Source organism: Scyliorhinus torazame, chromosome 1 (assembly GCF_047496885.1).
Source record: "Scyliorhinus torazame isolate Kashiwa2021f chromosome 1, sScyTor2.1, whole genome shotgun sequence".
In the NCBI taxonomy this organism is placed as follows: Eukaryota; Metazoa; Chordata; class Chondrichthyes; order Carcharhiniformes; family Scyliorhinidae; genus Scyliorhinus; species Scyliorhinus torazame.
The window spans coordinates 126,997,667-127,069,755 of NC_092707.1; the positions used below are offsets into that span (position 1 = coordinate 126,997,667).

General features: G+C 48.6%; 1 protein-coding gene across 2 annotated transcripts; it reads left to right on the top strand.

Annotated features, from left to right (window-relative positions):
• The first annotated feature begins 1,842 nt into the window (after window positions 1-1,842).
• Window positions 1,843-46,220, top strand: ctsl.1 (cathepsin L.1). 2 transcript variants are annotated; one of them, XM_072500799.1, is made up of 8 exons: window positions 1,843-2,043; window positions 17,315-17,457; window positions 19,153-19,344; window positions 29,685-29,876; window positions 33,187-33,352; window positions 36,758-36,863; window positions 38,931-39,026; window positions 45,775-46,220. In XM_072500799.1, exons 1-8 carry the CDS (start codon window positions 1,947-1,949, stop codon window positions 45,779-45,781), a joined length of 999 nt encoding a protein of 332 aa, XP_072356900.1. In that variant the 5' UTR covers window positions 1,843-1,946; the 3' UTR covers window positions 45,782-46,220. The 2 variants fall into 2 exon arrangements, with proteins under 2 accessions (XP_072356900.1, XP_072356901.1); XM_072500800.1 differs by lacking the exon at window positions 45,775-46,220 and having other exon boundaries at window positions 38,931-39,030.
• Window positions 46,221-72,089: the final 25,869 nt, after the last annotated feature.

Consider the following 72,089-nt stretch of genomic DNA (forward strand, 5'->3'; position numbering starts at 1 on the left):
CAGGTGGCAGCCGGAGTGACAGGATACCATTCTGTCCAGAGCCCAACCACCCACGGGCCTCCGATGGCCTGGTAGACCACCCAGGTGCCATTACACCTGGTCCAGGTTTGTGTGGACCAATGCGTGGGCAATAGGTTTCGGGCCTAGAGAGAATCTGGCACCGACATATTTAATTGAGGGCGACATCCAGATCTGGACGTCTTACGAGACCTCGTGAGATCTCCCGAGGCATTCTAGATTCGCAAATCTGGTGAGTGATTTAGCAATCTCATCGCGTCACTGAGTCTAGTATGACGAGGGCGTTCATTTGCAACCTAAGTGTTGATGCTGGGATGGAAATGCATGTGGTTCATGTTCCTGTTGGGGGCGCTTTTCGGGTACTAATTCAGGACATGCGAATGGGCCAGCGCTCTGCTGACGCAAATTCTGAGCAATTCTCAGCCCAGCGGGCGTTCTAACTGCTGGGGCCAGAGTTAGCCCCGAAGAGTCCGACAGCTGGAGCTGTTTTTAAGCACTCCACTTACTACACACTCACTGCAGCCACCAAGATGGCTCAGAGAAGACCTGCACTCCTCCTGAGGTCGGGGGTCTGAGCTGGACCACAGCTCCATGCCAGTGAGGAGCGGAGGGACGCCCTCGCCACCAGCGTGGGCCGCAGAATTAAACCGTCCCTCCTGAACAGTGCCTGCGATGTGGTGGCAGAGCCAGTTAGCACTGTCAGTCTCAATAGGAGGAGACAGCTGGTGATCCGGAGCGGTGGGGGTCACAAGTGAGGCCTCTGCCCTAAGGGGAGCAGAGAACCAGGAAGGGTTCCAAAGACTGCGGTGCAGAATTCCTCTGGTTGGAGTGAGCAATGCTGATACCTTGCTTCTTCTGCAATGGGGCAGCGCATCTGAGGAGGGCCAGCACTTGATGGACTCCTGATTGAGCTTGGACCTGACACAGCTGGGGTATGAGGGTGTCCAGAGGGTGGCCGGGTGGGCTCCCAGATGACCAGAGCTCTTCTGAGCATTCAAAGGACAGAGGCAGCACTCAATACTGTGAGCAGCCAGGAGCCTGTAGGTAGCACCAAAGGGATGTATTTAAAATACAGATTGCAGCAATGGCGCTCTGAGCCAAGTCACCACGATCCCGAGGGGGACACCCAAAGTCGACTGACTTGACACCAGTTTTCAATAGTTTTTCAGTGTTTTATTAGTCTCCCATTCCCCACCTCTGCAGCCATGGCCCCAGTCCATGTTCGTCAATACTTGTCGTAATTCACATATGCAGGGCTTCCGCCTGAGAAGAGCAGAGCATCGCAGAAGGGTGGAGCAAACTGTGCCCAACCTGGTAATCACATTTAAATGCATGCCAATGTCGGTTTGGCATGCTGCCGCCGTCGCGGGGCGCAAACCTTGTTATCGCCACCAGTGAGGGACCGGAGCATGGCATCCAAATCGGCGCTGGGCACGTGCCTCAATTTTGGCTGGTGCCTGATTCTCTGCCTGATTGTGGTGTGCATTTGCCATGCCGCCAGGCGGAGAATTTCACCCATTAATTTTTTTGTGTGTACGGTTTCATGGAAGAATTGACGTGTGATTTTTCTTCAACAAAATAATTGGCTATTAAATGTTGCAAATAATGAAAAGTATCAATTCTTGGAACCTTTTGTTGGTTCATAAGTAAACACAACATCACATCATAGTCTGAACTCGAGAGGAAGAAACCGTTTCCTCCTTTTTTGGCCACTAAGCACAAACGTCATGATGAGCAAGTGACAAGGAAATGTGTATAAATTCTCTGCATTTTCTCCATGCTGTCAGTTGAGATTTTATTTCACTGGGGTCTAGCCTTGATAGATCTTTGATGAAAAGGAAATGATTCAGCACAAACACCCGAATTTCAATGTTTATGGCTTCTAAACTTTTGAGTTCAATAACTGGCTATTGGTCCATCAATTTAAGATGAAGTTTGTGATATTAGCTGTTACTGTGGCATTGGCGAGTGCTGCCAGCTTCTCTGCTGAAAATTTTGAATGGCTTGCCTGGAAGAAGAAGTTTGGTAAGTTATTTTGCTTACGTTGCTTAGCTGGTATAGTAAGTGCTGTGAAAAATGTGCGAAGCCTGCTGCATTGCTACACATGCGTAGCGGCGGGCAGGTGGGAACGAACAATTCCGCCCAGGATGTAAGTTGGGTTGCTTATTTGTGGTTCACACAGGGGCTGGTTTAGCACAGTGGGCTAAACAGCTGGCTTGTAATGCAGAACAAGGCCAGCAGCGCGGGTTCAATTCCTGTACCTGCCTCCCCGAACAGGTGCCGGAATGTGGCGACTTGGGGCCTTTCACAGTAACTTCATTGAAGCCTACTTGTGACAATAAGCAATTATTATTATTAAGTGTCTAGTGAGCGGGAGCGTCACTGCCGTCGGGAATACTGGCTGGGATTCTCCCCTACTCGGCGGGGCGGGGGAATCCGGCGTAATGGAGTGGCATGAACCACGCTGGCGTCGGGCCGCCCCAAAGGTGTGGAATTCTCTGCACATTTAGGGGCCAAGCCCTCACCTTGAGCGGCTAGGCCCGCGCCGGAGTGATTTCCGCCCTGCCGGCTGGTGGGAAAGGCCTTTGGCGCCACGCCAGCTGGTGCTGAAAGGACTTCGCCAGGCGACGTATGCGCTGGAGCGTCAGCGGCCGCTCACGGCATCCCCACGCATGTGCAGTGGAGGGGGTCTCTTCCGCCTCTGCCATAGTGAAGGCCATGGCAAAGGCAGAAGAAAAAGAGTGCACACACGGCACAGGCCCGCCCGCCAATCGTTGGGCCCCGATCGCGGGCCAGGCCACCGTGGGGGCACCCCCCGGGGCCAGATCACCCCGCGCCCCAGGACCCCGGAGCCCGCCCGTGCCGTCTGCTCCCGCCTGTAAGGTAGGTGGTTCAATCCACGCCGGCTGGCGAGGGTTGACAGCGGCGGGACTTCGGCCCATCGCGGGCCGGAGAATCGCCGGGGGAGCCCGCCAACCGGCGCAGCGCGATTCCCGCCCCCGCCGAATCTCTGGTAGCGGAGAATTCGGGACACGGCGGGGGCGAGATTCACGCCAGCCCCCGGCGATTCTCCGACCCGGCGGGGGGTGGGAGAATCGCGCCCACTGTGTCAGACAATGGGTGAAATTCTCCTACCCGCCCCGCCACATTTCTGCCCCGACCGGCCGGGGGGAGTCTCCGTAACACCGGTCGTTCAATGGGGTTTCCCATTGTGGAGGGGCCCCACGCCGTCGGGAAACCCCCCGGCGCCGGCGGAAAATGATGCCCAGTCTATCTGCATACGGGAATACTGGGTGGGATTCTCCGATATCGGCGCGATGTCCGCCGACTGGCGCCAAAAACGGCGCGAATCAGTCCGGCATCGCGCCGCCCCAAAGGTGCAGAAGTCTCCGCATCTTGAGGGGCCGAGCCCCCACCTTGAGGGGCTAGGCCCGTGCCGGACTGATTTCCGCCCCACCAGCTGGCGGGAAAGGCCTTTGGTGCCCCGCCAGCTGGCGCGAAACTGACTTTGCCGGGCGGCGCATTCTAGGGAGCGTCAGCGGCTGCTCATGGCATCCCCGCGCATGCGCAGTGGAGGCGGAAGGAAAAAAGTGCCCCCACGGCACAGGCCTGCCACAGATCAGTGGGACCCGAACGCGGGCCTGGCCACCGTGGGGGCACCCCCCGGGGCCAGATCGCCCCGTGGCCCCCCCAGGACCCCGGTGCCTGCCTGCCCCGCCTTGTCCCGCCATCCCAAAGGTGGTTCAATCCACGCCGGCTGGCGTGGGTTGACAGCGGCGGGACTTTGGCCCATTGCGGGCCGGAGAATTGTCGGGGGGGGGGGCCTGCCAACCGGCGCGGCGCGATTCCCACCCCCGCCGAATATCCGGTGCCGGGGAATTCGGCAACCGGCATCACGCCAGCCCCCGCCGATTCTCCGACCCGGCGGGGGGTCGGAGGATCACGCCCACTGTGTCAGACAATCTATTTTTTTTAAAAAGTTGAACAGTTTGTATGTATGTAATTGCAAAATAATTTAGAGATTAAATTATAGGGCAGATTGGTGACAGAGGAAGTTTAATCAACCTGTCACGATATTTAAAAAGGCAGAATTGTGTTTGGAAAGCAGGCAGTCATCAGGAGGAAATTTGCACAAGTAACATTCCTGTCAGGCAATGACTACTTTCAACAAGAGAGAGTCTAACCACCTAGCCCTGATATTCAGTGGCATTACCATCATCGAATGCCCCATCGTCAACATCGTGAGAGTCACATTGACCAGAAACTTAAATAGACCAACCACATAAATACTAAAGCTCCAACTGGAGCAGGTTTCTTGGATTTCAACACCCAATTTGACCCAAAGCTTCCTATTTATTTAAGTTTAAATGTGGTTCAGTGTGGGTTACAAATATCATGGTTTTATTCTGATGCCAAATAGTTCTCAGTGAGCATTGATAGGATATTTACTGCATAATCCTGGAGTTAGGGCCCAGCCTGATGCTGGAATGCTGTAATATCAAGTACAGTGAGATTCCCCCAACATGCTGCATCATATAATTTGGGCTTGACGCTGTGAAGACCTCCAACGCACTGTGTATCAAGATCTGTTGGATCAAGGATTGCAGTTTTGTACCAAACATCGACATCCCACTTGCCATGGGAATCACCGCGGACGGAACGGACAATTTGATGGGCCTCTGAAAGGTCCGTTTACCTCGGGCGCGAATTTCCAAACTCGCGGCGGGCGGGTGGGAGCGGACAATCCTGCCCAGTATGTAAGTAGGGTTGCTTATTTGTGGTTCACACTTGACAACAACTTGTCTCAGAATGGTTCTGCGGAATAACGGTGGCCCAATTTATGCTGTTTATTTTCCTTATGAATTTCTCTTATGAATCAGCACACTGGAATAGATCTTGGTTTTAAAATGGATAAGAGTGAGTTGGCAGCCTGAGCAGGTGAGGTGTAAAAGGGCTGCCATCTAGTGTACAAAGTTGAAACCTACTTCAGTGAAATTCAACTGAAGAAAAAGTCCAAAGATGTGCAGATTAGGCAGATTGGCCGTGCTAAATTGCCCCTTAGTGTCGAAAAGGTGAGGTGGAGCGACACGGTTACAGAGATTGGGTGAGGGATTGGGCCTGGGAAGGGGTGCTCTTTCAGAGGGTTGCTGCACACTTGATGGGGTGAATAGCCACCTTTTGCGCTGTAGTGATTCTATGATTCTATGGATACTATGAAAACATCTTGATTATCAGGATCAAAAGAAAAAAGTTGCATCTGTTGAAAAAGACTGTCGGCAGGATTCTCCGTTCCTGAGGCTAAGGGCGGGATTCTCCAGTCGCCAACACCGAAATCGCGTTCGGCGATCACCTGGAGAGCTTCGGTCGCACCAAAATTGGGGCGCCGCCAATTTCACGATGCTCCGCCCCCTCCATAGCAGCATGCTCTAGGAGTACGCCGTATCGACGCTCTCAGTACGTTGCCTGAGGCCCTCCTCCTGATGCTCTGCCCCCGACCGGCCGAGTTCCTGACGGCGTGGGTCTCATGCTATTATCTGTCTGGAACTCGGCGTGGCAGCTGCGGACTCAGTCCAGGACCGCCATAGTTGGGGGAAGGCCGATTCGTGGGCAAGGGGGGACTTTGGCAGGGGCTGGGGGCACTGTTGGAGGGTTATCCAGAGGTTGCGAGCCAGCCAAAGGGGAATCACTATTTGGCAGCAGGGGTCCGCGCGGCCGGCTCCATGTTGCACGGCGCGGCCGCTGCAGGCCGCCGCCGTGTGCATGCGTGGCCACGGACCCGGCAATTCTCCGGGCCATAACGGCAATTCGAGCCGGGTGCTCTACGCTGCCTGCCTGCTAGCCCCCCACCAAACGGAGGATCGGTGACCGTTTGCGCCAAATCTTCAGTCGTAAAATGCCACCGTTGCAACGCTGACGTCAGGACCGAGCCTGAAAATTGGAGAATCCAGCCCCAAGTGTTGATGCCGGTGCGGGATTCATGGAGTTCCACGCCAGAAAAAGCTGACGCCCCCATCTGGACCAATTCAGCTACTGTTGAGGGGCTAGCACTGGCGCCACGTGGAACACAATCGATTCCAGTGAGAAATGGTGCTGGATTCGCTGATCTGAGATTGACACTCAAGAGGCTGACAAAGCTGCAGCTGCATATACACACTGCACTCCCCACACACACCACCCAGCCAACAAGATGGCAGCAAGGAGAGTGGCATCCCGTTTACAGACGCCGAACTGGAGACCCTCCTGGACGTGGTGGAGGAGAGGCGGTTAATCCTGTACCCCAGCCATGGGAGGAGGCTGCCAGCCGCCCGTCCGCTTCGCCTGGGCGCAAGTGGAAGATGTGGTCTGCGCCGTGAGCAACACAGACCGGACCGGCCTGTGGTGCTGCAAAAAACTTCAGTCTCCTCAGAGTGGCCAGGAGTTTTGGCAACACTGTGCCCCTGGCAGTAGCCAGTGTCCCACACACCCGTGGACCCCTCCGTCCCCCTCCCTCCAGGTGAAGGCCGCTCTTAACCACCAGGAGCCAGAGAAAACTAGAGGGGGACCACCGATCCTGCGTCCCCTCACCGTGACAGAGCAGAGGGCCCTGGAGATGGTCAGCAGCCCAGAGGAAAGGGAGGTGGCTGGGGTGGAGTGTGGTCGTGAGCGAGGAAGTGAGACCTTGCTGAGTTGCGGTTCCCCATGACACGTGTGTCAGCCCCCATCCCAATATGACCCAGACCCTCACCCCACATCACCCTCACCCCCTAACACCCTTAACCCCATCACCGCCCAGCCCGCGGTCTAATCATGAGTCCTGTCTTGTGTCTTACAGGACCTGCTGGTGATGGAGTGGGCCCATCCGGTGTCCCCCGCCCCCAGCCCGTGCCACAGCCGGAGCACTGCCCCCGTGACCCGAGCAGTGGCGATGAGAGCAGCTCTGATGGCAGCCCTCGACCCAAGATGCAGAACACCCCAGAGCTCGAGAACGATGTCGACACAGATTTCCTGTCACAGCTGTCTCCAATAACCTCCACCATCCCAGAGACACTCACCTCGGTTGGGAACTTTAGTGAGGAGGCTCCTGGAACACTATCTGGTGCCCACCACACAGTTGATCCAGTGCAGCAGGTGGAGGCAGGAACACCTGAGGGGGTGGACGGTCGGAGGGCGGGCCGAACCCAGGGACTGGCTGCCGTCCAGACGTGTTTTAGGCTTCTGGAGTGGACAGGCCCATCGAATGTGGAGATGCAGTCGCAGAGCCAGGGACTACATAAGGATTGGTGGTGAGCATCCAGTACCTGCAGGTGCAGTTGGAGGTGTGTAACCACGTGCGGCAGAAGGAGGTGGTGCCAACCATGCGTGCCACCCTGGCCAACTCTGCATGGGTGACGTCCACGGTGGAGACATTGGGGCGACAAGTTTGGCTATGGATCAGCATATCCAAGGCCTGGGGAATTCTGTGCAGGCGGTGGCCGAGGCCCAGGGCAGGATTGCCACCTCACAGGCAGCCATGTGCCAGAGCCGCCTGGAAATTATAGCAGCGCTCATCAGTATGGCCCAGTCACAGCAAGCCATGATTGGGAACATTGTCGGCATTGCCCAGGCGCTGTCCAACATGGTGCAGACACAGAGGGAGATGGTGCAGTCATTGGCTGATATGACACAGACCCAGAAGGTGGTGGCACAGTCACTGGGTGATGTGGTGCAGTTCCAGACGGCGATGGTCCACTCCCTGTGCTCCATGGCCGCGAGCATGCAGACCCTGGTCGAGACCAGATGGGGCCTCCAGGACAGGCAGCGCCAGGTGGCAGGGGAGCCTTAGGGGATAGCTCCGCCCGCACCTCCATCCCATGGAGTAGCCCATGAGCCATCGGGCACCCCAAGGTAGGAGGAAGTGATGGAGGCCACGCTGATGACTCCCGAGGGGAGGTTCTGGAACACACCGGAGGACCTCGGACTACCTCCCTCCTGTCCCTGGCCCATCTGGTGGGAAGCGGGCAGAACAGGATAGCACCACACCACCTGGGACACCCAAGCAGCAGCCGGGCCCATCCAGGACCAATCGCCCCCCCAGGTAGCAGGGCAGGAATCACAGCAGGCTGCCTCCACCCCTGATGTACTGTCTGGGGAACCACCTAGGTGTAGTATTAGCGCTCGTTAGGCTAGAAGGTTAGACACCCAATGAGTTGGCACAGGGGCAGGGCACAGTTTAGTGATAGGACTAGGGCACAAATCTGTATATACATTGTCACATTGTGGTAGTCACCACTATTGTATTGTATATACCGCACACGAGGCATATTACGGTAAGGCCCCTGTACTACAGGTACGGGGGTAGATCACTGCCTGCTGGCTCCGCCCAGTAGGCGGAGTATAAATGTGTGTGCTCTCCAAACTGCAGCCATTTCGGCAGCAGCTGCGGGAGGCCATACATCTCTGCGTCATAAAGCCTCGATTACTCTCTACTCTCGTCTCGTCGTAATTGATAGTGCATCAATTTATTAAGCAGAGATTTTACAACGATGTATCTGCGCATCAACCCTGATCGCCTGCAGCTGCACCCTCAAGCAGACTACACCAAGTCGGCCTTCGCACATTGGCTACCTTGCTTTGAAGCCTACATCGGATCTGCGACAGAACCACCCTCAGAGGCACAGAAGCTCCAGATCCTTTACACGCGGCTGAGCTCCGATATCTTTCCTCTCATCCGGGACGCGCCAACCTACGCTGAGACCATGGCGCTACTGAAGGAGAACTGCACTCAACAGCCCAACAAAACCTACACCAGGCACCTCTTGTCCACGCGGCATCAACTCCCCGGTGAGTCTGTGGAAGATTTCAGGCGGTCCCTGCACGCCCTGGTGGGAGCCTGCATTTGCCAGGCCGTTTCGGCCGTTGAACATTCTGACCTGCCAATTAGAGATGCGTCCGTTACGGGCATAGGGTTGGCCTACATCCTCTTAGAAGGGGCGACCCTCGACCTCGTGGCGACCAAGAAACTAGCGATCTCTCTCACAGTCGCCTCACGCAATGTACAGACGTATGCCCCCCACCGCAAGGCCCACCCCTCCTGGGCATCGTGGACCCTGTCAGCGATCACCCCATCGTGGACCCCATCAGCGACCGCCCCCAGCCAACCCCAGGCCTGCGCCGCACGGCAGCCAACCAACCTCGGGGGACCCAAGTGCTACTTCTGGGGACAGACAAAACATCCCCGGCAGCGCTGCCCGGCACGGAGCACGCTCTGCAAGGCCTGCGGGAAGAAAGGACATGCCAGACCCGCTCGATCACCGCTATTGTCCCTGCAACCCCCACATGCGAATCGTTGGTGCCGCCACCTTCCTCGCCACAGACCACATGCGGCCCATGGGCGCCGCCATCTTGCTCGACTCACAACACGTGCGGCCCGTGGGCGCCGCCATCTTGTCGACTCACAACACGTGCGGCCCATGGGCGCCGCCACCTTGCTCGCCTCACAACACGTGCGGCCCGTGGGTGCCGCCATCTTCCCTGCCTCAGGACCCCTGCTCGTCAGCCACCTCATCGGGCTGCTCATCGCCTGCAACCGCCGCCGACCAGCCACGTCTCGCCTCCATCCCGATCGACCAGTACCGACCGCACAACCTTGCGACCGCGTCGTCGACAGTGAAGGTTGAAGGGCACGAGATATCCTGCACTCTGGACTCCGGGAGCACTGAGAGCTTCATCCACCCCGATACGGTAAGGCGCTGCTCCCTCACGGTACATCCCATTAACCAGAAAATCTCCCTGGCCTCCGGATCCCACTCTGTGGCGATCCAGGGGTACGGCACCGCCGCCCTCACCATCCAGGGCGTAGAGTTCAGCGGCTTCCGGCTCTACGTCCTCCCTGACCTCTGCACTGCCTTGCTACTCGGCCTGGACTTCCGGTGCAATCTCCAAAGCCTAACCCTGAAATTTGGCGGGCCCCTACCACCACTTACTGTCTGCGGTCTCACGACCCTTAAGGTCGACCCGCCTTCTCTGTTTGCAAACCTCACCCCGGATTGCAAACCCGTCGCCACCAGGAGCAGACGGTACAGCACCCAGGACAGGACCTTCATCAGGTTTGAGGTCCAGCGGCTGCTACGGGAAGGTATTATCGAGGCCAGCAACAGCCACTGGAGAGCCTAAGTGGTAGTTGTGAAAACTGGGGAGAAAAACAGGATGGTCGTTGACTACAGTCAGACAGTCAATCGGTCCACGCAGCTCGACGCGTACCCCCTCCCACGCATATCTGATATGGTCAATCAGATGACACAGAACCGGGTCTTCTCGACAGTGCACCTGAAATCTGCCTACCACCAGCTCCCGATTCGTAAGGCGGACCGCCCGTACACCGTGTTTGAAGCGGACGGCTGCCTTTACCACTTCCTTAGGATTCCCTTCGGCGTCACTAACGGGGTCTCGGTCTTCCAACGGGAGATAGACCGAATGGTTGACTGCCATGGACTGCGGGCCACCTTCCCGTACCTGGATAATGTCACCATCTGCGGCCACGACCAGCAGGACCATGACGCTAACCTTTCCAAATTCCTCCACAGCGCTAAACTCCTCAACCTAACCTACAACAAGGAGAAGTGCGTGTTCAGCACAAACCAATTAGCCATCCTCGGCTATGTGGTCCAGATCGGATGCTAGGGCCCGAGCCCGATCGCATGCGCCCCCTCATGGAACTCCCCCTTCCCCACTGCCCCAAGGCCTTCAAACGATGCCTGGCGTTCTCCTCGTACTGCGCCCAGTGGGTCCCTACCTATGCAGACAAGGCCCGCCCACTCACCCACTCCACCGTTTTCCTCCTGACGGCCGAGGCTCACCAGGCCTTCAACCGTATCAAGGCCGACATCCCCTTCCAAGTCGAGAGCGATGCATCAGACGTCGCTCGGGCCGCCACCCTCAACCAGGCAGGCAGGCCGGGACTTCTTTTCCCGCACCCTCCATGCCTCCAAAATTCGGCACTCCGTCGAAAAGGAGGCCCAAGCCATCGTTGAAGCTGTGCGGCATTGGAGGCATTACCTGGCCGGCAGGAGATTCACTCTCCTCACTGACCAACGGTCGGTTGCCTTCATGTTTAACAACACACAGCGGGGTAAGATCAAAAATGATAAAATCTTGAGGTGGAGGATCGAGCTTTCCACTACAATTACGAGATTTTGTATCACCCCGGTAAGCTCAACGAGCCCCCCAATGCCCTATCCCGAGGTACTTGTGCCAGTGCACAAGTGGACCGAATCCGGACCCTGCACGACAGGGGTCACCCGCATTTATCATTTCATAAAGGCCCGCAATCTGCCCTACTCCATCGAGGAAGTCAGGGCGATCACCAGAGACTGCCAGGTCTGCGTGGAGTATAAACCGCACTTCTACCGGCCTGACCGAGCGCACCTGGTGAAGGCCTCCCACCCCTTTGAACGCCTCAGCGTGGACTTCAAAAGGCCCCTCCCCACCACCGACCGAAACACGTACTTTCTTAATGTGGTCGACGAATATTCCAGATTCCCTTTCGGCGTCCCATGCCCCGATATGACGTCTGCCACCGTCATCAAAGCCCTCAACACCATCTTCGCTCTGTTCGGTTTCCCCGCCTACGTCCACAGCGACCGGGGATCCTCATTTATGAGCGATAAGCTGCGTCAGTACCTGCTCAACAGGGGCATTGCCTCGAGCAGGATGACCAGCTACAAACGCCAGGGAAACGGGCAGATGGAGTGGGAGAATGGGACGGTCTGGAAGGCCATCCAGCTGGCTCTACGGTCCAGAAATCTCCCGGCCTCCCGCTGGCAGGAGGTCCTCCCCGATGTCCTTCACTCCATTCGGTCGCTCCTTTGCACTGCGACTAACAAAACTCCCCATGAACGTCTCTTTGCCTACCCCAGGAAGTCCACCTCCGGGGTTTCGCTTCCAACGTGGCTGGCAGCTCCAGGACCCGTTCTCCTCCGCAAGCACGTGCGGCTACAAAAGACGGACTCGTTGGTTGAGAGGGTACAGCTACTTCACGCAAACCCGCAGTACGCCTACGTAGCGTACCCTGACGGCCGCCAAGGCACAGTCTCCCTCAGGGACCTGGCACCAGTGAGTCCCCACACCCCCCCCCCTCTCTGCTCCGGTGCCACCCTCCGTCCCCCCAGTGCACCACACCACAGCCTCCCGCTCCAGGACGGTCCTTCCTCCCCTTGGTCCCACCCGGGGATGAAGATGAGGTCGACAAGCTCCCGGAGTCACCGACGACCGAACCAATGCCGAAATCGCCACCAGAACTGTGGCACTCGCAGCGACGGATCAAGGCGCCCGATCGTCTGAATTTGCAAACGTTTCCTTAAAATGTTAAACACCTGAATGTAAATAGTTTTCCACCACCCCCGCTGGACTCTTTTTTAACAGAGGGTGAATGTGGTAGTCACCACTATTGTACTGTATATACCGCATACGAGGGGTATTACGGTAAGGCCCCTGTACTACAGGTATGGGGTAGATCCCTGCTTGCTGGCTCCGCCCAGTAGGCGGAGTATAAATATGTGGACTCTCCGAGTTGCAGCCATTTCGGCAGCAGCTGCAGGAGGCTATACATCTCTGCGTAATAAAGCCTCGATTACACTCTACCCTCGTCTCGTTGTAATTGATAGTGCATCACACATTAAACACCTGTTCACACTGTTACAACCTGCCTTGGTGCTCTGTCAGATGGGTGTGACGGGTGCGCTGGCCAGAGAGAGGGTGCAGGGGTAGGGGAGGAATGGGCGATGTTGTGGGTGGCCTGGGTTCCCCACCCTCCCGCCCCACCCCACCAGTCCACCCCTCCGGACCGTCCCCAGGGACTCGGTGGCACCGTGTGATGGAATGGCCAGCTCGCATGCAGGAATCACCCAGGTAGATGGTGGAAAGTGCTACCATGGGCAGGAGTCAGAAGTTGTCAAATGATGTGGAGGACCAGAGTTCATCGCAGAGCGGGTCGTCATCATCCTCCATCCCATGGACCACACCAGGTGTTGCTGCCAACCCAGGGCCCACACCCCATAGTGTGGCAGGTATGTATCACGGAGGAGGTTGCAGGGGGGGTTGTCTCGAACATGTCAGAAATCGTTGTGTGTGCCAGGGTGAAGGCACCGTGCACACTGCGCGGATATCTAATGCAGATGTGTATAATGTGTAGCTGATGGTCACATATCAGCTGCACGTTCATCGAGTGGAACCCCTTTTGGTTTGTGTGAGCGGCCGGTCATCTGCATGTGCTTGTAGGGGGACATGCATCCTGTCGATCACCCCCTGGACCCGGGCATATCGGCGGTGGCGGCAAACCCCACTGCCTGGGCAAGCTGGTGGGCTCGGTTTACATTGAAATGGAATTATTGAGCCGACTGGGTATATAGGATCTCCGTGATAGCGCGGGTGTACCTGTGCACCGAGGTGTGTGAGATCTCGGACAGGTCCCCACTCGGCAGCTGGAAAGACTCCGTCGCGTAAAAGTTCAGGGCGCCCGTCACCTTGGCGGCAATCGGACTGGTGTCCTCCCCCATACCCCCGCGGTGCCAGGTGTGCCATGACCTGATGGATATATTGCACTGTGTCCCTGCTGAGTCTTCGACGGCATGCCCGGTCAAGCAGATCCTTGAATGACAAGCGCTGCTGGTACACATGAGGCCTCATGCGGCGTCTCCTTTGCATCTCCTCCTCCTCGGCTTGTTGGGCTCTCTATCCTCAGCGGCTGCCTCCTGTTTCTCTGGGGCAAGCTCCGCTACTGCAGCTTCCTCCTCCTCGAGCAGCTCCAGCTCGTACAGCCGCAGTGCATCCCCAGGGATACGACGACTAGGAGGAAAGCCACCATTGCTGGTTTCATTCCAATATCCATTATCTGCAGGGGGTGAAAGGCCGACATGTTAGCATGGTGCGTACCCCAAGCCCAACCAGGTCCACCGGTTACATGGTGGCCCTGGTTGGCACTGTGGGCTCTGCCCCTGCATGTCCCCCCCCCCCCCATCTCCACATCCCTGGCCCAGGCGTTGCCCGGCACCATGGGAGTCTCTGGCCCTGGCGCCTGTCCTGCTGTCAGGGGTACCATCGGTTGGCGCTGCCCTTGCCAGTGGTACACTCCGCAGCTCCTGCCTGGTGCCTCCGTAGAAGCTAAAGTGGGCATTGCCCTTGAGTGGGATGCGAGATGCCCTGCTGGCGGGTGGCAGCTGGGTGGGGGAGCGGTATAGCCGATGGTGGGGTGTGGGGGTGTGGGGCTGGAGGCACCCATACGGCTGGTGTCATTCTGCAGAACGAGGTGCCAAGATGGGTGGTCAGTGGGTGCACAGCAACATGGCTGCCTTGCTGGCGGCGGCAATGGAGGTCCGTGACTGGACATTGCCCCAGTCCTGTAGGGGATCACCCTGGCCACACAGCCTGTTCTCTGGTCATCCTCCCCAACCCGTCAACCTGACCAGTTTCTGGCCCAGCAGCTTGCATTCGCTCCTCTCTGTGTCCTACCTCCTCTCTCTCCTTCATCAGCCACGACACCGGTTTTTTGAAAGCACAAGCGAACCACGCCGTCGGGGACTCGGCCCATCGGAGCCAGAGAACCGCAGAGGCCCCGGAGAATACTGGGTCGGGCCAACTAATGATATGCAAACACTGTTTACTGTACGTGCATTCCGGACTTCATTGATCCCACTGTTGAGGAGACGGAGAATTGTGATTTGGCGTCAAATCGGCGCTGCGATTTCAGCATCGGAACCAATTCTCTCCCCAATCGTATTTCCTGATTTCGGTGTCAGGCAACAGAGAATCTCGGCCTGCGTATTTCCCCTTTCTCTTGAAACACTTAATCACAGAAATCAGTCAAAATGAAAGTGACAAATCCCCTATCTAATTTATCTCTGTGGCAATGGAAATAACTATGACCATTGTGTGAGTCTTATTTCTTTCAGATTTCAATTTTTTTTAGGAATATTTCAGAAATGTCAACTATTACATTTTACTCTTTTTTTCTGACTCTTCTTGTCTGTCTTTTTCCACTCTCTTCATTCCGACCTCAAGTGATTGTCTGTGCGGAGTCTGCATGTTCTCCCCGTGTCTGTGTGGGTTTCCTCCGGGTGCTCCTGTTTTCTCACACAGCCCAAAGATGTGCCGGTTAGGTGGTTGGCCATGCTAAATTGCCACTTAGTGAACAAAACGTGGGGGTTACTGGGTTACAGGGGTAGGTTGGAGGCGTGGGTTTAAGTAGGGTGCCCTTTCCAATGGCCTGTGCAGACTCGATGGGCCAAATGGCCTCCTTCTGCAATGTAAATTCTCTCATGTGGAGATGCCGGCATTGGACTGGGGTGAGCACAGTAAGAAGTCTTACAACACCAGGTTAAAGCCCAACAGGTTTGTTTTGAATCTAGTGATTTGAAACAAACCTGTTGGACTTTAACCTGGTGTTGTAAGACTTCTTACTGCAAATTCTATGATTCTATGATTATTCTCCTCTCTTTATTTCTCATCCTGCACCGTTTGAACTCATCCTCATGCTAAGTCTGGGCAGCATGGTAGCACAAGTGGTAGCACTGTGGCTTCACAGCGCCAGGGTCCCAGGTTCGATTCCCTGCTGGGTCACTGTGTGTGCGGAGTCTGTATGTTCTCCCTGTGTCTGCGTGGGTTTCCTCCGGGTGCTCCGTTTTCCTCCCTCAGTCCAAAGACGTGCAGGTTAGGTGGATTGGCCATGATAAATTGCCTTAGTGACGAAAAAGCTTAGGAGGGGTTATTGGGTTACGGGAATAGGGTGGAAGTGAGGGTTTAAGTGGGTCGGTGCAAACTCGATGGGCCGAATGGCCTCCTTCTGCACTGTATGTTCTATTTCTATTTCAAGTCCTTCTGTTGTATATTTCCCAATTCTTAAATCTCATTGGTGAAAAAGATGCCCTGTTGGTTACCCTGTTCACTCAGGTTTCAGATGTCCTGGTTCCCTCACTACACCAACAGCAGCAACTTTGTAGGCAAGAGTGTACAGTGGTGAAGGGTACAGGGGCAAGTCCTGCAGCAGTTGCGCCACTATGCCAGAACCTGTCACATTAATTTATTTCCTTCATATTTTTCTGTTCATAAATATTTTCAATCAATAAAAAGTAGCCATTTATAAGGGTGGGACAGTGGTTAGCACTGCTGCCTCGCGGCTCCAGGGACCCAGGTTCAATTCCAGCCTTGGGTGACTGTCTGTGTGGAATTTGCACATTCTCTTCCCGTGTGTGCGTGGGTTTCCTCCGGGTGCTCCGGTTTCCTCCCAACGTCCAAAGATGTGCAGGTTAGGTGGATTTGCCATGTTAAACTGTCCCTTCGTGGCCAAAGGTTAGGTAGGATTACTAGGTTATGGGAATAGGGTGCAGACATGGGCTTAAGTAGGGTGCTCTTTCCAAGGGCCAGTGCACACTTGATGGGCTGAAAGGCCTCCTTCTGCACTGTATGAAATGTGTTATTCTGTTCTATTTCAGAGATATCTGGAGCTGGATTCTCCGGTCACCAATGGCAAAATTGCGTTGGGCGATCGGCCAGAGAATCAGAGTTCCAAAGCAAATCGGGGGTGGCGGCGCTTTTGTGATGCTCCGCCCCCTCCAAAGCGGCATATTCGCAGAGTACGCTGCGCCACGTATCGACAGCCTCAGGACATTGCCTGAGGCCCACCCCCGATGCTCCGCCCCCGACCGGCCGAGTTCCCGACGGCATCGGTCGCGTGTGGTCTCATTTGTCGGGAACGCGGCGTGGGGATTGTGGACTCAGTCCAGCATTGCCACAGTCAGGGGAGAGCCGATCTGAGGGCAGGGGAGGACCTTATTAGCGCACTGTGGGGATGGTCCAGGGTGAATGAGCCAGCCAAAGGGGAGGCACTATTTCGCGGGCTGGGTCTGCGAGCGGCCTCTGCCATGGAGCAGGCCGCTGCTGTGCGCATGCGTGGCTATGGACCCGGTAATTCTCCGGGGCATATCGGCAGCTAGAGCAGGGTACTCTACGCTACCGGCATGCTAGCCCCCAGCAAAACAGGGAATCGGTGGCCGTTTTGTGCCATTCTTTCTGGCGTAAAACTCCATCGTTCCCACGCCGGCGTGGGGACATGGCCCCAGAATCGGAGAATCCAGCCCCTGATGTGTGATAAAGTTGATATAGTTACACTGTTAATTTCATGTCATGTCAAAATTTAAATATGTTTGATGCATGAGACAAAGTTGACTATTCATAGATCAGAATGGGATCATTCTTCTGAAACAATTCAAATATCTCATTGAATTAGACTTTACTCAAGAACTAGGAATATGTAGTGATTGTGCGAATGTTGTTCCTTTAATTCAAGGTAAATCATATTTTTCCCCTGAGGAGGCAGCCCACCGTAAGGAGATCTGGCTGGCTAACTGGAAGATGGTTATGAAGCACAATATGCTGGCAGACCAGTGGTTGGCGACCTATAGATTGGGGATGAACATTTTTGCTGACCTGGTATTTCATTGTTTATTAGTTTCTTTAAAGAGGCGTACTAACAATGTGGAATTAATATTGATGAAAAGTGGCTTCTGTTTTAGAAATTACAATCATAATGGCATTGCAAAGTTGGAGCTGTGGCCTGACTTGGCTCCAGAGAAAAGGGTGGGTGATTGTCTCATAGTTTTACACCACATGGAGTGTGATTCCAGTGTACCATCGGCAGGTTTACTGTAGTGGTATTCTCACTGGAATAGTAATCCAGTGACCCATGGTAACGCTCTGGGGACCAAGGTTCAAACCCCAGATGGTCATATTTGAATTCAATAAAACAAAAAAATTTAGAATTAAAAGTCTAATTCTGACCATGAAACCATTGTTGATTGTCATTAAAAAAGAATGCCAGGGCAGCACGGTGGCACAGTATAACCCACTGCGGCCTCACGGCGCTGAGATCCCAGGTTCGATCCCGGCTCTGGGTCACTGTCCGTGTGGAGTTTGCACATTCTCCCCGTGTTTGCGTGGGTTTCGCCCTCACAACCCAAAAATGTGTAGGCCAGGTGGATTGGCCACGCTAAGTTCCCCCTTAATTGGATAAAATGAATTGGGTACTCAAAATTTTTTTTTTTAAAAGAACGCCATCTGCCAGAAAGCAATCTGCCATCCTTACCTCGTCTGACCTCCATGTTGTTGGCTTTTAACTGTCTCTGAAATGGTCCAGCAAGCCATTCAGTTCAAGGGCAACTTGCGATTGTCAATAAATGCTGACGCAGCCAGCGATGCCCACATCACATGTATAGATTTAAAAAATCATGGGATTTTTTTGAATCGCCTTTATGCTTTCAACATATATGCACTGTCCTCTACAAATACTTAAAATCTAATAGGTGGGAGAGGAACTCTGCATGCATGTCAGCTCTCAGCTTGGGATGTTGAATTCAAGTTCTAACCTGGTAATATACAGAAAATCACAGAATCAATAAAATCATAGAATCAGAGAATCCATAGAATCAGAGAAGCCCTACAGTGCAGAAGGAGGCCATTTAACCCATCAAGTCTGCACTGACCCTCCGAAAGGGCACTCTACCCAGGTCCTCTCCCCCACCCTATCTCCGTAACCCTGTAATCTAACCTGCACATCCCTGGACAGGAAGGGCAGTTTATCACTTAACCTGCACATTTTAGGATATTATCAGGCTAGGACAGCTGGTTACAGTGTTACTGCAGCATTGGTGGTGGTGTGTGAAGAGTTCACTCAGGGAGCCCAAGCTGCTGTGGCAACCTATATTTTTACGTGCATGTTACAGTCTGGAGCTATGGACAGTCATGGTAGAGGCACCAATCAATGTTCTTTCCACCACAAGAAGGCACTATTTCAGCTATCAAATCCTGGAGTGCGATTCAAACCCAGAGCTTCCCACTGCGTCACTCAACCTCCAATTCAGCATACAAGATTCTAATCAGTCAGAACAATCAAATGTACGCATAATGAACGTTAAAAACCTCTTTTGAAAGTGAATCGACTGTGGTGTCACTCAATAGGAATAGCATTTCATGTGCCTCTCGTGGGAATGCCCAAGAGCCAATTGTCTTTGCCACTCATTCATGTTAAGTCATTTGACAAGTCTTACTTGTGAAGCTATAACCTCACGCTCTGACCTATAAATATTAAAACAGTTCACAGGTTAATAATTTCAATAACCTTTATTGCAGAAAAATGAAGAATATAAAAAAATGGTACTTGGCAACTGCTTGAGAAACACCACTGCCACAAGGTTTACACCATTCACCTCACTACCCTTCAAGAACACCAGTTTTCCAGATACAGTGGACTGGAGGGATAAAGGCTATGTGACTCCTGTGAAAGACCAACAGGAATGTGGCTCCTGCTGGGCATTCAGTGCAGTAAGTTGTACAGTTTTATATAAAGACAAAAATTGTCTGGTCAAAATAAAGCACTACATTCTGCTACATTGAACCTTACTAAAGTAAATCTTTGGCTAAACTGAAATACTTAATTTTATCATCAAATTCTAACGTTGCTCCCTCAATGTTGAGCCTGGTTATATGAAATTTCCTTCCTTATTGTGGTGTTTAAGGTTCTGTAGTTCAGCATATTGAGGTGCTTTCAGCACATAAGAAGACAAAAGAATTAGGAGAAGGAGTAGGCATTTGGACCCTCAAGCCTGCATTGCCATTCAATGAGACCAAGATCAGAATATCATGCTTGCCCACTGTGGTAGTCGGTATTTGGGGTATTATGGTACCTAGGTTGAGGCTGTAAGATCATTGGTGTGGGAGGTACCTGAGACAGGAAGATCATTGGTGAAGCCTACCTGCTGGTTCCGCCCAGTAAGGCGGAGTATAAGAGTCTGTGCCTCCCTAGCAGCTGCATTCTGTACCTGCGCTGCTGGGTGAGGCACGATCAATTTGACTAAAGACAAAAGTTGAATCCAAACTGAGGCTTTATTGGTATCAGATGTGTGGCCTCCCACAGCAGCTGGCGAAATGGCTGTGAGCTGGAGGACACGCATATTTATATCCCGCCTCCTGGGCAGAGCCAGCAGGCAGGGGCCACAGGCGAACCTGTAGTGCAGGTTCTACACCACATCCTCTAATATAGGTACAACAGTGGTTTACCACACTGGGGGAAACATCTGATCCAATAAAGCCTTCAATTGTCATCCAATCTCACTTCTGGAGTCATTGATCGAGCATCAATTTATTGGACTAGATTTTAAAGAATGGAGCTCCGAATCAAGCCGGAGTGTCTGCAAACACAGCCCCCACGCGGCAAACTCAGCAGCAACCTTCAAACACTGGCTGGCGTGTTTCAACGGGTACCTCAGGACGGCCACAACTGCACCCACGGAGGACCAGAAGATGCAAGTTCGCCACTCGAGGGTGAGCCCAAAGATCTACACCCTCATCGAGGAAACGGATGATTTCGAGGCCGCGATGGCCCTGTTGATAGGACACTACATTCGTCCAGTAAACCAGGTTTACGCCCGATATCTGCTAGCGACAAGGCGACAAATCCCAGGGGAATCGCTGGATGAATTCTACCACGTGCTCCTAGTACTAGGTAGGAACTGTGACTGCCCGCAAGTTTAAGCCAGCGACCAAACAGAACATTTAATCCGGGACGCATTTGTTGCAGGTATGCTGTCCTCCCAAATCCGTCAGCGGTTGCTGGAAAAAGAGACACTAGGCCTCAAGGAGGCACGGGCTCTTGCTAGCACCCTGAATGTGGCCTCCCAAAACGCCCGCGCGTACATTCCCGACCGCGCGGCAGCCCCTTGGGCAGCGTGGAACGCACCCGCGGCCGACCCCGATGCATGCCCCCACCAGCTTGTGCCGCACGGCTACCAGGCAACCCCGGGGAGCCCCGCTGTTATTTTTGCGAGCAAGCCAAGCACCCCCGGCAGCACTGCCCGGTCCGCTCCTCCACCTGCAAAGGTTGTGGCAAAAAGGGTCATTTTGTGGCGGAATGCCTGTCCCGGGCGGTCGCCGCTGTCTCCGGGGGCAAACCGGGGCAGCCACCACAACTCTCTCCACGGGCTACGTGTGGGCCGCGGGCGCCGCCATCTTCATTTTCTCGAGCCACGTGCGGGCCCCGGGCACCGTCATCCTGTTCCCCAGGGACCACGTGCGATGCGTGGGCGGCGCCATCTTGCCCATCCCCAGCCATGTGTGACCCGTGGGCGCCGCCATCTTGGCTGGAGTCTCAGGACTCCGATTCGGATAACCACACACCGCCCGAGGAAAATCTTCAACTTTTACCACGACTCGCTCGGTGACCCTGGACCAGTCTCGGCCCCGAATGCTCTCGACCGCGACGACGACCATGCTCATCAACGGGCGCAAAACATCCTGCCTGATCGACTCCGGGAGCACAGAGAGCTTCATACACCCCAACAAGGTAAGGCGCTGTTCTCTTCCCATACACCCAGTTAACCAAAGAATCTCCCTGGCCTCCGGGTTTCACTCTGTAGAGATCAAGGGGTTCTGCGTAGCGAACCTAACCGTCCAGGGAAGAGAATTAAAAAATTTCCAACTCTACATCCTCCCTCACCTCTGCGCTGCCATGCTCCTGGGATTGGACTTCCAATGCAACCTCCAGAGCTTAACCTTTAAATTTGGCGGCCTTCACTGTCTGCAGCCTCGCCATCCTCAAGGTCGACCCGCCGTCCCTTTTTGTGAACTTCACCCCAGATTGCAAACCCGTCGCCACCAGGAGCAGACGGTACAGTGCCCAGGACCGGACTTTCATTACGTCGGAAGACTAAGGCTACTGAAGGAAGGTATTATCGAGGCTAGCAACAGCCCCTGGAGAGCTCAAGTAGTGGTTGTAAAGACCGGGGAGAAGCACAGGATGGTCATCGATTATAGTCAGACCATTACAGGTATAAGCAGCTTGACGCGTACCCTCTCCCCCGCATATCTGATTTGGTCAATCAGATTGCACAATGCAAGATCTTTTCCACGGTGGACCTCAAATACGCCTACCACCAGCTCCCCATCCACCCGGGTGACCGCAAGTACACTGCATTCGAAGCAGATGGCGGCTCTACCACTTCCTAAGGGTTCCCTTCGGTGTCACAAATTGAGTCTCGGTCTTCCAACGGGAGATGGACCGAATGGTTGACCGGTACGGTTTGCGGGCCACGTTTCCATACCTCGACAACATCACCATCTGCGGCCATGACCAGCAGGACCACGACACCAACCTCCGCAAATTCCTCCATACCGCAAAAACCCTTAACTTAACCTACAACAAGGACAAATGCGTGTTCAGCACCGACCGTCAAGCCATCCTCGGCTACGTAGTGCATGATGGATTCATAGGCCCAGATCCCGAACATATGCACCCCCTCATGGAGTTTCCCCTCCCTCACTACTCCAAGGCCCTGAAGCGCAGCCTGGGATTTTTTTCATATTACGCCCAGTGGGTCCCCAATTATGCGGACAAGGCCCGCCCACTAATCCAATCCTCGATTTTCCCCCTGTCGGCAGAGGCCTTCAGCCGCATAAAGGTGGACATCGCAAAGGCCACGATGCATGCAATCAATGAATCCCTTCCCTTCCAAGTCGAGAGCGACGTGTCCGACGTAGCTCTGGCGGCCACTCTCAACCAAGCGGGCAGGCCTGTGGCCTTCTTCTCACGCACCCTCCATGCTTCAGAAATCCGTCATTCCTCCGTTGAAAAGGAGGCCCAGGCCATAGTAGAAGCTGTGGGCACTGGAGGCATTACCTGCCCAGCAGGAGATTCACGCTCCTCACTGACCAACGTGGGCAACGGCTTTCATATGTTCGATAATGCACAGTGGGGCAAGATAAAGAATGATAAGATCTTGCGGTGGAGGATCGATCTCTCCACCTATAACTATGAGATCTTGTATCGTCCCGGGAAGCTAAACGAGCCTCCTGATGCCCTATCCCACGGCACATGTGCCAACGCACAAATAGACCGACTCCGGGCCCTCCATGAGGACCTCTGCCACCCGGGGGTCACTCGATTCTTCCATTTTATCAAGACCCGCAACCTGCCCTACTCCCTCGAGGAGGTCAGGACCGCCACCAGGAACTGCCAAATCTGCACGGAGTGCAAGCCGCACTTATACAGGCCAGAGAAAGCGCACCTGATAAAGGCTTCCCGTCCCTTTGAACACCTCAGTATGGACTTCAAAGGGCCCCTCCCCTCCACTGACCGCAACACGTATTTCCTGAACGTGATTGACGAGTACTCCCGGTTCCCATTCGCCATCCCCTGCCCCGACATGACCGCAGCCACCGTCATAAAAGCCCTCCACTGTATCTTTAACCTGTTTGGTTTCCCTGCCTACATACACAGCGATAGGGGGTCCTCCTTCATGAGCGACGAACTGCGTCAATTCCTGCTCAGCAAAGGCATCGCCTTGAGCAGGACGACCAGTTATAATCCCCGGGGAAACAAACCGGTAGAGAGGGAGAACGGAACGATCTGGAAGACTGTCCTACTGGCCCTACGGTCCCGGAATCTCCCAGTCTCCCGCTGGCAGGAGGTCCTTCCCGATGCACTCCACTCCATCCGATCACTGCTGTGTACCACGACAAACGAAACACCTCATGAACGTCTCCTTGTCTTCCCTAGGAAGTCCTCCTCCGGGACCTTGCTCCCAACCTGGCTGGCAGCTCCTGGACCCATTCTGCTCCGCAAACACCTGCGGGCGCACAAGTCGGAATCATTGGTAGAGAGGGTCCACCTCCTTCACGCTAACCCTCATACGCCTACGTGGCGTACCCCGACAGCCGGCAGGATACGGTCTCCCTACGGGACCTGGTGCCCGCTGGATCCCCACCCACACACACCCCCACCAATCCCACCTCCTTCCCACCGGCGCACCCCACCGCTGCCCCCTTCCCAGGTGGATCGGTTCTTCCACTGGTCCCACCCAGGGGTGATGAAGCTACCGAAGAAGCCAAAGTCACGCTCCCGGAGTCACGGATGCCCGAGCTGGCGCCTGCATCACCGCCGAAACTGCGACGATCACAGATGTCGACCAGGGCCCCCCAATCGACTAATTGCTTCATTCTGATGTACATGTGAAATGAATACTGTAAATAGTTGTGACATGTAATAAGGCAAAACACTGTACCACCAACGGGTACCACCATAACCTCTACCACTGTATGACGCGAGACCACCACCCCCACCGGACTCTTTTTTTTAACAGGGGTGAATGTGGTAGTCGGTATTAGGGGTATTACGGTACCTCGGTTGAGGCTGTAAGATCATTGGTGTGGGAGGTACCTGAGACAGGAGGATCATTGATGAAGCCTGCCTGCTGGTTCCACCCAGTAAGGCGGAGTATAAGAGCCTGTGTCTCCCTAGCAGCTGCATTCTGTACCTGCGCTACTGGGGGTAACATCTAGTCCAATAAAGCCTTCAATTGTCATTGAATCTCGCTTCAGGAGTCATTGATCGAGCATCACCCACCATAAGGGAGATGAACTTAGAACATGGATCAATACTTGGAACTACGATGTTGTGGCCATTATGGAGACATGGATTTCACAGGGGCAGGAATGGTTGTTAGATGTTCTGGGGTTTAGATGTTTTCAGAAGAATAGGGAGGAAGGTAAAAGAGGAGGGGGAGTGGCACTGTTAATTAGGGAGTGCACCACAGCTGCAGAAAAGGAGGTAGTTGAGGAGGGTTTGTCTACTGAGTCAGTAAGGGTGGAAGTCAGAAACAAGACAGGAGCAGTCACGTTTTTGGGAGTTTTCTATAGATCCCCCAGTAGCAGCAGAGAGATAGAGGAACAGATTTGGCGGCAGATCTTGGAAAAGTGCAGAAGTAACAGAATTGTTGTCATGGGTGACTTCAACTTCCCTAATATTTACTGGAACCTCCTCAGTGCAAATGGTTTGGATGGAGCAGATTCTGTCAGGTGTGTACAGGAAGGATTCCTGACTCAATATGTAGATAGGTCGACTAGGAGGGAGGCCATATTGGACTTGGTGCACGGCAATGAACCAGGCCAGGTGTCAGATATCTTGGTGGAAGAGCATTTCGGTGACAGTGACCATAACTCCTTGACCTTTACCATAGTCATGGAGAGGGATAGGAACAGACAGTATGGGAAGGTATTTAATTGGGGGAGGGGAAATTATACTGCTATTAGACAGGAGCTGAGGAGCATAAAGTGGGAACAATTGTTCTTGGGGAAATGCACAACAGTAATGTGGGGGTTGTTTAAGGAGCACTTGCTGCAAGTCCTGGATAGTTTTATACCACTGAGACGAGGAAGGAATGGTAAGGTGAAGGAGCCTTGGATGACAAGAGAAGTGGAGCTTCTAGTCAAGAGGAAGAAGGAAGTTTACGTAAGGTTGAGGAAGCAAGGATCTGACTCGCTCCAGAGGGTTACAAGGTAGCCAGGAAGGAACTCAAAAGTGGACTGAGGAGAGTTAGAAGGGGGCATCAAAAAGCCCTGGCGGGAAGGATTAGGGAAAACCCCAAGGCGATCTACACTTATGTGAGAAATAAGAGGATGATCAAGTGTGAGTAGGGCCGATCAGGGATGGTGGAGGAAACTTGTGCCTAGAGTCTGAGGAGATGGGGGAGGCCCTAAATGAATATTTTGCTTCAGTATTCACCAGAGAGAGGGACCTTGTTGCTCATGAGAACAGTGTGAACCAGGTTAATAGACTCGAACAGGTTGATGTTAAGAAGGAGGATGTGCTGGAAATTTTGAAAAGCATCAGGATATATAAGTCCCCTGGGCCTGACGGAATATACCAAAGGTTACTACGGGAAGCAAGGGAGAAGATTGCTGCGTCGTTGGCGATGATCTTTGCGTCCTCACTCTCCACTGGAGTAGTACCGGATGATTGGAGGGAGGTGAATGTTGTTCCCCTGTTCAAGAAAGGGAATAGGGAAATCCCTGGAAATTATTGTCTTACGTTTGTGGTGAGCAAGATATTGTAAAGGATTCTGAGAGATAAGATTTATGATTATTTAGAAAAACATAGTTTGATTAAAGATAGTCAGCATGGCTTTGTGAGGGGCAGGTCATGCCTCATAAGCCTCATTGAATTCTTTGAGGATGTGACGAGACACATTGATGACGGTCGGGAAGTGGATGTGGTGTATATGGATTTCGGTAAGGCATTTGATAAGGTTTCCCATGGTAGGCTCATTCAGAAAGCTAGAGGGCATGAGATACAGGGAAATTTGGCTGTCTGGATACAGAATTGGCTGTCCGAAAGAAGACAGTGAGTGGTAGTGGATGGAAAGTATTCCGCCTGGGGGTCGATGACCACTGGTGTCCCGCAGGGATCTGTTCTGGGACCTCTGCACTTTGATGTTTTTATAAATGTCTTGGATGAGGAAGTGGAAGGGTGGGTTAGTAAGTTTGCCGATGACACGAAGGTTGAAGGAGTTGTAGATAGTGTTGAGGGTTGTTGCAGGTTACAACAGGACATTGACAGGATACAGAGCTGGGCTGAGAAGTGGCAGATGGAGTTCAACCTTAATAAATGTGATGTGATTCATTTTGGAAGGTCAATTTTGAATGCTGAATACAGGGTTAAAGGCAGTGTGGAGGAACAGAGGGATCTTGGGGTCCACGTCCATAGATCCCTCAAAGTTGCCACCCAGGTTGATAGGGTTGTTAAGAAGGCGTATGGTGTGTTGGCTTTCATTAACAGGGGGATTGAGTTTAAGAGCCGCGAGATTTTGCTGCAGCTTTATAAAACCCTAGTTAGACTACACTTGGAATATTGTGTCCAGTTCTGGTCGCCTCATTGTAGGAAGGAAATGGATGCTTTGGAGAGGGTACAGAGGAGATTTACTAGGATGCTTCCTGGACTGGAGGGCATGTCTTATGAAGAAAGGTTGAGGGAGCTAAGGCTTTTCTCACGAGCGAAGAAGACAAAGAGGTGACTTGATATAAGTGTACAAGGTGATGAGAGGCATGGATAGAGTGGATAGCCAGAGACTTTTCCCCAGGGTGGAAATGGCTGTCATGAGGGGACATAATTTTAAGGTGATTGGAGGAAGGTATAGGGAAGATGTCAGAGGTAGGTTCTTTACACAGAGAGTGGTGAGTGTGTGTAATGCACTGCCAGCAGAGATGGCGGAGTCAGAGTCATTAGGGACATTTAAGCGACTCTTGGAAAGGATATCAAAACTGGACACAATAATCCAGATGTGGTCTCATCAAAATCCAGTGCAGCTGTAGTATAACTTCCCAACTTTTATGGTCTATTCCCCTTGTGATATATACATTCCATTTGCCTTCCTAATCACTTGCTGCACCTGCATACCAACCTTTTCTTATTCATGTGCCAGGACACTCAGGTTTTCCCGTAGAGTTTTGAAGTCTCTATCCATGTAAATCGTGTACTACTTTAATTTTCTTCCTGCTAAAGTGAACAAGTTCACATTTTCTCATATTCCACTCTTCCTGCCAAATTTTACCCATTCACTTAATCTTATTATTATCTACATGGTTTTTGCAGACTCTTTGTGTCTTCTTGAAAATGTACTTTCCTACCTACCTTGGTGTCATCAGCAAACCTAGCTACCATACCTTCAGCCCCTTCATCCAAGTCATTGATACAGATTGTAAATAGTTGAAACCCCAGCAATGATTCCTGTGGCCCTCCATTAATTACAACATGCCAACCTGAAAATAACCCATTTAGCCCTACTCTTTATTTCCTGTCAGCCAACCAATCCTCTACCCACGCTAATGTGTTATACACTATCCAACAAGCTCTTATTTTGTGAAGGCACCTTTGGTGTGGCACCTTGTTGAATGCCTTTTGGAAATCCAAGTACACCACATCTACAGGTCTTCCTTTATCCACGTTACTTATTACTTACTCAAAAGAATTATGAGAAATTGGTCAAGAACAATTTCCTTTTCACAAAACCATGTTGACTCTGGTTGATTGCATTATGATTTTCTAAATGTCTGCCTTAATAATGAATTCTAGCATTTTCTCAATTACGGATGCTAAGCTAACTGGCCTATAGTTTCCTGTTTTGTGTTGCCCTTCTTTCTTGAATAGAGGTTTTACATTAGTAATTTTCCAATCTGCTGTGACCTTTCCAGAATCTATGAATTGTTGTAAGATCGAATCAATGTATCTACTATCTTTGCAGCCACATCTTTTAAGACCCTAGAATGAAAGCTGTCAAGTCCAAGGAACTTGCCAAACTTCAGTTCTAATCATTTTCCCAGTACCTTCTGCCGAATGATTGTGATTATTTTAGGTTCTTCTCTGCCTTTTATCTCTTGTTTTTTTGTGTCTTCCATAGTGAAGACAGACATAAAACACATGTCTAACACTCCTTCCATTTCCTTGTTTCCCATTACTAATTCTTCAGTCTCACCATGTAAGGGGTCAACATTCACTTTAGTGACTCTTTTCCTTTTTAAATACTTAATTGAAACTCTTAATAACCATCTCTCTTTTTCTAGCTAGTTTACTCTCATATTCTAATTTCTACCTTCTTCTAATTTTTTAGTCAGTCTGTTGCTGATTTCTAAATTCTGTCCAAACTTCTGATCTACCACTAACCTTCGCAGTATTGTCCACTTTTTCTTTCAGTTTGAAACTATCTTTTACTCACTTAGTTAGCTATAGTTAGTCAATCTTTCTCCCAAAGTCTTTCTTTCACAATGGGACATATTTTTGCTGGGATGTATGGAATATTTCCTTAAATTTTGGCCACTGTTTCTCTAATGTTCTATCATTTAACCTATTTTCCAAATTTACTTTTGCCAACTCTGTTCTCATACCCTTGTAACTATCCTAATTTCAGTTTAAGACACTAGTCTTAGACCCACACTTCTCAGCCTTCATTTGCTCAAACTGAATGCAAAATTCAATTATGTTATGATCACAGCTATTAGATGCTCCTTTACCGTAAGGTCATTAATTCGTCCTGCCTCTTTTCAAACTATCAGGTATAGAAAAGTCTGCTTTCTGGTTGGATCTAGAATATGCTGCTCTAAGAAATTGTCCTGAAAACACCAATGAACTCATCTTCCAGACAACCTTTGCTGATCTGATTCATCCAATCCATGTTTAGATTAAAATTACCTATGATTATTGCCATACCTTTCTTGCATGCTCCTGTTATTTCTTCCTGTATACCCGTTCCTCAGTGTAGTTGCTGATAGGAGGCTTATTAGCTACTCCCACAAGTGACTTCTTCCCTTTGTTTTTTTTTTAACCTCTGCCCAGGCTGATTTTACATCTTTGTCTTTATAACTAAGACCATCTTTCACTATTGGCTAACATCGTCTTTAGTTAACAGAGCTACCCAACCATTTTTTCCTAGCTTCCTCTCCTTCCAACTTATCAAATACCCATGAATATTAAGGTACCAGCTTTGGTCACCTTGCAACCATGTCTCTGTGATGGCTATCAGGTCATACATATTTATATTGGAGCTGACAATTCATTCATCATGAACAAGTGTCGATCAGTATGGCCTACTCCTGTTCCTAGTTCTTATGTAGTAGTTATGCATAAATCAGCCTACAGCATGCTTTTCTTTGTAGAAATAAACCTGCAGCATTTGTAGCAATGATATTAAGTTCCAGGCACTTCTATAGTTTCAATGTCTCTCCTGAGAGAAGAACTGATCGTTTAGCAATGTATAATACTTAGGTCGACCGTTCTGTGTTATTTTGCTGTTTTGATTGATATTTTGCCTGTATGTGATTGTGTGGTTATTTTCTAACAGACAGGGTCTTTGGAAGGACAGCACTTTAGCAGGACTGGTAACTTAGTCTCTCTGAGTGAGCAGCAGCTCGTTGACTGCTCTGACGATTATGGAAATTACGGCTGTAATGGAGGACTCATGGATAATGCATTTAAATATATAATTGCCAATGGAGGAGTTGACACTGAAGAGTCATATCCATACACAGCAGAGGTTAGCCAAGATAATCTTGATAAAGTATTCCATATTAAGTTAGTGCTTCTGAATGCAAATAGGCACAAGACTCTCAAATGCATATAATATAAAATGTCAAATGAGAGCCAGATATTAACGAAAAGGCACTGTATGACCTTATCCATGTTGTTTCTATGTCCGCACAAACACTATGTGCATAACTAGCACAGCCACAGTGAAAAATCAGTTTTCTTCAGTGGAATTAATAACTTCAAATAAATATTGATCCCTTAATTTAAGTAATTGGCCTTTTAAATCGCCATATTGGAATTAAAGCATCTGCAATGAGCCAATCACTTCACATCACCTAACACGAGGATTATCCTTCTTTGAGTGTAAGGCAAAAGAATGTGTTCTTTTTTTCGGTGAATTGCAACAGATTTGCTCCCCAGCCTGTTCTGTTTCTATTAGCCATAGGAACATCAGAATTACTTGATGCAAGGAGACCAAGGCCTTGCTACCATTTTGTTAGTCACTTATGCAATAATAATGAAGATACTGACTAATCACAGCCATTAATCTCTCCAATGGCAGTGATAGGGTCATAACTGTTACCTCTGCACCCCTGGATTATAAAAGGTTATCATTTTGCTAAATGGCCGAAACTGATATCCTATAACTTGCGATTCAAACAATAGGTAATTTTTCTTATTTCTTTTTCTCTCACATGCAGTTTTATCACTGAAAGAGGGAACAACAATAATGATTGGACATGCAAGGAACACTCACTGGTTAACACTGCTGCCTCACAGCACCAGGGACCTGGGTTCGATTCCGACCTTGGGTGACTGTTTGTGTGGAGTTTGCACGTTCTCCCCGTGTCGGTGTGGATTTCTTCTGGGTGCTCCGGTTTCCTCCCACAGTCTAAAGATGTGCAGGTTAGGTGGATTGGCCATTCTAATTTGTCCCCTAGTGTCCAAAGATTAGTTGGGGTTACGGGGATAGAGTAGAGCTGTGGGCCGAGGTAGGGTGCTCTTTCCAAAGGTCGGTGCAGACCCAATGGGCCGAATGGCCTCCTTTTGCACAGTAGGGATTCTTTGATGCTGCAGTATAAAGGGTGAACAGATGGGATATGCTAATATATGACATAGATGATGATATTCCTCCGACATCAGTCAGTCATGTGTTAGACTCTCAGGAGATAGTTTCGGAGCAATGTGGCTACTCTAGATCCTGTCTAGATGTAGTACTAATAAATAGGTGTATGACTCCATGACTCAAGTCCAAGAGAGAAAAACACATCTCACAACAGATTCAACATTGATAATTAGCCTGCCAATCTGTTCAGCACTTCCCCACTATTTGCCAAAGGGAGAGAAAGTTTGTGTGGAAATATCAAACAAACCATCCTTATATTTATTTTTGTCAATTTTCATTTTCTTTCACCCTGAAAGTTATTTTAAATTGTTCTCAGATCGTAGGAGGTTCTGGAAACACTCAATTAGTTGGCCACCTTAGTTGCATGGGGAACGTGTTGGACCGAATGGCCTGATTCTATCCTGTAAAGTTATATATTGCTGCTGCAATCCTAACGGGGTTGTTGCTGCCATAATAGAGATAGGCAAGCTGTAAGTGGGTAAATACAGTGTAAAGTTGACATAGTCCCAGGTGACCATAGGCTGCTTTCCCTTTGAGCGGGAGAGCTGACTTGTGGTGATTTAATCTAAGGATCACAACACCTCAGGCGAGGGCCAGGATTGACAGTATATTTCATCAGAAATATAGGTATCTAGGTTTTTTTCCCCATTATATTACCCTTCACCATGAAGAAGATATTCAATTTTGGAATTTCAAATTTGCTGACGATAACAAATTTTGAGGTGTGGCACATAGTTAGGATGACACCAGTCGGCTACAACGGGATGTAGATAGGCTGGCAGACTGGGCAGAAAAGTAGCAGATAGAATTTAATACAGAGAAATGTGAGGTGATGTATTTTGGCAAAAAGGATAGGGAGAGTCAATATAGACTAAGTGACATCGTATTAAATAATGTAAATAGACAGGGGGAGCTGTGGGTTGATGTTCACAGCTCTTTGAAGATGAATGAGACAGTTATTAGCCAAGCACATGGGACCTTGGGCTTCACAAATGGTGACACTGAGTCCAAAAACAGGAAATGTTACGCTGAACCGACAACTAGAGTACTGCATCTAGTTCTGGTCACCACACTTTTGGAAGGATGTTGAAAAGTTTCAGAGGAGATTTGCCAGAATGGTTGCTGGGATGAGAGATTTTAAATGTAAGATCAGGTTGGAGAAGTTGGGGTTGTTCCCCTTAGGGAAAAGGAAATTGAAAGGAGATTTGGTAGAAGTACCCAAGATTATGGCCGATTTAGAGAGGGTAGACAAAGAAAAGGTATTCCCATTTGCTGATGGAGCAAGGGCTGGAGGACGCATTTATGGTTTTGGGCAAGAGATGCGAGCAGGATGTTCGGAAGAACTCATTTTTACGCAGCAAGTAATGATGAGGGCGATGGAAGCAATTACGATGAATGATTTCAAAAGAAACACTAGCCAGGGCACTGAGGAAAATAAAGTTGCAAGTCTGCAAGGGTATATATAGTATGCAGAAATAGGACTGACTGGCTCGCTCTCGAAAGAGCCAGCATGGATTCTATGGGCCTCATGGCTTCCTTTTGTGTCATTATGACTGTATGACTTGACATTAAGAAAACTGAAATAGCATATTTGCAAGTGACATCAGTCAAAAGGGGAACATTAAGTCATTAAGTCTAAATAGCTAACCTATTCCCAGCAGTACACCTAATTCAAAAAGTTCCATGCAAAAGAAAATTATTTGAATAATTGGAGAGTGGTTCTTCTCACAGGCAGGGGCTAAGAATACCTGCTATTACTAAACATGGATTTTTCTTTTTCTGAGGAGCAGACAATCATATTACATTCTGAAAGCTCTTTTATATATAAAATTACCCTTAAATGCAGTCTCTCGGCTAAGTGTAGTCACTAGTTGCTTCTATTCTGGGAACCAAACCTGTATCTAATTAGCTCACTTATAACAGTTTCTTTCTGCATTCTATCTATCACAACATGATGTTGGCCGCACCAAATCCAGACTGTGTTGTGTTTTCAAAGCACGAGACATGGACAATATGCCAAGTATTAAGTAAAAATGTGTAACACCAGCACTTAACATTAACAAACCCAATGGAAATAACTGACTAAATGTGGCAAGAATATTATTAAATATGTAATTTCATTTTTATTACATAACAAATTGTGCCAGTCATCAGCACAATCAGCTCTGTTATTTTTGTCCTGTTTATTCAGGATGGACCCTGCAGATTCAATCTAGAAACTGTTGGTGCTACTTGTGCTGGATATATTGACCTTCCCAGGGGAAGAGAAGATTATTTACAGATGGCAGTGGCAAATAATGGGCCAATCTCTGTTGGCATTGATGCAGGTCTACCTTCATTCCAGCTGTATTCCTCAGGTAGGTATCTAGGTGCAATACGTCATCTTTTAATATTTTCTTACCCACTTGTATGGTTCAATTTTATGATTTAACACCTATGGCAAAGATCCTTTTTTAAAAATGTGTTCATGGGATGCGGGAGTGGCTGGCTGGCCCAGCATTTATTGCCCAACCCTGAGGGCATTTAAGAGTCAACCATATTGCTGTGGATCTGGAGTCAGACGTAGGCCAGACCAGGTAAGGACGACAGACTTCCTTCCCTGAAGGACATTAATGAACCAGGTGTGTTTTTGTGACAATCGATAATGGTTTCATGGTCACCGTTAGACTTTTAATTCCAGATTGGCCTTTTAATTCCAGATTTTTATTGAATTTAGATTTCACCATCTGCCTTGGTGGGATTCGACCCCGGATCTCCAGAGCATGACTCTGGGTCTCTGTATGACTAGTCCAGCAACAATACTACACCACTGCCTCCCCTTGATCCATATATATTAGGAATTTGGATACAGGCAGAGATCAATGCAGTGGATTTGTGGCTTATAAGCAAAACATGGTCAAAAATTCTCAACAGTCACTCCTGTTGTGCAAAACTGCATATCGAGCCAATGGAGTGGACATTCTTGCCCTATTTCAAGGGAATATAGTCATTGCTAGACATTATATACAGCCATTTGGTAGCACAGAGTTTGAATATTGCTGAAAAGAGAGACATATTGCTGAAGTCTTTTGTCTTGCACTCATCAGAACAAATCAATATCAAATTTCAAACTATCACAAGAGTTTGTGCTGCAGGAGAAAAGGTGCTGACATGTTGACAAGTTGATTCTGATTGGCTGAGGGCTAGCCTTTGTGAAACGAAACGGGGAACTATAAACTCCCCCAACTTCCACGTAGTTAAAAAAAGGCACACAGCTTGAAAATGTTCCTTTCATTCCCTGGAAATGAATGTATGTCACGTTTAGAAAGCATAAATGAGCCATTTGTGATTGTTTGAAATTTAGCATTCTTGCATTTGTCCTGGTCAGTGCAAGACGATAAACTTCAGCATAAACATGGTTTATCCAGTTTGCCTTCAATCATCCCAGTTAACATCTCATTCAACACTGTTATCGGAGTTATTGGCTAATCATAGCAATCACCACTATCAAATAGTCTTACCAAGCTCAGACATGGTGTGTGTGAAACCTCCAGTAGGGGAGAGCATTTTGAACCATAGGTTCACCCATATAGTGAACCTGCAAGTTACTCACATGTTGGTTGTGATCTCACTAAATTGGAACAGAGTCACATGATGAGTCCATTTAACCAGGTGTTTCCTAGTACTTGTCGCACCAAGAAACACCAAGCTATCTTTCGGGGGGTCAGTTTCAATTCTGGGCCTCAGGAGGCCCTGCTGAAGCTGCACTTATTTCTGTTTCCTGCACTGTTCCGGCGAATTCTGCTCACCGGAACTCCTCAGTGCAGGAAGAGATCAAGATGCTGCTTTTAAAGCCCCAACTTACCGCTAAGGGGGTTCCTTAGCTCCTCTGCACCCCACCTCACATGTGCTGGACACCCCCGAGCCTGGTCCCCGGCAGGTTAAGAAAAAGCCAGGTTGGCACCAGCAGTGCCTGGGTGCCAATCTGCCCAGAGGGTAAGTACCTGGGGGCCTCTGATTCCCTTGTAGACCCCCACATTTGTGGGGATCAGCACTGAACAGCGCTCACCCAAGGTCTCCAAGACGAAGGGGTTAAATCTCAATGCCTCGGCTAGATCAGGGGAGTGCATGTTAGAGTGAAACTAGTTGTCTCGCTTTACTATACAGATTTGCAAAATAGCGATCCTGCCCACAATGAACGGGAAGTCTGGCGAGATAGCGCAAGGTGTGGCAAGCCATGTAGATCCCGGAAAAGGGATCTCCCGGCATCTACTGGCCGTGCCGCGCTACCTATCGGGTGCAACGCGACCGGTAGATCGCGCCCATTGTGTGCCAAAACTATTTTTTCTGAAATAAATTTCAACAGTATTTGAATAAATAAATACTATCTGCTTCCACCATCACTGAAGGCAATCTGCTTAATAGAATGATGGCCACTTGTTCCCTGAATTAATGACCCTGACTACAGGAGCAGTGTGACAGAGCCCTGAGGAGTATATGAAGTGGGAGTGGAAAGGGAAAGTGCATTGCAATGTTTCACATCCTTACTTTTCAGGCCTTTGTCTCTGCCGAGGCTTACAGGTCAGTCAGTCTTCTGAGCTTCAGGCAACTATGCCCCTTTTACCTCATCTCCACCTCTTCTTGATCGTTTGTGTTTGCTCTTTATGCAGCAGCAGTTCCAGTGTGAGTGGGGTAGGAGCATGATGGTCAGGCGTGAGACAATGATCGCCATCCAGTTGTTTCCATCTGGGCTGTTTTTTCCGAGTCAGAATCTCACCAACCATATCAGGTGAACCTTGAACCAGTTGCCTGGGACCAGATTCGGGAAGTGTTAGACAGCTGTAAGCAGGACACTCAGAACACATAAAAACTGAGACAGCAATCTGTATCCATATTTTGCTTGGATCAGATTATTACAGATCACATTTAACAACGAGAAATATTTGTTGAATGAAGTGAATTCCTTGGGCGGGATTCTCTCAGCCCAGGCCGGGCCGGAGAATCGCCGGGCCGGGCGCTAATTGCGCGACGTCGCCCTGACGCCGGTCTGCCGATTCTCCGGAGAGCGGAGAATCGGCACAATTGGCGCCACCGCGATTAGCGCGGCGCTGGTCGGGGGCCATTCTACACGCCCCCCCCCCCCCTACCCCCGGCGATTCTCCGCCTGGGATGGGCCGAGCAGCCGTGCAAAAAATCCGAGTCCCGCCGGCGCCGCCCATGTGTAGTCTTACCCAGCGGGCCCTCGGTGAGCATGCATCCGGGGGCGGCCTGGTTGGGGGGGGGCCTTTGCTGTGGCCTGGCCCGCAATCGGGGCCTACCGATCGGCTGGCCGGCCTCTCGGGCTGGGGGCCTCTTTTGCTCCACGCCGGCCCATGTTGCGTCGGCCGGGGCCGGCGCGGAGAAGGGAGCCACTGTGCATGCGGCATTGGCATCGGTCCCACTGCGCATGCACGCATTGCCGCCGGTCCTACTGCGCATGCGCAGACCCGCGGCGCCCATCTGACACTGGCATCGGCAGCTGGAACGGCGTGGGTCACTCCAGTGCCGTGCTGGCCCCCTGTACGGGTCAGAATCGCTGCTCCTGAGGGCCTGTTGACACTGTCATGAAACGCGACGGCGTTTACGACGGCGTCAACATTTAGCCTCATGATCAGAGAATCCCGCCCCTTATCTCAGAGTTTCAGACACCTTAAGCTGGGAATTCGTATGTTCACAAATTATTTCTGATTTCTAAACTCTGCTTCTGAGAAAAATATTGGTCACTTTGTTCCTACTAAATGCAGGAGTCTATAATGAACCATTGTGCAGCAGTGAAGATCTCAATCATGGTGTTCTGGTTGTTGGATATGGAACATTATATGGAAGTGACTACTGGCTGGTTAAGAACAGGTAACAACATAAACCGGTGCTTTGCAAATATTATATAACATCCGTAGAACATACTCAATCGTCCTGATGTCAGTCTCTGTGCCCTTATTCCCTTACTTGTCACTCAATGTTGGCATTTGACAACAATTGTATTTCATTGTAAAATAAGAGACTATGGACTGGATTCTCCACCCCGCGACGCTGGCAATGCGGATTGTGATCGGCTGGAGAAACGGGCTTCCAACTAAAATCGAGGTTTATGCCAGGCGGTAGAATCGGGGTTCGTGCCTGTGCACCAGCGGGAGGATGCTATGTCATTAGGACCCATTTGCATCCACTTAGTGAGCCTGGCACCAGAGTCTCCGTGCCCTCGCGATTCTCCGGTCCTCCGGCTGGGTGCGGATCACTGGTTTCTGATGGGAAAGATTTCTCTGGGTCAAAGAACAAAGAACAAAGAAATGTACAGCACAAGAACAGGCCCTTCGGCCCTCCAAGCCCATGCCGACCATACTGCCCGACTAAACTACAATCTTCTACACTTCCTGGGTCCGTATCCCTCTATTCCCATCCTATTCATGTATTTGTCAAGATACCCCTTAAATGTCACTATCGTCCCTGCTTCCACCACTTCCTCCGGTAGCGAGTTCCAGGCACCCACTACCCTCTGTGTACAAAACTTGCCTCGTACATCTACTCTAAACCTTGCCCCTCTCACCTTAAACCTATGCCCCCTAGTAATTGACCCCTTTTCCCTGGAGAAAAGCCTCTGACTGTCCACTCTGTCTATGCCCCTTATAATTTTGTAGACAACTTGTGTGCCTTCGTCTGTCGATGTCTTCGGGACACCAAGTGGTCACATGATTATGTGATGACATGGCTACAAAAGAAGTCACGTGTTTGGAGAACGGGAGCTATCCCAAAGAATGCGGCAGAGCACAAATGTTGAAGTAGCTGCTAAACTAGTGAATAAACTACTCGCCGTTATAATTCCTGAATGTCTGTGATTCGAAAACCCAACACATTTACATCATGACCAATCAGCAAGCCAGCAGCAATGGGGGTTCCAGTCTATGGGCTGGACTGTATATAAGAAGCTACTCCTTGACTCAGTTTCTTTTTGTTGCTGGCTTTATGCCACAAATGTTCATGTCACGGACCCTGTCAGGCTTTATTTAGCCGCAATTCTTTCAACATTGTTACATTCACCTTTCTGCCACCCAGATTTCTCAATCTGGTAATCTCATACCAAACAGACTCCCGCAGTTCAAGAAGGCGGCTCAGCGTCATCTTCTCAAGGGCAGGTTGGAAAGGGCAATAACACTTCTGGCCTGGCCAGTGACACATACAACCCATGAAAGAATCAAATCAAAAATTGGAGCGTGAAGATGAAAGTTTAATAAAGCCAAGGAAATCACCCACAAAGTCTAGACGAGGACAGAAAAATTAATATTTAAAGGAAATACAATTTTATTTCATAGTTATCATTTAATGTGCTTCTCAGTCTCTCATTGACTTTGACAACACACTGCAATATCAACAAACGAACATTAACACAAACTCATGCTCATTGGATTGTGATGCTCAGCAGCAAGTTAGCATCTACTGGTTTAGCACATGCTTGTGTGAATATCCTTTATTTTCTATTTTAACATAGGTCTTTACATCATTAAAATTATGGAACAATTCAATTACATGTGTTTAATAAGGACAAGGGGAGCCAAACCGAGTAAAAATAAGAACAAGTTTTTATTTACAAACGATACATATACAGTTCCCGGTGGACCCCTACTGGGATCCTGCTTAGTCGTTGCCTTACTGGCTGACATTATATACTCTGGGTAATTGAGATACCCTGTCCCGAGCAGAGGAGCTCGAACTCCGTAAGGAGTACGGGAAAGCTGAGCATTCCAATCCAGTAGGTCCCTTGCGGGATATTACAATGTGCTAAATATTCATGTGCTATTATTGCTCCATGTAAGTTGAGATCTTTTTACATAAGAACAGAAGAAATAGGCACTGGAGTCAGCTACTGGCTCTGATTTTAACATTACCTAATACTCACATTTCATGGTGCTTTTTCATTGCCAGCTGGGGTACAGACTGGGGTGATGAAGGATATATTTACATGTCAAGGAACAAGGATAATCAATGTGGAATCGCATCACTTGCCAGCTTCCCTTTGGTGTAAGTCTAATAATTTGTTTTGCCTTGTCCAATTTATTTCAAAGTAAATTTGGTGGTGAATTCATGCACCAAACAAAATGAGATATTTCAGTGATGTATGATGGTGGGAGGTGTGGGTTTGGAGCCTAGGTAGAAATTGATAAGTGTTTGCCTGTTCTTCAGATGTAAAATTAGCACAATGATCAGAGCTTTGGCTGTGGACAGTCCATAATAAATCAGCACCTACTTTGGGCAACTGCTAAATTTTTCCTGTACATTTTTAAGGGATAGAGGTGAATGTAGAAATCAATAACTAGGCCCTTTTCTCATTCATTCATGGGATGTGAGCAACACTGCCAAAGACAGCATTTGTCACCCATCCCGAATTACCCTTGAGGGGGATTATGAGCCATCTTCTAGAAACCTGTTGGTATGTCTACAGTGCTCAGGGGGCTTCTAAGATTTTGATCCAGCGAATCAAAGGAATGGCAATATTGTTCCAAGTCAGGATGGTGTATGACTTGGAGGGGAATTAGTCGCTAGTGTTCTCATGCATCTTGCTGCTCTTGTCCTCCTATATGGTAGAGATTGCAGGTTAGAATGACGCTCTTGAAGGAGTCTTGATAAGTTGCTGCAGTTTTTTGCTCAGTTGGCTGGACAGCTGGTTTGTGATGCAAGGCAAGGCCAGCAGCACGGGTACTGGCTGAGGTCATTCATGAATGCCCCGCATTCCCAATCTTGCCCCTTGTCTGAGGTGTGGTGATCGTCAGGTTAAATCACCACCAGTCAGCTCTCCCCCTCAAAGAAGAAAGCAGCCTTTGATCATAGAATCATGGAATCATAGAATTTACTGTGCAATAGGAGGCCATTCGGCCCATCGAGTCTGCACCATCCCTTGGAAAGAGCACCCTACTTATGCCCATGCCTCCACCTTATCCCTGTACCCAGTAGCCCCACCTAGCCTTTTGGACACTAAGGGACAATTTAGCATGGCCAATCCAAATAACGTCTACATCTTTGGACTGTCTGAAGAAACCGGAGCACCCGGAGGAAACCCACGCAGACATGGGGAGAAAGTGCAAACTCCACACAGTCACCCGAGGCTGGAATTGAACCTGGATCCCTGGAGCTGTGAGTGCTGACCACTGTACCACCGTGCCGCCACTGGGATCATCAGGGACTGTGGAGACTTTACTCGATATGGTACACCTTGGTGTTACTGTGCAATGGTGATGCAGGGAATGAATGTTTAAAATCATGGATGAATGCCAATCAAACTGGCCACTTTGTTCTGGATATTTAACATATGCAAATTTTTAACCCCAGTTGAAGGGCGCCTCTAAAAATTTGTTTCTGATGAGTGGGGTAGGTGTCAATCTGTCCAAGACAGACCAAAAATATTAAATTAAAAGTAAATACTTCTGATGCAGCCAGGAGGAGTAGGAGCTCTACCCACACCCTCTAAACTGTACCAGTGACTCCACAGGTGATGAGCTCTGAGCACTCACCACATTGTCATCCCTCAGAGCCAGGACTTACAGCTGAGCAGCTGCTAACAAGGCAAGCAAATTGACGTTTCACAATGACAATGCACAAGTTAACTATAGGAAATAGGAGCAGGAGTGGGCTATTTGGCCCCTCGGGCCTGCTCCACCATTCCACTAGATCATGACTGTTCTGCTACCTCAAAGCTATTTTCCCGCACTATCCCCATATCCTTTGATATCTTTAATATCTAGAAATCTATCGCAGTCTTGAATATACTCAATGATTGAGCCTCAACAGCCCACTGGGATGGAGCATTCCAAAGGTTCACCACCCTCTGGAATTCCTCCTCGCCTCTGTCCTAAATAACTTAGCGCTTATTCTGAGACCGTGTCACCTGGTTCCAGATCCCCCAACCAGAGGAAATATCCTTCCTGCATTTTCCCTGTTGAATGCCTTAAGAGGCATGTTGTATGCTTCGATGAGATCACCTCCCATTCTTCTGAACTCGAGGGGATACAGGCCCAGTCTCCTCCATCCCAGCAATCAGTCTGGTGAACCTTAATTGCAGTCCCTTTATAACAAGTATACCCTTTCTTAGGTAAGGAGGTCAAAACTGTACAGAATACTCCACGTTTGGTCTCACCAAGGCTCGAGAAATTGCAGTAAGACATCTATACTCCTGTACACAAATCCTCTTGCAATAAAGGCCAACATACTATTTACCTTCCTAATGGCTTGTTGTACCTGCCTGTTAGCAGTCAATGACTTATGGGGCTGGATTCTCTGATTTTGAGACTAAGTGCTGACGCCAGTGTGGGAACAGTGGCATTTTACGCCCCAAAAAACGGTGCAAAACCTCCACCGATTCTTCGTCTGGTGGGGGGCTAGCAGGCAAACAGCGTAGAGCCCCCAGCTTTACCTGGGGATATGGCCGGAGAATTACCGGGTCCGTGGCCGCGCATGCGCATGGCCGCTGCCTGCAGCGGCTGTGCCATGCAACATGGCGCCGACCGCGCGCGGACCTGGCCTGCCAAACAGTGCCCCCCTTCAGCCAGGCTCGCCACCCCCAGACCATCCCCCACCAGTGCCCCCAGCCCACGCCAAAGCCCCCCCACTGCCCGCGGATCGGCTTCCCCCCCCCCGCACTATGGCGGTGCTGGCCTCAGTCCCCAGCCGCCATGTCCGGTTCCCGAAAAAAAAAATAGCACGAGTGACCCACGCATCGGGAACTCGGTCCATCGGGTTCGGAGCATAAGAGGAGGGCCTCAGGTGACGTCCTGAGGCCATCGATAAGGCATGCGGCATTCTCTGCGAGTACGCAGTTTTGGAGGGAGCGAAGCATCACAAAAGCGGTGCTGCTCCCGATTTCGGCACCAACGTGGATTCTCCGGCCGATTGCCAAACGCGATTTTGGCGTCGGAGACTGGAGAATCCTGCCCATGAGCTTTGGACATCAGAACTTCCCAGTCTCTCACCTTAAACTCTCTTCTTCCTCCTGGTTCCAAGGCTGGAAGATTGAAGGGTAAGAAATTTACAAAACGAAACTAAAAAGAGTATTTAATTAATAATTTACTTCTCAAAACATCGACAAAGACTATTTGGTACAGAGATCACGCACAGTCTAATGGAGCAGGCATCTAGAGCTGGTATAGTTTTCACTTTGAAATACAATTTAGTCTAATGTAGTTATCAGAAGTTGCACAGAAAGTATATTTTATTGACTGATGTTATTTTCGGCTCATTCAGGTTTCTATGCCTCTTAGCGGACACATATTTGTGGCTAATAATTCACAATTTAATATTTGTCAATTATTACTGCAGTTGGAAAGAAACCCTTCCATTTAAGTAAAGCCTTTCATGATTTTAAGACGTCTTACACTTTGACCGTCAATGAAATACTTTTCATTTGTAGCTGTTACTGTAATTTCGGAAATACAACAGACGATTTGAGCACAGCAAGCACCCTCAAAGAACAATGTGATAATAAGACTATAAGACCATAATATATATAGGAGCATAATTAGGCCACTCGGCCCATCGAGTCTGCTCCACCATTCAATCATGGCTGATATTTTTCTCATCCCCATTCTCTGCCTTCTCCCCATAACCCCTGATCCCCTTATTGATCAAAAACCTATCTATCTCTGTTTTAAAGACACTTAGTGATTTGGTCTCCACAGCCTTCTGTGGCAAAGCGTTCCACAGATTCACCACCCTCTGGCTGAAGAAATTCTTCCTCATCTCTGTTTTAAAGGATCGTCCCTTTCGTCTGAGATTGTGTCCTCTGCTTCTAGTTTTTCCTGCAAATGGAAATCTTCTCTCCATGTCCACTCTATCCAGGCCAAGCAGTATCCTGTAAGTTTCAATAAAATTCCCCCTCATCCTTCTAAACTCCGAGTACAGACCCAGAGTCCTCAACCGTTTCTCATACAACAAGCTCTTCATTCCAGGGAGCATTCTTGTGAACCTCCTCTGGACCCTTTCCAAGGCCAGCACATCTTTCCTTAGATACAGTGCCCAAAACTGGTCACAATACTCCAAATGGGGTCTGACCAGAGCCTTATATAGCCTCAGAAGTACATCCCTAGTCTTGTATTCTCGCCCCCTCGACATGAATGCTAACATGCTAACATTGCATTTGCCTTCCTAACTGCCGACTGAACCTGCACGTTAACCTTAAGAGAATCATGAACAAGGACTCCCAGTCCCTTTGTGCTTCTGATTTCCTAAGCATTTCCCCATTTAGAAAATAGTCTGTGCCTCCATTTCTCCTTCCAAAGTGCATAACCTTACACTTTTCCACATTGTATTCCATCTCCCACTTCTTTGCCCACTCTCCCAGCCTGTCCAAGTCGTTCTGAAGCCCATCTGCTTCCTCAATACTACCTGCCCGTCTACAGATCTTTGTGTATCATCTGTAAATTTAGCAACCGTGCCTTCAGTTCCTTCCTCCAGACCATTAATGTATATTGTAAAACGTTGTGGTCCCAGCACAGACTCCTGAGGCACACCACCAGTCACCGACTGCCATCCTGAAAAAGACTCCTTTATCCCCACTCTCTGCCGTCTGCCAGTCAGCCAATCCTCTATCCATGCTCGGATCTTACCCTGAACACCATGGGCTCTTAACTTATTTAATAGTCTCCAATGCGGCACCTTGTCAAAGGCCTTCTGGAAATGTAAATAAATCACGTTCACTGGTTCTCCTTTGTCTAACTTACTTGTTACCTCCTCAAAGAACTCTAACAGATTTGTCAGACATGACCTCCCTTTGACAAAGACGTGTTGATTCAATCCAATGTTATCATGAATTTCCAAGTACTTTGTGATCTCATCTTTAATAATGGACTCTAAAATCTTACCAATGACTGAAATCAGGCTAACCGGCCTATAATTTCCCATTTTCTGCCTTCCTCCCTTCTTAAACAGTGGTGTTACATTTGCCACTTTCCAGTCCTCTGGGACCCTTCCTGCCTCCAGTGATTCCTGAAAGATCATCACCAATACCTCCACAATCTCCTCAGCTATCTCTTTTAGAACCCTGGGGTGTAGTCCACCCAGTCCAGGTCATTTATCCACCTTCAGACCTTTCAGTTTCCCCAGAACCTTCTTCTTACTAATGGTCACTGCACTCACCTCTGCCCCCTGATTCTCCTGGAGCTCTGGCATTCCACTGGTATCTTCCACCGTGAAGACTGATGCAAAGTAACTATTCAATTTGTCTGCCATTTCTTTGTTTCCTATTATTACTTCTCCAGCCACATTTTCCAATGGTCCAATGTCTATTTTTGATGGACATTCTCTTACCTTTTATATATTGAAAAAAACTCTTCCTATCTTCCTTTATATTACTAGCTAGCTTGCACTCATACTTCATCTTCTCCCCCCTTCTTGCTTTTTGAATTGTCTTCTGCTCGCTTTTAAAGGTTTCCAAATCCTATGGCTTCCCACAAATGCTTGCCACTTTGTATGCTTTTTTCTTAGCTTTTATGCTGTCCTTGACTTCTCTCGTCAGCCATGGATGTCTTGTCCTCCCCTTCGCATGTTTCTTCCTCCTTGGGATGACTTTCTCTTGTGCCTCCCGAATAACCTCCAAAAACTCCTGCCATTGCTGTTCCACTGTCTTCCCTGCTAGGCTTCTTTTCCAATCAACTCTGGCCAGCTCCTCCCTCATGTATTTGTAGTTGCCCTTATTTAATTGTAATACCGTTACATCTGATTGCAGCTTCTCCCTCTCAAACTGCAGGGTAAATTCTCTCATATTGTGGTCTCTGCTCCCTAAGGGTTCTTTCCCCTTAAGTTCCGTAATCAAGTCTGTCACATTACACATCACCAAATCCAGAATTGTCTGTTCCCTTGTGGGCTCTACCACAAGCTGTTCCAAAAAAAAATCTCTTAGACAATAATGGCCAGATAATGTTTTTTGTAACGATTGAGGGAGAATGTAGGCCAGGTTACCAGGGGTAACTCTCCGAAATTGTGCCACAGGATATTTTACATCTACCTGTGAGGGCAGACAGGGCTTTAGTTTAATGCCTTATCTGAAAAACGGCACCTTCAACAAACCTACAACCACTACTATCTAGAAGAAAAGAGCAGCTGATACCTGGGAACTGCACCCGCTGGACGTTCTCCTCCAAGTCACTCACCACCCTGACTTTAAAATAAATCGTCGTTCTTCCACTGTCGGTGGGGCAACATCTTAGAACTCCCTCCCTAACAGCACAGTGGGTGTATCTACAGCTCAAGGACTGCAGCGGTTCAAGAAGGCAACTCACCACCACCTTCTGAAGGGCAACCAGGGGTGGGCAATAAATGCTGGCCTAGCCAGTGACGCCCACATCCCATAAATGAATTTTTTAAAAGTGCACCACTATCTCAGTCCCCTAGCGGAGTGACATCCTCGATTTATGCTCTCAAGTTTTGGATTGGGACTTGAATCTACATGCGCATCAAATGTTAAGAAAGTTAGCTGCATTGAATTAAGCAATAAAGAGTAAAAGCAACATGTTGCTCACTATGCAAGCTTGTTAGGCGCTGGTTTAGCACAGTGGGCTGAATAGCTGGCTTGTAAAGCAAACCAAAGCAGGCCAGCAGCGCGGGTTCAATTCCTGTACCAGCCTCCCCGAACAGGCGCCGGAATGTAGCGACTAGGGGCTTTTCCCAGTAACTTCATTTGAAGCCTACTTGTGTCAATAAGCAATTCTCATTTTTATGTACTCTTACTTTTTAGTTGCTGTTTCTCCGCACCAATCTTAAACTTCTCTACTTTAATTCACAGATTATGAAATTCTCACTATCCTGAAAGTAGTGCCTCTGGTGAGCACCAAAGAATATTAATATATAACAGTATGATTGCATGTATTTTTTAACCCCAATCACTTTTAATGAACAGTATAATGAATTACAGCCCATCATTCATGGATAGATTTATTTTTGCAAATTTGATTTTTACTGGTGGTGATACTGCATTGTTTCAACATTGTAATTTGTAACTCGTCCCTGGTGTATGGAACAATCGCAATTTGCAGATTTATTTTTTTGAGCAAGTTTTGAATATAGATGTGTTGTAATGTGTGTGCAGGATGCTGTGTAGGTTTTGTAGCCTCTTATGCCATTGTGCTCTATACAGTGCATTAAAGCCATCAAGACCTTCTAGAATGCTAACTGGTGCTTGCCTGTCCTGCCATTAGTCTCCATGGCAATAAATGTAATTTTTTCCTTCAACGTTTGGTGCTTCTCACTCGCTTGCATATTCAGTGTACCCTCCAGATATTTTAAGGTTGTCAGATATTGAACATAAGAACGGAATAGCAGCAGCTGTATGTCATTCTGTTCCTCGGGTCTGCTCTGCCAGTCAGAAAGGTCATGGAGATCTGTTGTGGCCTGAACTCCACTTTCCCGTCCGTCCCCCATAACTCCTCACTCTCTTATCAATCAAAAATCTGTCCAATTCAGTCTTGAATATGTCCAATGACCTCGCCGCCTCCACCCCTCATTGGGAGAAGAGAATTCCAAACGCTAATGGCCCTCTGAAAAAATAAATTCCTCCATATCTCCACGTTAAATGTGAGACTCCTTGGGTGGAATTCTCCCAAAATATTCCCCTGTGGGAAATGAGATGCAATTCCTGCAGGGTAGATCAACACAATCCAGATCTCAATCCACCACACTTAGAAATGTTTTTGGAGCCGGTGTGATTCGCACAGTGAGATCTGAAGAAGCCGGCAAGGCCGGATCCTCAGGGATCGGGGTGCATTTTTTAAGGGGCTCCCCGATCTCAGAAGGGCTCTACAGCCCCGCAACTCCTCCTCCCCCTCGCACCCCCAGTCACTGGCAAGGCCCCTCTCCCAAGGGAGCAACCCCCCAGCTATGTGTTCATCAAAACCCCCTCCGCCCTTCGGGGTGGAGCTGGTTAGCACTGCCAGGTTGGCACTGCCAGGGTGTCAAGGGGCAGTGCCAGGACACTGTCCAGCCATGTCCCGGAACACCTGGGGGTTACAATGAACTCTGGGCCCACCCGGTGTGGTCATCATATCTATCCAGAGAATTTAACAGTGGCTGTGAGCAGGTCCTCATTGAGGAACCCCTGCACTTCAGTGTCTGAGTGGTGCCAGCTGCTTCTATGGTGGAAAAGTTCCTCCAGTGCAGGCATGCTGTTCAGGCATCAGAGGTTGAAAAAGATCCAGTCTAAAAACAAAACTCTCAGACTGCACACCAGCTCTTTCTAGCAAACGCTTCTGAGGAGAGAAAAACCCACTATTAAAACAAACACACAGACAGAGCACATGCTCTTCTTAGGAAGCTGTTCAGTGCAGAGGAAACCCCAGCAGAAAAAAGCTACAGTTAGAAACTAGGAAGCACTTCAAAGCAAAGAAACAACTTCTATGAAAAATCACAGTTAGAAGCAACATCTGCTCAAAACAGAAAGAACTTCAGAGTTAATGGACCATGAAGAGCTACAAAAACAAAGAAAACAAATCCATCCTTTGAAAAAGCCTGGACGTATCAATCATGAGATTTGAAAAGGGTAATGGACCACAAAATTAAATATAAATAATACAGTTCAAAGCTTTTAGGCTCCTCAGCAAGCTCAGAGATTTGGTAAAGGGAAATACATTTTAATGTGAAAAAAGCACTTCAGAGGTCTCCAACACACCAGAGGGAAGACTTTTGCCTTCGTCTGACAGATTATTGATGTTGACATTCTGGGAGAGGCATCAAAGAATTTCAAGGCTACAGAGGGAACATTTTCCACATGACCCACATCACAGAAAAGACCCCTCACCTGACACTCTCCAGTCCGAGCACCCAACCACCAGCCTGAAAGACCCCTCTCTGCATCCTTGAGGCAAGTGTAGAGAGGGTACTCACCCCCATGCTTCCTCTCAGTGTCCCTGGTACCTGGTTCCTGCTTTTAGGGACCAGTTGTGATTCAGACTGAGTGATTTTCCTTGGCCAGGGGGGGTGGTGATGTGAATTCCGGGAGGCCGCTGCTTTCATCTTTAATCTTGCTAATGAGATTAAAATGAATGCAAATTAGTTACAATCAGGTTCCGTCCTTCTGGGCAAGATTCTGATCACACTGGCTGGAGCGAGCTGGGAGAACTGAAAACTTATTTGTGAGGAGCGCAAATCCTATTTCGAGGATCTCCCGCAATTCTCTCGACTTAGCGGGATTTGTGGCGGCGCAACGCAGCCAGAGAATCCCCCCCCCATTATTTTGAATCTGTGCCCCCAGTCCTAAATTCCCCCTGGAGGGGAAACATCCTCTCAGTAGCTACCCTGGCAAGCCTCTCAGAATCTTATGTTTCAATAAGGTTGACTCACATTCTTCTGAACTGCAAGAGTGTTTAGCCCAGACTTTGTTTTAGCACTGGGGAGCTGAACTCAGAGATCGGATCACCATGTTGAAAGGGTGCCCCGATCTTAAAGTTAGCTTGTGGGCCCCCACCCCCCAACTCCCCAAGACATGGACGCTACCCAACACCCGCTTAGTGACTGCACCCCGCTATGGGATCCCTGTGAACCCTCTTCTTCAAGCACGCCCAAGCTCCCGTACAGCATCCCCCCTTCCAGGACCCCCACCCTTCAGCCCCCCCAACCTCCCAGAGGACCCTACTTACCTGCCCTGCACAACCACTCCTATCAAACATCACCTCCACCCTCATTTCATGGGCATGGCCTCCCTCGGCCCCTGACCCTTGGCGTGCCACGCTGGCACTAGAACACCCTTGCACTGCCACCTGGCAGCAAGATGCCAGCTGGGCAGTGTCAAGCTACCAGCATGGTGTCCCAAAAACAATTGACAAACCTGGACTTGCCCAATAACTATGTTACCTGCAATCCAAAATCACACCACATTCTTGTGTCTTGTTACAGAAGGTTACATTGCCCCTGCAAAAATCAATCATTCTCTCCCTTTGTCATGACAGTAAAAATATGCAGCTAAAGCTGCAAATTCAAAATAAACCGGTCTTACTGAAAGACTACAATGGTAAGTGAAGTTTTGGGTACTCTGACACAGACGAACCAACACGGTTGCGTATGGTACAACGCAGTTTTATTTCATTGAACTATAAACATAGTAAACTCTGGTATTCAGCACATGGTGAGCCTCTGAGTGGCTGGCAATGAGTTCTGTGCCCTGAGCTCTCTCCTACTCGAGTGCCTCGGAAGTGTCGTGTTCCCTGCTTTTGTACTGTGTATGCTCTTGTCCGTGATTGGCTGTCGTGTTGTGTGTGTTGATTGGTCCGTTGATCTGTCCATCATTATGTGTGTGTGTATGTGCTGTGATGTTCATCTGAATATCATGACAGTAAGAAGATTGACATTTTGGGTATGTGAGAATTAGACGTCAAGTAAAATACAAAGTGCACAAGCTGAAGTTTCCAATTGTTGCTGAAGGTCATGAATCATTATTGGGTGATGAAGCGTGTGAGGCACTGGAATTGGTGTGAAGAGTCTACCGCACTGACTGTACACTGAGTACAAACAGTGGCTCAGTGGAGTCCATTGTACAGTAATTTTCGGAAATATTCAAGGGCTTTGGTATCCTGCCTTTCACATATAAAATGCAATTAAGAGAGGATGCTCAACCGGTGATATACGCTCTTCGAAGAGTTCCAGCACCATTGCGTGACTGTCTCAAGGCAGAGTTAGGCAGGAAGACACAACTTGGAGTCATAAGGAAAATACAAGAGCCTATAGATTGGGTCAACTCAATGGCCTGCGTGAAAAAGAAGAATAACAATCTCAGGATTTGTATGGATCCCAAGGATTTGAACGCAAACATTAAAAGGGAGCATTATCAAATTGCAAAGCGGGAAGAGATCACAAGTGAGATGTCTAGTGCAAATTTTTTTACCCAATCTTCATGCATCGCAGGGATTCTGGCAGCTCAAGCTTGATCAAGAATGTACCAAGTAGTGCACATTCAATGCTCCTTTTGGCAGATATTGCTTTCTTCACATGCCCTTTGGCATTCTATCTGCATTCAAGATATTCCACAGAGCTATGGAATATATGATTGAAGGCACTGATGGAGTCTGGGTCTATGTAGACAACATCATTGTGTGGCGTTCCACCTTAGAGGAACACAATGACAGACTGATCAATGTCTTACAAGGCATCAGGCGGAATGGCTGAGGCTCAACAAGGCCAAATGCCAGTTTGGAGTACAGGAGATTCCATTCCTAGGCGACAAACTTTCTGTTCACCGAATAGAGCCAGATGTAATGAAAATTAATGCCATACTAAACATACCCCGACCCATGGATAAACAAGGAGTCCTATGAATGATAGGCATGATCAACTTCATCGGGAAGTTTATTCCCAATCTTTCAGCCAAAACAGTGTGTCTCAGAGACATCCTACAGAAAGTGAATGTTTTCACTTGGGCAGAGCAGCATGAGCAGGAGTGGCTCCAGCCAAAGAAAGCTATTACAATCACGCCCATGCTGACGTTTTTTAAGCCAACAAGGGACACCAAAATATCTACTGATGGATCAAAAGATGGTCTAGGTGCAGTACTGCTGCAACAAGAAGATTGAAACAACTGAAACTTATTGCATATGCTTCACAGTCAATGACGGAGTCTGAGATATGCACAGATTGAAAAAGAATGCCTAGGGCTGGTAGTTGGCTTGGAAAAATTCCATATATATATATATGGCCTAGCCACATTTACTGTTGAGACGGATCATCGACCATTGCAATCATTAAAAAGTATCTCAGCGAAATGTCTCCACAAATATAGCGTCTCATGATGAAACTTCAAAGATATGATTTTGAGTTGATATACACACCTGACAAGCATACAGTCATAGTACATGCGCTATCCAGAGCTCCAACAGCACAAGTTGTCAGCTCTATTGGAGAATATGTACAGGCTCACATAGACAATGGGCTGGATTCTCCGCCGGCGGGATGCCCCGTATTGCCGGCAGTGCGGGGGTTTCCCGACGGCGTGGGGCTGCCCCACAATGGGGAACTCCATTGACCAGCCGGCGAAACAGAGCATCAAGCCGGAGTGTTGAATCAGAAATCTGGCGCAGCGGGATGGAGAGTCTAGCCCCTTATCACTGATGCACTGCCAGTATCAGACGCAAAATCGAAATGAATTGTCGAAGAAACAGCAAAAGATGAGGTGTTGCAGATTGTAATATAAAACCTTAACAATGGTTGGCCTGGACTTCCGGTGGCGGCCATGGAGTAGGAGGTCGCACATTTGGTAGCTCCCACTCGTGGCAGACCTCTATCCTGACATTTTTCGAATTTTATTTAAAAAATTGGGAATGGATGGAATAGTGAGGCGGAATGCCACACCAGTATATGGAGATGTGGACCAGAAGTGGCTGTATAGGAAAGAGAAACCGAGTAGAGAAGGCATGTGTAAAACCCACTGCACAGAAAAATATGGCGGAGGTGCAGGGTACTGGCTCAGCGGCCCAGTGGTCAACGGAGCAGCTGGTGAAATTTATTCAGGAGGGTTTCGCCAAGCAAAAGGAGGAAGGTCTAGACCCGATCAAGGCATCAATCGACTGGGTAGAGCAGGGGCTGGAAGCCCAAGGTCGGGCTAACTGTGGTGGAGTTACAGGTGGGACTGATGAGGGAGCAGCAGAAAAGGCTGCAAGAGAAGGTGGAGGACTTGATGAACAGGTCCCGTCGACAGAACCTGAGGATCGTCAGCCTCCCTGAGGGCTGCGAGGGAACGGACGCAAAGGCCTATGTGGCGAATATGCTCGAGAAATTAATGGGTGATGGGGCGTTTGCTCAACCCTTGGAAGTGGATAGAGTGTACAGAATGCTTGTGAGGAGACAGCGTGTGAACGAGCCGCCGAGGGCGATGGTGGTGTGGATGCACCGGTTCCTGGATAAGGAACTGATTTTACGGTGGGCCAAGCAGGCAGTGGGAGACCAGCATGCTGCGCATCTACCAGGACCTGGGTGAGGATCTAACCAAAGGAAGAGCCGGAAACAACCAGGTAAAATCGGCCTTTTTCAAGAAGAATGTGAAGTTTGGGCTGCTATATCAAGCTCGTTTATGGGTCACTTTTGAAGGTCAGGAACTCTATTTTGAGTCGCCGGACGAGGTGATGGACTTTATTAAAAGTAAAGGACTGGCAGGTGACTGAGGACACTGAACTCTTAGGACGGGTAATGCTGTATCGATTTCGTTAAGTTATTCTCACTTTTGAACTGTATGTGAAATGTTTTTTTATATTGATTCTTGGGCTGTTGCTCAGTTTTGTAAGTTAACCTGGTGCTGGTGGGGGAAGATGGATGGATCTTCTTTGTGCTTTCTTTGTGTTTGGTTGGAACTGTGCTTTTTGAATATGTATGTCTGAGCGGGGGAGGGGGGGGGGAGAACATTAGTGAGTAGGTTGTTTGGCACCATGGGGGTGGGGGGGGGGGGGTGGGGGGGGGGGGGGTGGAGGGGGAGCTACCAGGCTAGTTGGAAGCGCAGTGGGAGATGAGCTGATGATAAGTTTTTAAAAAAATTTAGAGTGTCCAATTCATTTTCCAATTAAGGGGCAATTTAACGTGGCCAATCCACCTACCCTGCACATCTTTGGGTTGTGGGGGTGAAACCCACGCAAACATGCGGAGAATGTGAAAACGCCACACGGACAGTGACCCAGAGCCGGGATCGAACCTGGGACATCGGAGTCGTGAGGCTAACCCACTGCGCCACCGTGCTGCCAGCAGATGATAAATTTGTTAAAGGGGGTTGGAATTGTTGTGCTGTTAATGGGGGCGGGGGGGGGGGGGGGAATTGCTCTGCTGACAGGGGAGGGATTGTTGCTGGGAGACAAATGGGAGGTCATGGACGGAGGGGGCCAAAGGGCGGGACTGGGGGGCGTGGGGCGCGAGCTCGAGGCTGGCCTAAGAAGGGTGATGGTTGATTGGCAGGGTGGGGGAGCGAGATGCCTCCCAGTCAGGCTGATCACGTGGAACGTTAGAGGGCTGAATGGGTCGGTTAAGAGGGCTCGTGTGTTCGTGCATTTGAGGGGATTGAAGGCGGACGTGGCAATGCTACGGGAGACACACCTGAGGGTAACAGATCAGACCAGATTGAGGAAGGGGTGGGTCGGGCAGGTATTTCACTCGGGGTTGGACTCTAAGACTAAGGGGGGTCACGATCCTGATTAATAAACGGGTGTTATTTGACGCGGGGAAAATTGTTGCGGATAAGGGGCTGGTTTAGCACAGGGCTAAATAGCTGGCTTTTAAAAAAGTAGACCATGGCAGGCCAGCAGCGCGGGTTCAATTTCCATACCAGCCTCCCCGAACAGGCGCCGGAATGTGGCTACTAGGGGCTTTTCACAGTAGCTTCAATTGAAGCCTACTTGTGACAATAAGCAATTTTCATTTTCATATGGGGGCAGGCATATCATGGTCAGCGGGAAGTTGGAGGGGACAACGGTGGTGCTCATGAATGTCTATGCACCAAACTGGGATGATGCGGAGTTTATAAGGTGGGTGTTAGGGAAGATCCCGGACCTGGATTCACACAAGCTGATCATTGATAAGGTCATTGATCCAAGGTTGGACAGGTTGAGCTCAAAGGCAGGGAGGGTGTCAGCAATAGCGAAGGAACTAAAGGGGTTCATGGAGCAGATGGATGGGGTAGACCCATGGAGGTTTGGTCGGCCAAGAGCGAAGGAGTTTTCTTTCTTTTCGCGTGTACATGAAGTATACCCCCGGATCGATTTTTTAATTCTGAACAGGGCTCTACTAGCGGGGGTGATACCGAGTGTTCGGGGATTGCAGTGTTGGACCATGCCCCACATTGGGTGGATCTACAGGTGTGTAAGGAAGGGGGCCAGCGACCGCAGTGGAGATTGGACGTGGGACTGTTATCGGATGAGGGGGTGTGCGGGCGTGTGAAGGAGTCCATCCAGAACTACCTTTAAATAAACGACACGGGGGAAGCCACAGCAGCAATGGTTTGGAATGCGCTGAAGGCAGTGGTTAGAGGGGAGCTAATATCGATACAGGCCCACAGGAGGAAGGTGGAGAGAGCAGACAAAGATAGGTTGGTTGGGGAAATACTCCAGGTAGACAGGAGATACGCGGAGGCCCCGGTGGCAGGGTTATTGAAAGAGCGGCGGAAGCTGCAGATGGAATTTGGTCTGTTGTCTATGGGGAAGGCGGTGGGGCAGCTGAGGAGGCAAGGGGGGCGATATATGAGTATGGAGAGAAGGCCAGCAGATAGCTTGTACAACAGCTAAGGAAAAGGGAGGCGGCCAGGGAGATAGGTAGAGTGAAGGACAGAGCTGGGAACACGGTGTTGGACCCAGCAGGGTGAACGGGGCGTTTAAGGAGTTTTACAGCCGGCTATATGAGTCAGAACCCCCAGCTGGGGTGGAAGGAATGAGGCAGTTTCTGGTTTTCGGGGCACAAATTGAATATGGGGAAAAGCGAGATGTTTGCGATCCAGGCAAGGGGACAGGAGAGGAGATTGGGAGAGCTGCCGTTCAGAGTGGTGGGAGGGAGCCTTTGTTATTTGGGAATCCAGGTGGCATGGGACTGGGGGCTGTTACATCAACTAAATTTGACCCGGCAAGTAGAACAGATGAAGGGGGGTTTGTCGGTGTGGGAGTGAGTAGAGGCGGCATCATGCAAGGACATAAGATTGGAGCATTGGTAATGGCACCTCTGCCGTTCTCGCCGGCCCGCTACTCCACAAACGTGGTGCTAGTGGCGGCCCTGAGTGTCTGGGGACAGTGGAGGAAGCATATGAGAGTGGAGGGGGCATCGGTCTGTGCTCCAATCGGCAATAACCATCGGTTTAGACCGGATAGGCTGGATGGGGGGTTTCGGAAATGGCAGAGAGCAGGGATTGAGAGGTTGGGGGATCTATTTATAGATGGGAGCTTCCCCTGTTTGAAGGATTTAGAGGAGAAATTTGAATTGCCCGCAGGAAATGGATTCAGGTATCTGCAGCTACCAGATTTTCTGCGAAGGCAGGTTTCGACCTTTTCGCTCCTACTGCCACTGCGGATACAGGACAGGGTAGTTTCTAGAATGGGGGCGGGAGAGGGGAAGGTTTCGGATATTTATAAATAACTCAAGGAGTCGGAGGAAACACAGATGAAGAAGCTAAAGCGCAAATGGGAAGACGAGCTGGGGGGGAGATAGAGGCAGGTCTTTGGGTGGATGCGTTAAGCAGAGTCAACACTAGGCAGAGGGTCAATGCTATGGTTCATTCGGAGGTGGCAGCCATTTGTCGACATCTTTGGAGAAAACCAACTGTCAGCAGAGGTGGGGGGGGGGCGCGGGGGGTTCGATTACTGTTTAGAAGAGGTGGGACTTGTGAGGGAGGGTGATGGTTGTTGCATTATGTTTATATTTGTATTTTTCCTTGTCATGTGAGAGTACCTTTAAGAAATGGGTGCTTAAGAAATGTGCCTTTAAGAAATGGGTGTTTGTCAGTGATGTCAGAGTATGGGTGGAGCTGGGCTGTCTTTCAGCTTTTACTTTCGTTTTAGGCTTTTTGTTGCAGTGTGTGTTTTAGTTTTGTTTTCAGTGTTGGAGCTGAAGTCAGACAAAGCAGCTGTACTGCTGTTCTCTCTGCCATCAAAAGACTATCTTTTGATCATTTGGTGAATTCAGAATTATAAATGTTTTCAGTCGTGACTTTAACCTGATGTGCTTCTGTTAAAGGTTATGTTTTCTTCTAAGTCTTCTGGATGTTAAAAGGACAGCGCAAGCATTACTTAATGTTCTACTCTTTGGGGGTTGTATTTGAATTAATGGTTGCGAAGATGTTCACTGTTTGTTTTAATAAGGAGAGTGCACCTCAGACTAAAAGGTGGAAGAGACATGAAAAGCTTCAAATGTTTTCACTGTAATAAACTAGGCCATGTAAAGTCACAGTGTTGGTGGTTGAAGAAAAGCACTGGGAAGGCTGATGTGGTAAAACAGGATAAGACAGTGGGGTTTGTTAAAGTGGTAAAGGAAAGCCCAAGTGAAGCGAAGGAGGTGCAAAAGATTGCACAGCCTGATCAAGAGGCGATTGATAAGAAGGTGCCAGGTCTCTTTAAAGAATTTACTTGTGTGGGTAAAGTTTACACATGTGTATCAGGAGGAGCAGGTAAAGAAGTCACAATTTTAAGAGATACGGGATCTGGTCAATCTTTAATGGTAAGAGATGAGTTATGAGGAGAAGAATGTTGCCAGAAAAGGTGGTAATATGTGGAATTCAGGGTGAGAGGAGTAGTGTTCCATTATATACGGTAAGGTTGGAAAGTCCAGTGAAGAGTGGTGAAGTGGTAGTAGGAGTAATAGAGAAACTTTCTTGTCCAGGAATACAGTTTATCTTGGGTAATGATATAGCTGGATTGTAAGGTGGGAGTGATGCCTACTGTGGTTGATAAGCCAATGGAAAATCAGTCAACTGAAGTGTTGAAGGATGAGTATCCTGGAATCTTTCCAGATTGTGCAGTAACAAGGTCACAAAGTCATAGGTTAAGACAAGAGGTGAAATCAAAGAGTGAAGATGAAGTGCAATTATCAGAAACGATATTTGATCAGATGGTTGAAAATCGAACAAGAACAGGTGGAGGATGAGGTGGATATTTTTAGTTCAGGAAAATTGCCAGAGTTACAACAGAAAGATATAGAAATAAAACGGATGTATCAGAAAGCATATACGGAAGAGGAATCTGAGTGTATACCAGAGTGTTATTACCGTAAAAGTCATGTCTTGATGAGAAAATGGAGACCTTTACATATGCAGGCGGATGAAAAGTGGGCAGAAGTTCATTAAGTAGTATTGCCGGTAGGGTATAGAAAGGAGGTGTTGAGAGTTGCACATGAGGCACCAGTGGGAGGTCATTTGGGAATAAGGAAAACTCAAGCTAAAATACAAAAGCATTTTTATTGCCTGGACTACATAAAGATGTAGTTACATTTTTTCAATCATGTCACACATGTCAAGTGATAGGGAAACCTCAAGCAGTGATAATACCAGCACCCTTAGTACCCATTCCAGTATTTGAGGAACCTTTTACAAGGGTCCTAATTGATTGCGTAGGACTGCTTCCTAAAACGAAAAGTGGGAATCAATATCTTTTGACTATAATGGATGTGTCTACTAGGTTTCCAGAGGCCATTCCAGTACGTAATATTACAGCTAAAAAGATTGTGGAGGAATTATTTAAATTCTTTACAAGATATGGACTACCCACAGAAATACAATCGGATCAAGGATCAAATTTTACCTCAAGGTTATTCAAAGAAGTTATGGATAGCTTCGGAATAAAACAATTTAAATCAATTGCGTACCATCCAGAATCGCAGGGAGTGTTAGAAAGGTGGCATCAGACATTAAAGACAATGTTGAGGGCTTATTGTCACGATTATCCAGAGGATTGGGATAAAGGAATTCCATTTGTACTGTTTGCAATTAGGGATGCTCCTAATGAGTCAACCAAATTTAGTCCTTTTGAACTAATTTTTGGTCATGAGGTAAGAGGACCACTTAAATTGCTTCAGGAAAAATTGGTGAGTGAGAAATCAGAACTTACATTATTGGATTACGTGTCAAATTTTAGGGAATGATTAAATAGAGCAGGTGAATTGGCTAGACAACATTTAAAAGTTGCACAAAATGTGATGAAACGGGTAGCGGACAAGAAATCCAAAGTTCATAGTTTTGCTAGTGGAGATAAAGTTTTAGTGTTGTTACCAGTGGTAGGTGAACCTTTAAAAGCTAAGTTTTGTGGACCTTATCAGATTGAAAGGAAATTAAGTGAGGTGAATTATGTGCCAATACACCATATAAAAGGAAGACTCACCAAGTGTGTCGTGTGAATATGCTTAAAAGGTACTTTGAAAGGGAAGGGGAGAAAAAGGAGGAGGTTTTAATGATTCTAACTCAAAGCGACGAACCAAATCCAGATGACTCTGAATTTGACATACCTCAAATTAAATTGGAAAACGAGGATGTTCTTAAAAATTGGGATAAATTGTTGAGTTACCTTCAAGAGGAAAAACAAACTGACCTGAAAGAGTTATTGATATCACATGGGCAAGTTTGTAGAGATAAATTGGGAAGTACTAAAATGGCTATACATGATGCAGATGTGGAAAATGCTGTTCCAATCAACCAACATCCATATAGACTTAACCCTTTATAATTGGCACAGGTTAACAAAGAGATTGAGAGTATGCTTAAAAATGGCATAATTGAAGTGGGTTGCAGCTAATGGAGCTCACCCATAGTGATGGTACCTAAACCAGACAGTACCCAAGGGTTGTGTGTGGGCTATAGAAAGGTTAATGCAGTTACAAGAACGGACTCTTATCCTATCCCACGTTTGGAGGATTGCATTGAGAAAGTGGGACAATCAGCTTTTATTTCCAAGTTGGATTTACTTAAAGGTTATTGGCAGGTACCGTTACAGAAAGGACGAAGGAGATTTCAGCTTTTTTGATGCCAGATGGTATATACTAATTCAAAGTTATGCCATTTGGCATGAAAAACGCACCAGCCACATTTCAATGGTTAACTAACAAAATCGTCTCAGGATTAACCAATTGTGCGGTATACATCGACGATCTGGTAATTTTCAGCCAGACGTGGAAAGAACATTTAAAACATCTAATGAAGTTATTCGATCGACTTCAGGAGGTGGGTCTGGTGGTAAACCTAGCCATAAGTGAACTTGGAAAAGCCCACGTCGCTTTCCTTGGCCATACAAATGGACAGGGTCAAATGGTCACACGGGATGTGAAACCAACAGTTATTGGGGAGTTTCCAATACCCTCAAGGTGACGGGAAATAATGCGATTTCTTGGCATGAGTGGATTTGAACATTTGTGATAAATATTTATAGTGTGATTGCTCCACTGATGGACTTGCTGAAGAAACGTGGAAAATTTCAAAGGACAGCGGACTTACAACAAGCATTTGACTGCCTGAAAGCTGTGATAACCAATGCCCCTGTGTTGGAGAATTACAAGGGACTCTGTGGTCAGATTGAACTAAAATATCTGACTTTAAAGAGAAATGCCGAGGTGTAGAGAAGTGGATGGATCCTGCAGAGACCTTCTTGTTCAAAGAGACTGTCAATCAAGACAGATTTCAGTTGGAGGAAAAAGAACAAAAATGGACTATATTATTGTACCTGTTTGTGTGTGATTTTTTTTTAAACAAAAAAGTATAGTTACTGTGTGCATTTCTTGAAGGATGGTGAAAAGGTGAAAAATGAAACCATCTTGAAGTCGATGGTTTGTTTTTTCTTCTTGGGGGGAGGTGTCATGTGAGAGTACTTTTAAGAATTGGGTGCTTAAGAAATGTACCTTTAAGAAATGGGTGTTTATCAATGATGTCAGAGTGTGGGTGGAGCTGGGCTGTCTGTCAGCTTTTTACCTTCGTTTTAGGCTGTTTGCTGCAGGGTGTGTTTTAGTTTCGCTTTCAGTGTTGGAGCTGAAGTCAGGCAAAGCAGCTGTACTGCTGTTCTCTCTGCAATGAAAAGACTATCTTTTGCTCATTTGGTGAATTCAGAATTATAAATGTTTTCAGTCGTGACTTTAAACTGATGTGCTTCTGTTAAAGGTTATGTTTTTTGTAAGTCTTCTAGATGTTAAAAGGACAGCATAAGCATTACTTAGTGTTCTACTCTTTGGGGGTTGTATTTGAATTAATGGTAGTTAAGATGTTCACTGTTTGTTTTAAAAAGGTTAACTTGAGTTCATAGAATAAACATTGTTTTGCTTTAAAAACTATTTTTCCATTTCTGCTCTGCCACACCTGTAGAGTGGGCCGTGTGCTCCCCAAACCACAATCTAGTAAAAGTTGTGGGTCAGGTGAACTCCATGATACACTGTGGGGTTCTCTAAACCCTGGCCCATAACTTACTGTTATTATTATAAAATTATAAATGCATTAATAAAATGTTTTTTTAAAAAAACAATGGTTGGCCTAAAGGTTCATGTACAAAATATCATGAAATCAGATCTGAGCTAAGTGTAGTCAATGGGCTAGTGTTCAGGCAAGAAAGAATTGTCATTCCTTCGTCTCTACGCATCGATTTGCAAAAATAAATTCATGAGGGTCACCTCGGGATTGAGAAGTGCATACTGTGTATTGTCCTGGTATAAATAAGGATATACAAGACATGATAGGAAATGTGAAACGTGTCAAAAGTATCAGCACTCGGCAAGAGAAAGAACCAAAGAACATAGCTGAAATACCATCAGCCCCATGGCAAAAAGTTGGAATGGATTTATGCTACCTCAATGGCAAGGAATATCTGACAGTCGTTGACTATTATTGGATTTGTCCAGACATAGCCCTTCTGTCAAGCTCCTCGGCAAGTTGTGTGATAATGCATACGAAATTGACGTTTGCAAGATATGGCATACCTAAAACTGTGGTGAGTGATAATTGTCCATGTTTTAATGGCAAAGAATGGCAAGAGTTTCCGATGCAATATGATTTTGAACATATTACATTGAGTCCATTTGCGCATGCGCACGAGAGGTTTACGCATGACGTCACCAACGTGATGACATGTACACGCTGTGGACAGTCCCACTTAAAGCAACCTTGTCCTGCATTTGGGAAAAGGTGTACAACATATAACAAACTCAATCATTTTGCTACACAATGCAGATTTAACACAACAAACCAGAATCAATTGAAAAAGGCATTTCAACAGCATATAAAAGTCAATACTATACAAAACAAGGAAGAAGAAGAAAACATTTTAAAATGAAAGATTGATCTCACTATGCCTACTTCACTGGACAACTTCATAATAATCACTAAAATTAATGGAAACGATACTGCTGATAAACCAATCAGGCAGCTACCTGATATAAATAAAGATTGGATGAAAACATTGGTCATAAATGGATCAGAGGTACAATTTAAATTGGACACTGGCCCTCACACTAACCTGATAACAGAATCAAATTTGGGCAAATTTAGCAACCAGTCCAAAATATAAAAAGACATATTGTAGATTAACAGACTACAATGGAAGTGAAATAGCAACAAAAGGTTCATGCTACCTCATAGTTCAGAGTGGTGACATTAAAATAACACTTGATTTTGAAATTGTAGATGACACAAATTCCTCACTTATTGGAGTAGATGCATGTATCCAGCTAAACCTGATGCAGAGAATTCACACTGCCAACTCTTTCCCTGGTTCGAAAAATGTAGTACTTGCTGATATGTTATCCAGAGCCACAATGCACGAGGTTAACAAAGTTGTTGACATTGTACTCAGGCCTATGGCCATACTAGTCTGAAAACGCCCGATCTCGGAAGCTAAGCAGACTCAGGCCTGGTTAGTACTTGGATGGGAGACATTGTATTCAGTATTGAAGCACAAACTAACTTCATCCCATCAATGCCATCTGTCACAGATGCTAAACTGCAAATAATCAAGGCAGAAACTCAACGAGATACGACACTTCAGCAAGTGGTACAATATCTATGTACTGACTGGCCTAAAGGGAAATGTGCAAACTTTTACAACATCAGAGAAGACCTGACAACAACAAACAACTTTCTATTGAAAGGGGACCGCATTGTAATTCCATCATGTCTTAGATAAGACTTTCTCTCACAAATTCATGAAGGACATCAATCTGTGTATTGGCCAGGAATCCACTAGGATAGAGACAACTACATTCAACAGTATCGGATATGCCAAATGCACCAACTGGCACAATGTAAGCAGACCTTGGTGGAAAATGAACCAGTTACTCAACCATGGACAGAAGTCGCCATGGACATATTTTACTTTCAAGGCTGTGATTATTTAATAATCATTGACTCTCACACAAATTTTCCTGAGGTTATCAAATTATTCGATTCAACAACACATTCAGATGTCAGGGCAATGAAAAATGTATTTGCCAGACATGGCATACCAGTTACTGTTGTCACAGACAATGGACCTTGTTTTAGCAGCCTGGAGTGGTTACAATTTGCCGATGACTATAACTTCACACATGTAACTTCTAGCCCACTATACCCGCAGGCAAACAGGAAAGCTGAGAAAGGGGTGGCAATTGTGAAGCAGCTTCTCAAAACAGCTATGGAGGACAGAAAGGACTTTGACTTAGTACTGTTAGCATACACCATTGTCATCGGGTCTTTCTGCAGTACAACAATTGATGGGATGAAGAATGCGTACTACGTTAGCAACTCTAATAGTTCCAAACAAAGATGAACACGTCGTAGGGCAGCATGGTGGCACATTGGTTAGCACTCGGACTGCGGCGCCGAGCACCCGGGTTCGAATCCCGGCCCTGGGTCACTGTCCGTGTGGAGTTTGCACATTCTCCCCGTGTCTGCGTGGGTTCCACCCCACAACCCAAAGAGGTTGAGGACAGGTGGCTTAGCCACGCTAAATTGCACCTTAATTGGAAAAAAAATGAATAAATAATTGGGTACACTAAATTTACAAAAAAATAAAATGAACAAGTCGTGCATAAAAAAATGCAGAAACTGAAGAGTAAGCAAAAGAAATATTACGATAAAAACTCCAAACCACTATCTACACTCGAAGGAGGTGATATTGTATGCATTCGTAATCCTGAAGGTGGATGGATGAACATTGCAAAAGTACTCTATGAACTCACTCCAAGATCATATGTGATCAGAACAGAATCTGGAAAGAATTTTCGTAGAAACAGAGAGACCTCTTGAAACTTAAACAACCTGTTACATTCACAGGATCAGCTATTACGAGTCAACAACCCACATTTCCTACAAATGACTTTCCAAAAGCTAAATTGTCAAATGTACCAGATAATTCAAATACACTGTTGTAATATTAAGAAGGTCTACAAGACGTAGAAAACCTCCAAATAGATTAAATCTGTAAATCTAACATTAGTTCTATCATTGTTGACATGCTGTATAATATTGTAAACAAGAAAATGCAGAGCCAACATTTTTTTTAAAGAAAGGGGATGTGACATTATACAAATGTACAGCATGTGAAGAGTTAATGTTATGTTAAGCCTAGCCACTAGAGGGAGCTAAGGAACAGTACTATAAATTACATTGGCTCTTAAGTGAAGGGGAGGAATTTAGACTGGAGCTGAAGAAGATCAGATTCATAGTGTATTGCAGAGTTAGTTAAGGTATAATAGTTATAATGAGTACATAGAGATAATGTTAGTGAGCATAGTTTAATTCTTGTGAATTAATTAATTTGTGAATTGTGCGAAGTACATTGTTACTCATATCATGTGTATTGTTTACAGAAATTATGTGTTGTATGTTTGAAAAATCTCATGGAAAGGGGATGTAATGATATGCAACACCAGTGTATATGAAAGTATATCTAAAAGTGTATATAGCCTCCGACCACTAAGTGTCACGCAAGATAAACAGGACACTGGAAGCAGACAGAGCCAGTCTTGATCAGAGTTACAGAAGCTGTGAATAGCATGGTGAAAAGATCCACAATTTGGTTAGCAATACTTTATCCACAGTTTATTCAATATTAAATAACGAGTCTTGAACTAGATGTTTTGTCGTGCACCGATTCATTTATTATCACAGTACACGAATATAAGAGAAGGGGCAGTCCCATCTATAGTGGAGATGGAATTGCAGAGGCAGTGAGTACATGAGGGGTTGTCGGTGAGCATCTAGCACCTGCAGGTGCAGTTGGAGGACCATGCGTGCCACCCAGAGCAATGCTACACGGGTGCTGTCCACGGTGGAGGCATTGGGGGTGGCAAATTTGGCTGTGGATCAGCAGGTCCAAGGCCTGTGGCATTCTGTGCACGTGCAGGCTGAGTCCCAGGACAGGGCTGCCGTCTCTCAGGCAGCCATGTGCCAGAGCCACTTGGAAATTGCAGCGATGCTCCTCAGCGTGGCCCAGTCACAGCATGGCTGGGAACATCGGCGGCATTGTCCAGGCGCTGCCCGACATGGCACAGACACAGAAAGAGGTCTCCCTGTCCCAGAGGGAGATGGCACAGTCACTGACTAATGTGCCACAGACCCAGAAGGTGGTGGTATAGTCGTAGTGTGATGTGGTGCAGTCCAAGTTGGAGATGGCCCACTCCCTGTACTCCATGGCCACGAGCATGCAGACCGTGGACAACATGAGACAGGGCCTCCTTTGGTAGCGGCAGGTAGCCTCAGGGGATATCTCCACTCGCACCCCCAGCCCATGGGGTAGCCTGGGAGCCACCGGGCACCCTGAGAGAGGTTATGGCATCCGTGCGGGTGACTCCCGCAGTTGAGCTGCCGGAACACCGCAGCACCTCAGACCTACAGTTTATGTAGACATGCCTTCCACATTGGCATGTGAGCGTACCTTTAAGAAATGGGTGGTTGTAAATTGGTGTGTATATAAATATCTGTAGTGAGAGTGCCTTTAAGAAATGGGTGTTTATTACTGCAGTGATGTCAGAGAGTGGGTGGAGCTGGGCTGTCTGTCAGCTTTTTACTTTCGTTTTAGGCTGTTTGCTGCAGAGTGTGTTTTTAGTTTTGTTTTCAGAGCTGGATAGCTGCAGCCAGAGCCAGAAGGTGTATTAGAGTCTCTCTCTGTAATCTAAAGACTGTAAATCGATCTTTTTGTGATTTAAAACTAATAACTGCTCTCAGAAGTGACTTTAACCTGATGTGCTTCTGTTAAAAGTTTTTTTAAAAGTCTTATGGATGTTAAATGGACAGCTTAAGGATTACCTAGTGTTGTATTCTTTGGGGGTTGTATTTGAATTGATGGTTGCTAAGATGTTCACTGTATGTTTTAAAAAGGTTAACTTGAGTTCATAAAAAAAACATTGTTTTGCTTTAAAAAATACTTTTCCATTTCTGCTGTACCACACCTGTAGAGTGGGCCGTGTGCTCCCCATACCACAATCTATTAAAAGTTGTGGGTCAGGTGAACTCCATGATACACTTTGGGGTTCTCTAAACCCTGGCCCATAATAAATTGGGGCCTCGAGGGGGATAAAAGTCGATCTATTGGATTGGCTTAGTGAACTTCTTTTTAAAAAAAATATATTTATTAAAGTTTTTTAACACAATTTTTCTCCCTTACAAAACAATAACTCCCCCCCACCCTATAACAAAAGAAAATGAGAAATCGCGCAGAGCAAGATATATACATGGCAAAATGATATATTTACACAGCTTTGTACACTGGCCCTTACCCGTACGTGCCAGTTTCCCCAACCCTTCATGTTATCTCTTGCTCATCCACCCTCCCAGGCAGTCCCCCCCTTTCCCCCCCCTCCCCCCTCCCAGGACGTCCCCTCCCGCCCCCCCCCCCCCCCCCCCAAGGTTGCTGCTGCTGCTGACCGACCTTCCTCTAACCCTCCGCGAGATAATCTAGGAACGGTTGCCACCGCCTGTAGAACCCCTGCGCAGACCCTCTCAAGGCGAACTTAATCCTCTCCAGCTTTATGAACCCTTCCACATCATTTATCCAGGCCTCCAGGCTGGGGGGCTTCGCCTCCTTCCACATTAGCAAGATCCTTTGCCGGGCTACTAGGGACGGAAAGGCCAGAATGCCGGCCTCTTTCGCCTCCTGCACTCCCGGTTCGTCCACTACTCCAAATATTGCTAGCCCCCAGCTTGGCTTGACCCGGACTTTCACCACCTGAGATATTGCTCCCGCCACTCCTCTCCAGAACCCCTCCAGTGCCGGGCATGACCAAAGCATATGGACATGGTTTGCCGGGCTCCCTGAGCACCTTCCGCATCTGTCCTCTACCCCAAAGAACCTACTCAACCTCGCCCCCGTCAAGTGCGCTCTGTGGACCACCTTAAATTGGATCAGGCTGAACCTGGCACACGAGGAGGAGGAATTAACCCTACCTAGGGCATCAGCCCACAGACCTTCCTCGATCTCCTCCCCCAGCTCCTCCTCCCATTTACCCTTCAACTCTTCTACCAGCGCTTCCCCCTCTTCTTTCAACTCCTGGTGTATTTCCGACACCTTGCCCTCCCCGACCCATACACCCGAGATTACCCTATCTTGAACTTCTTGTGCCGGGAGCAACGGGAATTCCCTCACCTGTCGCCTCACAAAAGCCCTCACCTGCATATATCTAAAGGCATTTCCCGGGGTAACTCGAACTTCTCCTCCAGTGCCCCTAGGCTCGCAAACGTCCCATCAATGAACAGGTCCCCCATTCTTCCAATCCCCGCCTGATGCCAGCTCTGGAACCCCCCCGTCCATCTTCCCCGGGACAAACCGGTGGTTACCCCTGATCGGGGACCACACCGATGCTCCCATTGCATCCCGGTGCCGTCTCCACTGGCCCCAAATCCTTAGCGTTGCCGCCACCACCGGGCTCGTGGTATACTTTGTCGGCGAGAGCGGCAGCGGTGCCGTCACCAATGCCCCCAGGCTCGTTCCTTTACAGGACGCCATCTCCATCCTCTTCCATGCCACCCCCTCTCCCTCCATAACCCACTTGCGGACCATCGCCACATTTGCTGCCCAGTAGTAGCTCCCCAGGTTTGGCAGCGCCAACCCTCCTCGTTCCAGGAACCCTCTCCTTACTCTCGGGGTCTTATTCACCCACACAAACCCCATAATACTCCTGCCTACTCTCTTAAAAAAGGCCTTAGCGATCACGATGGGAAGGCACTGAAACACAAACAGAAACCTCGGAAGGACCACCATTTTGACCGACTGCACTTTACCCGCCAGCAAGAGCGGTAACATGCCCCATCTTTTGAAATCCTCCTCCATTTGCTCCACCAACCTCGTCAGATTCAGTTTATGTAGGGTCCCCCAACTCCTGGCTATCTGGATCCCCAGATACCGAAAGATCCCCTCCGCCCCCCTCAGGGGTAGGTCCCCTATCCCTCTTTCTTGGTCCCCCGCCTGTAATACAAAGAGCTCACTCTTCCCTACATTGAGCTTACAGCCCGAAAACTCCCCAAACTCCCTTAGAGTCTGCATGACCTCCACCATCCCCTCCATTGGATCCGCCACGTACAGCAACAGTCATCCGCATATAGCGACACCCGATGCTCTTCTCCCCCTCGGAACACCCCCCTCCATTTATTAGACTCCCTCAATGACATGGCCAATGGTTCGATCGCCAATGCGAACAACAGGGGGGACAGAGGGCACCCCTGCCTCGTCCCTCGGTACAGTCGAATGTACTCCGACCTCTGCCGGTTCGTCACTACACTCGCCATCGGGGCTCTGTAAAGGAGCTTAACCCAATTGATAAACCCTACCCCGAACCCAAACCTACGCAACACGTCCCAGAGATACTCCCACTCTACTCAGTCAAAGGCCTTCTCCGTGTCCATAGCTGCCACTATCTCCGCCTCTCCCTCCTCCGATGGCATCATTCTCACGTTTAAGAGCCGCCGCACATTGGTGTTTAGTTGCCTGCCCTTTACAAATCCCGTCTGGTCCTCATGGATTACCCCCGGGACACAGTCCTCGATCCTCGTGGCCAACACTTTTGCCAGCAACGTTGCATCCACATTGAGGAGCGAGATCGGCCTGTACGATCCACATTGCAGTGGGTCCTTGTCCCGCTTTAGGATCAAAGAAATTGTCGCTTCCGACATTTTCGGGGGCAGGGTCCCCTCCTCTCTTGCCTCATTAAAGGTCCTCACCAGTAGCGGGGCCAACAGGTCTGCGTACTTCCTGTAGAACTCCACCGGGAATCGGTCCGGTCCCGGGGCCTTCCCCGCCTGCATGCTCCCCAAACCCTTGCTCAGCTCCTCCAACCCAATTGGTGCCCCCAAACCAGCCACCTCTTGCTCCTTCACCCTCGGGAATCTCAGCTGATCTAGGAATCGTCTCATCCCCTCTTCCCCCGCTGGGGGCTGGGATCTGTACAGCTCTTCATAAAAGGCCTTGAATACCTTGTTTATTTTCGTCGCACTCCGAACCGTGGCTCCCCTTCCATCTTTGACTCCCCCTATTTCCCTCGCTGCCATCCTCTTACGGAGCTGGTGTGCCAGCATCCGACTAGCCTTTTCCCTATACTCGTAGGTCGCCCCCTGCGCTTTCCTCCACTGTGCCTCTGCCTTCCCTGTGGTCAACAGGTCAAACTCCGTCTGGAGCCGTCGTCTTTCCCCAAGTAATCTTTCCTCCGGGGTCTCTGCGTATCTCCTGTCCACTCTCAAAATCTCCCCCACTAACCTTTCCCTTTCCATACCCTCTGTCTTCTCCCTATGAGCCCTAATGGAAATTAGCTCTCCCCTGATCACCGCCTTCAACGCCTCCCATACCACCCCCACCCGCACCTCCCCGTTGTCGTTGGCCTCCAAGTACCTTTCGATACACCCCGTCACCTTCCCAAACACCACCTCGTCCGCCAGCAGTCCCACATCCAGCCGCCACAACGGGCGTTGGTCCCTCTCCTCTCCCAGCTCCAGTTCCACCCAGTGCGGGGCATGGCCCGAAACGGCGATAGCCGAATACTCCGTCCCCTCCACCCTCGGGATGAGCGCCCTACCCAGAACAAAGAAATCTATCCAGGAGTAGGGTTTGTGTACATGGGAGAAGAAAGAAAATTCCCTGGCCTGCGGCCTTGCAAACCGCCATGGGTCCACTCCCCCCATCTGATCCATAAACCCCCTAAGTACCTTGGCCACCGCCGGCCTCTTTCCAGTCCTTGATTTGGAGCGGTCCAGTGCTGGATCCAAAACTGTATTGAAGTCCCCTCCCATTATCAGGCCTCCTATCTCCAGGTCCGGAATGCGCCCCAACATGCGCTTCATGAATCCTGCATCATCCCAGTTCGGGGCATATACGTTTACCAACACCACCCACGTCCCTTGCAGCCTACCGCTCACTATTACATATCGCCCTCCATTGTCCGCTACAATAGTCTTGGCCTCGAATGACACCCGCTTTCCGACCAATATTGCCACGCCTCTACTCTTCGCGTCCAGTCCCGAGTGGAATACCTGTCCTACCCATTCCTTTCTTAGCCTGACCTGGTCCGCCACCTTCAGGTGTGTCTCTTGGAGCATGGCCACGTCCGCCTTCAGTCCCTTTAAGTGCGCGAACACTCGAGCCCTCTTCACCGGCCCATTCAGGCCCCTCACATTCCATGTTATCAGCCGGATTGGAGGGGCTCTCACCCCCCACCCCCACCCCGCCCCCCCCCCACGCCCCGCCGATTAGCCATCTCCTTTTCTGGGCCAGTCCCGTGTCCACGCCTCCCTCACCCTCCAGTTCCCCAGAGGGGGGACTCCTGTCCCGACCACCTCTTCTGTGTCCCATTCCCTTTCGGCCAGTGCAGCAGCAACCCTTTTTCCCCCCTTTCCCCCCCTCCCCTCCCCCCGCTAGACCCCTGTCTAGCTTTTTTGCTCCCCCCATGTCACTCCCGTAAGTCAGCTGACGCCTGCTGACCCCGGCTTCCCCCGCTGTCCCATTGACCTCCCAATCCATATGCATTCCTTCGTTCCCCTTCCCGCCTTTCTTCCCGCGCGCAGGAAAACACCCCGCGCTTTCCAAAGCCCTCTCCGCCCCCTCTGGCGCAGCTCCTGTCGCGGCCTTGTCTCTCTCCCCCAGCCCATGTAACATTTCCTGCGCGTGATTGACCCCCTATATACAACAACCATCACACATCAAACCCCAAAACATCCCCCCCACCCTCACAAACCCTCAGTTAGAGTCCAACTTTTTGGCTTGTACAAAGGTCCCCGTCACTTCAGGCGTTTCGAAGTAATAGTGTTGGCCCTTGTATGTGACCCACAGTCGCGCTGGCTGCAGCATTCCGAATTTCACTTCTTTCCGGTACAATGCCGCTTTGGCCCGGTTGAATCCCGCTCTCCGCTTTGCAACCTCCATGCTCCAGTCCGGGTATATTCGGATCTCTGCATTGTCCCACTTACTGCTCCGCTCCTTCTTGGCCCATCTCAGGACCCACTCTCTGTCCGTGAACCGGTGGAACATCACCACCATCGCCCTTGGCGGCTCATTTGCCTGGGGCTTCTTCGCTAGCACCCGATGTGCCCCGTCCAACTCCAGCGGCCTCGAAGGGGCCTTCGTGCCCATCATCGCCTCGAGCATCGTGCTCGCGTATGCCCCGGCATCAGCCCCCTCCACTCCCTCAGGGAGACCCAGGATTCGCAGATTCTTTCTCCTCGACCTGTTCTCCAGGTCTTCGAGTCTTCCCGCCCACCTCTTGTGTAGCGCCTCATTCTGCTCCACTCTCACCGCCAGGCCCACGAGCTCGTCCTCGTTCTGACTGACTCTTTTCTGTACCTCCTGGATCTTAGCTTCGTGGGCCTTCTGGGTGGTCCCGAGTCCTTCAATTGCCGAAAGCATAGGCGCCAACATCTCCTTGCGCATCTCCTCGCGCTGCTCCTCGAAGCAGAGCTTGATGAACTCCTGTAGCTCCCCTTTGTCCCTGGCCACCGACATTTTGTTTTCTTTCCCTCGCTTCTCCCGTTGCTCCAGTGTCACTCCTTTGGCCATTACACTTCTGGTCCGTTTCATAGAAGTTGGAGGGGGACCTCTCTCTTCCCTTCCCCACGAGTTGCGTCAAAGAAAAAAAAAAAAGTTCAGTTGGGGCTCCTCTAACGAGCCCGAAAGTCCGTGGTAGCGGGAGCTGCCGAATCGTGCAGCTTAGCTCCGCATAGCCGCAACCGGAAGTCGAGAGGGAATCCTTTTGGCAGTGTTCGCTTCACCAGTCTGCCCCAAAATGTCTATGGAAACTCCTGAAAAAGGTCTGAGAGTCTGTTCCAGGCGGGAGCTGCCAAATGCGCGACCTACTCCTCCATGGCCGCCACCGGAAGCCTCGTCCCTGCTTCTTCAATGGCCTTGGTAGATCTTTTCACAGTTGTTCCCTCTGCTGCTAGAATTCACCTTTGATAGAGTCAAGTCAGATTGCAGCTTTAAGCTTGCCCTTCCACCGCCTGCATGCTGGAAGAGGGTTTTGTCTATTCCTTTACTGTTCTTTTACTGTTTCTGCCGGGTCTGGTAGCCAAAAGACATAACATTCCTGGGGGACACTGTCAGGGGAATTCTGCAGTCTTCTTCCCACACCAGGAAATGTCAAACAAATGCCCTGTAAAAGAGCCCAAAAGTCCGTTCCAAGAGGGAGCTCCCGAATATGCGACCTAGCTCTGCATAGCCGCACCCGGAAGTCGGCTTAGTGAACTTAAAGACAGTGAGGGGTGAGCATATTGTGGTTGCTTTTCAGGTGTGGTATTTCAGTTTAAGTAGGGAGTCTGTTGTGGACAATGACTCTTTCAGAGGTTCTGAAGTTTTGGGGGCTGGAGGCGGTCACACATTGTACCTTACGGACAGAGACTTAAAGCAGACTGTTAGATTTGGCAAAAACATTGTAATTAACATTACCTGACAAAATGTGAAAAGGTGAGGTAATTATGGCAGTGGCTAAGCATATAAATTTGCCTGAGATACAGTTTGACTTGTTGGAAAAGGCACAAATTCAGGTACAAATTAAACAAATGGAACATGAGAAAGAATTAAAGCAGCTTGAATATGAAAGAGAGGAAAAAGAAAGAGAGAGAGAGGAAAAAGAAAAGAAGAGAGAAGAAGAAAAGAAAGAATAGCCCCAGCAGAACAAAAAGAAAGAGAAAGGGAGATACAGATTAGGGAAAAAGATAAAGAGAGAGAGTTTGAACTTCAGAAAATGGCCATGAAATATGACAATCAGTTAAAATTGGCAGACGTAAAGGGAAACGTACAGTTGGATGATAGTGAAGAGGGTAGTGAGGAAGAGAGTCAAAGTCAAAGGCTTGGTGGGGATCTATTTAAATATGTCCAAGCATTGCCAAGGTTTGACGAGAAGGAGGTTGAAGCCTTTTTCATTTCATTTGGGAAGGTAGCTAAACAAATGAAATGGCCACAGGACATGTGGGTATTAGTGATTCAAACAAAGCTGATAGGTAGGACTGGTGAAGTGTTTGCATACCGGAGGAGGTATCTGGGACATATGAGGAGGTGAAAAAATCCATCCTAGGTGCATATGAACTAGTGCCTGAAGTTTACAGACAAAGGTTTAGAAATTTAAGGAAAGAATTTGGTCAAAACATACATGGAGTTTGAAAGGCTCAAACAGAGTAATTTTGATAGGTGAATAAGGGCCTTGAAAATAGACCAAACGTATGAAGCTCTCAGAGAAATTATACTTTTG

Coding starts and splice junctions, on each gene's coding strand:
- ctsl.1 (XM_072500799.1), top strand. CDS start 1,947: ATGAAGTTTGTGATATTAGCTGTTACTGTGGCATTGGCGAGTGCTGCC. Junction 17,458..19,152: donor TGAACATTTTTGCTGACCTG/GTATTTCATTGT, acceptor CCTTTATTGCAG/AAAAATGAAGAATATAAAAA. Junction 33,353..36,757: donor ATTCCAGCTGTATTCCTCAG/GTAGGTATCTAG, acceptor TACTAAATGCAG/GAGTCTATAATGAACCATTG.